Genomic DNA, 53,214 nt, shown 5'->3' with positions numbered 1-53,214 from the left:
AAAGAGCTATATGAAACATGGACTTGAGAATAAATTATGGATTTACAAAGTAAATATATTATGATGTTTAACGTAAGTGTATGTAGTTCTTTATATCTACAAAAACGGTTTTGAATACATTGTACTCATTTTGGTCCCCAGCCCTGTGATGTAGGCTCAGAGAAGTTGACAGGCAGACTTCTGGTCCGTGGTGGAGCTAAAACTTGAACCTAGATCTTCTGCCTCCTAATTCATTCTGTTTCTACTATGCAAAATAATTCCCGAGGGTTATTCAGGAATGATTATTGACATAATTAAATTATTCTTTGTTTGACTTCAGAGCATCAATGTGGAATTCATTTGAAAGCTTATTTTATTATATTGAAAACAGACAACAGCTGATATTTATCAGGTGCTAACCATGTGCCAGAAACTGTTCTAAGGACTTCACTTGCATTGTCCCTTTTAGCCTCCAATAAACCTATCATTTAAGTGGCTCTATCAACCCTATTTCCAATGAGGAAACTGAGGTTTAGGAAGGTCAATAACTGGTTTGGGGATGCTGGCGCATGTTATACTTTTTCTGTTGTTTTGTTGGTTTAATTTTAAAGTTTCTTTATTGTTGAAAGTATTACATATGTCCCCTTTCTCCCCCGCCCCCCGCCCCCATTGACCTCCTCCAGCCCCCACTCCCTCCCCCCCAGGCCTCTGGCACTCTATTGTCTGGGTCCATGGGTTATGCATTTATGCATACAAGGTCTTTGATTGATTATCTCCCGCCCACCCATCCTCCCCTGCCTTCCGTCCGAGATTCTGCACTCTGTTCCATGCTTCCATGTCTCTGGATCTACTCCGTTCATCAGTTTATTTTGTTACTTTGATTCTACATATGAGTGTAATCATGTGAAACTTGTATTTCTATGACTAATTTCACTTACCATGATACTCTCCAGGTCCCTCCATGCTGTCTCAAAGGTAAGAGATTCTTTTTTTTTTCACTGCCACATAGTATTCCATGGTATAAATGTACCACAGCTTTTTTATCCACTCATCTACTGATACACTGGGTTTTGAACCTAGCTCCTTCTGCCTCCAAAGTCTATACTCTTAGCCATTATACTTTGCAGTTTTGTTTACACATAATTTCAAATAAGAAACTAATATCCTATATAATAAAAGGCTTATACGCAAATTGTCCCCACGGACAGGAGTTTGATCTACTGGGAGTTAGATGTGCACTGACCACCAGGGGCCCCAATGAGAGTGCGACCACGGTGGGATGGTGGAGCAGGTGAGTGGGCGGCGCTAGGCCAAGGCGGGTGCGAGCGGGGGCCCCAATCTCCCCGCTGGTCACCTCACAGATTGGCCCTGACCGCCAGTCAGGCCTAGGGACCCTACCCATGCATGAATTTCGTGCACCGGGCCTCTAGTATAAAACAGGGTGCAAACTTGATGTAAGTTGTACTTTAAAGGTACTTACAATATAAGAGAAGAGAAGTCTAGTGCATAGAGTAAGGTATTTAGATAAATGCTTGAATATGAGGAAGAAAAACATTAAGAAAAGATGAAGTAGGAACACACACAAAGATTGATTGCTTGGTTGATTGAGAGGAAGAGAGAAACTGGGCAAAGTTGGAAGCAGTCAGTGGGAGGCGTGGGGACCAGAGCTGCAGCCCTTCTTGCTCCTGCCAAGAGTCCAGTCCATCTGGGACTCTCCAACCCAGCTGGATGCTCATTTTCCTGGTACTTCCAAAGCCAACGCTGCCTGTCCTCCTGGGCTCAGAACTGGGACACATGAGCACCTAGTCCCCCAGAGGGCAGCCCCGGGTGAGCAGGAGCTGTGAGTGAAGAGGAAGGCATGTCTCAACATCTGCACAGCCCCCAGAGAGGCTGGGAGGAGAGCAGTGGGGAACACAAGAGCCCTGGAAGATGGGCCGGGAGAGAAGTGCCTCACCAGACTGGCCCATAGTCTTTTTGTCTGGGCTGAGCCAGGGGTGGCCATGTGAGTCTTAGTTGACAGATGTTAGGGCAGTCCTACTGGCAAAGAGGTAGGGATGCTGCCACCTCACTCTGCCTCAGGAAGTGCTGCACAGTTAGGTTCTATGCCAGTTAGCGTGACTACCGATCTGTGAGCATGGGGTGGGGGCAGGGAACTGCTGGAGACTGACATGAGGGTGGGAGGGAGCATGGCAGAGATGCCAAGAGAGTGGAGGCAAGATCGTGGCATGGGTGGAGGAAAACCCCTTTTGCCCTTGGGTGGTGGCACCACGATAAAGGGGATCTGAGTCACCAGGGAAGGCATGGAATAACTGGGATGGGTTTATACACCCAACTCCCTCACTTCCTTTGGAGTCATTTGGTTGTTTTCAAATTCTCCACCCCTTGCCGGCTCCCCGTCTCTACCCGTCAAATCTGGTTCTCGTGTGTGTATATATGTGCTGGCTCGAGGTAAGAATAAAATGAGTTCAAAACATAGAAAATGGTGACTGACAATTTTTGATCTATAAAAACGTGTTTTGTTTTTTTTTCATATGGTTCAACATGAAGGGGTAAATTAAATATCCAGGTAGAAACCTATCATAAATGAATGTGTTGGTCATTATTCCAGCTCTGTAATTGTGCTTCTGGTAATTAATTTCAGCCAGAGGCTCTGTTCTGAGACAACGTCACTGCTACACCCCGGGCGACAGAAGATTCAAGACAGTGGGTCAAGTTAGTCGCCATCCCACAGGGAACCCCTACAGATGGTTGCCATAGATTTAAGGACCAGCTACATAACTTATTGGGTCTGGTGCAAAATGAAAACGTGGGTCCCTTGATGAAAAATTATCTGAATGTGGGACCCTGTGTGACTGCACAGGTTGCATGGCCATGAAGCCAGTACTTGTTGGCTAAGGGTCAAAGGCCAAGGTCAAGATTACCCATTTGCCTTTCTGTGCCAGCCCCTAACCCCCTTACCCCCCAATTGCTTCCCTCAGGATCTGACCAATGGCATATGAATTGGCAAGGAACTGGGGAAAGAATTTAACTGTGGGTAAATCAAGAAAGGAAGCTTTGGCCTGGCCAGTGTTGTTCAGTGGTTGTCAACCCATGAACCAAGAGGTCCTGGGTTCGATTCCTGGTCAAGGCACATGACTGGGTTGTGGGCTGTATCCCCAGTAGGGGGTGTGCAGGAGGCAGCCGATCAATGTTTCTATCTCTCTATTCCTCTCCTTTCCCCCCTCTCTAAAAATCAATAAAAAACATATTAAAATCTATTAAAAAACATAATCTCGAGTGAGGATTAAAAAAAAAGTTAAAGGAAGGTCTGGAAAACAGTCATTCCATAATGATGCCTAAATCATCTAAATGATTTAAAACCAAAACATGGGGAAACGCTTAATGAAAGAGTCCCCAGGCCTGAGGAAGAGTTGGCGGTCACAGGTGAGCAAAGTTCTGAACTGCCCTCACCTTCCAGGTGCCCTCACTTGACCTCTTATGAAGCACCAGTGAAGAGCCCACTAGGTGAGCTGCCCAGCCCAAGGGTGGGTGGCCAGAATCCCAGAGCCTCACATGTGCAGAATGACTTCCAAGCAAAACACCACATTTATTCAGTATCTTCAGTTTCAAGTTTACTGAGCGATCTGCCAGGGATTGACTTTCTTATAGAGATTGACGCCCCCTGCTGGTACGCTACTAACTAGCACGGCTACTAAACTTCACTCTCAATGTACCCAAATTGGAAAATACACACTTGGGATTTAACCTTGAACAAAAACCAGTGAAAACAGCATGACTCATGCTGCTATGAGTTATATATGGATTTGGTAATAGGTTGAATTTTTAAATGTTTCATGACTCCCAGGTTCCTAATAAAATTTATTCTTTCAGTTCTTTAGCTCAATTATAGAAACATGGTTAACATTTTGAAATTCTTAATGTCCTGATGGAATATTCCTCCCATTTCAGAATGGAGTGGTCACAGTAGGCTTTACAGGGAGGTCACGTGATCCAGGAAGAGGACCTGGGTTTGGGGATTAGACAGCCTACATTTACAATCTGAGTGATTTGGAGTAAGTCTTTAACTTGGACATGTCATTTAAATTGCCATCTCCTGATCAGGGAGGGTAAAAATATCCACCTTCAAAGTGGACACGGGGGCTAGAGATCATGCGTCTGAAGCACATGGAAGCATTCGCTGTCGTTATTGTTACTATATTATTCAGATGTGGGTCTAACTTGGGCTTCAAGGGATGGGGCTCCTGGACCCAGATTCTATGTTTCCAGAGGACAGAGGCTGCATCTGGAGTCCTTTGTCTGATTCAGAGAATTCAACCCTGGGTCACAAGGGCAGGGCTCACACTGGGCATGCGACTCTCTTTTGAACCACACACACGATCTAGGTGCCGTCGTCATGCAATATGCCTCTCACTGGGCACATCTGGATAACTCTACTTCTAAGGGGTATTCCAAGTTCCTTTATTTCCACCTCCATCCTGTTAGCCCAAGCCACCATCATCTCTCACCTGAGCCAAGCAAAGTTCTTCTGTCTTCCCACTTCTACTCCTGCCTGCTCAAAACCAGAGGGACTTATATTTAGAAAGATAAAATATAATCTCATCAGGCCACCCCACCTCCTCCTGCCTGCCCCCCACCTTCCTTGTAATGCCAGTCCCACCTCCCGGCTCTATGCAATTTGTTTTCTCTGCAATCACCCCTTATCCCCGGTTTTCCTCTGGCTACTCCTACCCATCCTCCCGGTGTTGGCTCACACTCTCAAGGAGGGTACAAGAAATATCACATGTCCTTCAAGTCTTCTTGGCCTCACTGTGCAGCACTGAAGCTGTAGTCATGGAGTGTTCTTTCCTTCTCTTAGGGTCTCGCCAGCATTTAGGATGCTCATGAATGACCTGGAACATGAGTGAGGACCTCTACTAGTACTCTCCGTCCACCTGGTCACTGCTCCTGTCCTCACTGCCAACGCTGAGGGGCCCTTGAAGGAAGTGATTCCAATGCTGCAGGATCTTGGCCTTGGCTGGAAGACTCAGAATTGAGCTTCGGGTCTCTTTTTGGGGGCACCCCAAACCATGTTACTGAATACCACCAGTGACTGGGCACAGCTTTCTACTTCTAAAAGGCTCCTTCTCTCCTTCCCTGCTTCCCAAACAAGAGGTAGGCTTGTTTGGGGCATGTCTGCTTTCTGCTATGGACAGGAAGCATAAAGGGCCTGGCCACTTCCTTGGAGAGTGAGAAACATTCAGAAACACAATTCAACTTCAAATTACGTGCTAGAAAAGCTACTTATCAGAAGATCTACCCATAATGGCCCAATCTGGATTAGGTCCCCCCAGTCAGGGCGCAGACCCACTTTACCTGGTCTGTGTGCCCATTCCTTGGATACTGTGTTGGCCTAGCCTCTGGTCTCAAAGTGGGACAACTCTTGGTGCCACCACTTTCATAGCTGCTGTGGGGTCTGCCGTAGGCTAGACTTCAGCTGAAGTCACATCTTTGCTCACCTTTCCCCTTGCCCTATCCTGCTGCTCCAGAGCACAGCAGCCTCTAGCAATCCTTTGCACGAGAAACTCTGCCTCAGGCTTTGCACCCAAGTAACATCCAATTTTCCTTCCTAGAGTGTCACAATTTGATATTATGACTGTATGGCTCCTGGTTCAATGCTTGTTTATCCTACTAAACAAAGGCAGAGGCCCTGTTTATTTTGTTCATTGTTGTAGTCCCAGCACAAAGCCTGTGCCTCCCACACAGAACACACACATGCTTTCACCTGGATGTTTGGATCACAGAATTGTTACACAAGGTTTCTACTGAAATCCCCAAATCAGCTCACTTGTTTGTGATTTACTTCTTCCTCCTAAGAGCTCGGTAAACAGAAGGACCCAGTGAAAACAGGATGAGAAGAGACTTCAATTACTCAGTGTTTTCAGTTTTTCAATGATGGATACCGAAGTATAAGCCAGGGCTTCTTCCCAGAGTTTACAATCTAGACAGAGAACAAGGCAGACACCACTTAACGGAGGCAAATAATTCCAAGGAGATAATATAAGTGTTCTGGAAAGTACAAGTTCTCATACAATACATAACTAAATACTGGCTCCATGGTGTTCTGGTTATATCTCAAAGGGCTCTGAGAAAGTCAATCCCATTACTAGATAAAACTAGTGGTTCCTCTAGCTTAAGATCCTTTCGGGAAGCATCAAAAGTGGTGGGGAGAGCAGAGGAAATGTCAGATTCTGTTTAATTTATAAAAGTATCCAAGGTATGAAAACATCATGGGGAATCTCAGGCATCCCAGCAGTCAGTGAATGGGCTTCTGAATGGCTAATACATCTCCACACCCCCTCAGACTGCGTCTCCAAGTGGGGTACATGGGAAGTTAGTCATTCTTTTTAACCTGGCTCCCTCCCTTAGCCTTTTCCTCTCATATCTTCAAACACCTGTCACAGGACACACACAAGCAGATGGGAAGTGTTCAACTTGGACAGTAAAGCAAAATTAAAGGCAAATGTTTAACCAAACATGTTTAAACACAAGCTAGCAAATGAAGAACTTTAGGTTCAAAGAGCCAAATATTCTGCATTCCTGAGAAATCTCAACAAATTTCCCATTCTGGTATTTCCACACTGCACTTTGCTGCCACAAATTAAGTGGGTGTACATTTTTGAGTGTTAGATCACTAAAAGATTTCAATTAGGAGGCTGAAAGAAAACATTCTGTATCTCTGTATTAAAAAAAAATTTCTGTCCATGAGAAGGGAGCCAGGTGTCAGTTTCCTACGGGGGGGACGTTCTCATGCAGGTACTGTAAGGCCAAGTCGGTCCACTTCATCTCTTGTTCTTTAACAGATTCTGTGGTGCCACCGTTGTCCTGCTCAGGTTCAGGAAGCTCATTCTGAAAAGGTACAGTGGATATTCAGGACGACAGTAAACAGTACATTAACAAACCCCTTAAAAGTCAAGAGCACATAGAATTAAACCGAGTTCCTAGAAACAGGTAGCATAATTGGCAGAAATGTATCCTAAAGAAATAGCCAGAATAAAAAGGCGTGAGGAAGTATCATTCAGGTCCTCTCCAGAAGGAATGATGGTCTTATGGCTCTAGCATTTGTGCAGGAGACTAAGGGCACAGCTTTTGGAAACTACCAGGCTCCAAGCCCACCACTCTGCCGCTTGGGTTACTCAGGCAAGGTATTCAAACCCTTGGAGTCTTTGTTTCCTCTCTGAAAATAAGAGAAATGTAGCCATCACCTCCTAGGACTGCCGTGAGACTAAACACTGTGATTTAGATCAAGTGCTTAGCACTATGCAGGACGTCCATGTTCAAGGAATATTTGCTATTATTGTTAATGGCTGGGAAAACAGAAAAGAGCCGTTTTAAAAATTCTATTAAGGGGCTGCCTTCATAGAATATCACATTTGCTGGCATATTCCTTAAGCACAAGAAATGTATTAAGAAACTACCCTGCACCCAGCATGCCTAGAGTATAATGGAGCTAAGTGGGGAGCAATGAAAATGTAGCATGAGACTACCCCCTAGTGGTGGAGCCGGGCAAATGACCAACGCATATCCAGCCAGCATTTTCTTAAAATGCTAAGCCAGGGGCCACACTTAGTGTAGAATGTGGAATAATTTCCATATATATCCCCCCAGCTTTATTGAGGTTTAATTTACACATAACATTCTGCAAGTTTAAGGTGTAAAACATGATTTGCTACACATATAATGTGAAATAATTACCACAATAAGGCTAGTTAGCACATCCATTACCTCACATAGCTACCATTTTTGTGTGTAGTGAGAACTTTTAAGACAGTTTCCTTATATTTTAAATGTAAATGTATTACTACCAGGACTCTGCTTTGTATCAGAGTTCACTGATACTAATATATTTCTTTTTAGTTATCTGAATTTACATTTCTTTTAGGGTTAGCAAACTGTTATTCACTATCCAGACTTATGATTTTCCAATGGATTCCAATTTGCAGTATATGAATATATTCTTCTTTAGAATTATTTTAATATATATGTAAAATGATTTATTTATAATATAAGCATATTTGAATCAGATACATCTTGCTCTACAAGCTGAGAGAAACTATCACTTATTGTAAAGTAATAATACATTTAAACTTAAAAGTGAAAGCTTGGTTCCAATAATTAGTTATAGCTGACAAAGCATAAACAAGTTCTTGCTTAATGAATTATTTAATTCAGAAGCAGGCAACTTTGCTTAATTTCATCCCATCTGTGGTATGTGTTCTAAAATGATGTCTTTCATTTGGTCATGATTGTCGCTTCGCAATGAATGCCAACATATAAAATTGCATATGTGCTTGGAAAACAAACACAAAGTATCATAAATGCAACCATCTATTATGGTACACTGTAAAAATGACCACAATTCTTTGCAGCTACTCTATAAAAAGGCAGTGTATTTCCCCATCCCTCGCTCTCTTTCAAAGACTGTAAAGCTCTGAGCCTCTGCACAGTCCCCACTGCTGGAGGGCCCTTGTCCACCCCCACTAAACTGCTGGTCCTCCCTTATGACCAGCTTAACATTACTTTCTCTTTGTGGCTTCTCCTAGACTAGGAGCCACTTCCTATACCACGGTGGCTGTTCATGACAACCCCCTTAAAACCTTTATTATAACAAGTATTTATTTTTGTGTGCTTCCTCCCGAGACTCGCAGGGGCAGAAAGTGTATCTTATGTTTACATAATCTGGCACACACAAGGCTTCCAAAGACACGCTTATGGAATGAAAGAAATCCAAGTTCACAGGACAGGATCTGGAGCCTCACAGACCCAGGTGTGAAGTCCAACTTATCAGCTACTCAACCTTGGGCAGGTTCCCCTCTCTGATCCTATTCCTTCCCTGTAAAATGGGGATAACAGCACCATCTTGCAAGGCTGTTTCAAGATTAGAGATAATGTATGTCCAATTTCAACCTCCGTCCATGGCATAAAACTGTTTTTCACTAAATGGCAGCTATAATTCTCATGACCCTCTCTTTTGACTATTTTTCTAAAGTTGAAATAAGCTGTGATTTATTATGTGATATGTGTATTACTCATTGAACATATTATCATCTCTTATTCTTAAATGAAAACATTGTTGAGCTAGATTTTCTTTCTCTGTAATAGCAGCAGCAGTCTATCTGTAAGCTCTATCTTATTAACAGCTCTTCTCAGGTTAGTTGGCATACTTGAAAGAAAAACATTCCTCTATGATATAAATAGAATATTTAATAAGCACTTATACAAGCTAAGCTTTTAGATAATTTACTACATAAGTTTAACAAACTCTTTGCAGGGCAGTTTCATAGAGAGCAGGCAAGTGTATTCCAGGAGCCTATTGATCCAAAGGCACAAGGAGAAAAGCCAGATTTTTTTTTATTATTTTCCAGGGAACTTAGGATAGGTGTATGTTCTAAGCATGTGAGTTTTTAATAATATCAACAAGCCAGTGGTAGGGAAGTAAGAAATACCATATAGCTTATATGGCACTGCTTTGTATTCTTTCCCATCTTATGCATTAAACCCTCATTATCTGGCTTACTGGCTTTGGTGTAATTGACAGAAAAGGCTCAGAAGACCTGGGTTCCAGTCCTGGAATGACCCCTAACTAAGGTCACATCAGCTTTCCGAACCACATTTCTCTTTAAATAAAAAGTCTAGATCAGTGGTTCTCAACTTTCCTAATGCCCCGACCCTTTAATACAGTTCCTCATGTTGTGGTGACCCCCAACCATAAAATTATTTTCGTTGCTACTTCATAACTGTAATTTTGCTACTGTTATGAATCGTAGTGTAAATATCTGATATGCAGGATGTATTCTCATTGTTACAAGACAGCCTACCAGTGGTATTGCCACATCCTCGTAGGGCAGCTTATCTTCTCGCCAAGCATCGTCAATCAAATCCAAGATCCTTCCATCTCTCTGTACTTCACTGTCCATCCTCCTGCAGCTCTGATCCTGTCAAATCTGTCAGTCAAAGAGATTATTTCTAAAACACAGACTCAGGAGGTGATGTAATCCAGCACTAGGATCCCCCAGGCTTCTTAGCCTGGATGTGTCGTCTGGCATAATATCACCCTGGGAAAGACTTGTCTTCTCATCTGCGTCAGGTGACAACTTATTTATATGTAATCACAGTCCCTCCTTTCTGTTGCCCCTTCAGCTGGTAAATGCTTTGTAGTGTACACTGAACATAGGACATGGCTCAGACCAGTGTCATGTGACAGGAAGGCAATACATTTGAGGGCCTCTGTTATAAGGGCATGGCACATCTAGAATGCAGCTTTTCTTTCCCAACTGGCACATTCCCCTTTCCCTTTCAGGATGCCTTTGGTGAGTCCCTGACTCATAAGCAAGTCTCCTCTCTGGTCCCTGCAGCGTTTCCCGCACCATTTTTACAAGAGTCACCGCCTGCCTTGCCTCAAATGTTGGCATTCTTAGCCCAAGAAGCTAAATGATAACACTGAATTATACAAAGTGACCAACAAGACCTGACAGAAATCCTCAGCTGAGCTTCTAAATACATGGCCTCCTATCTTAAGGTGGTACTCAGGCTGGGCCCTGAAAGCAGCACCTCCAGGTGAGCGCTAGTGGCAGGGCTCCATGCTGCTTGCTTTCCCTTCCCTTTGGGGTGACTCTTAATGCTGCATGCCCTTCAATGCCTGGTCGATACTTACTTATCATGCTGATCTCCCCCCGCCCCCCTTTTACTTTTCCCTACACAGCTATCGCCAGCCTGGAAAGGTACCTCTGGGTTCCTTGTTTCCAAGCTTGGGCTATTCTTCATCACAGGCATCACCCTATTGTGCTCCCTGCTACAAAACAGCCATCCTGATGGCCTGCTGGTCAATGGCACCAAAAGTACTCGTAGTCACTCCCACCTCTAAGAGGATGAAAACTCATGCAAGAAACCACCTTTGGGAGAGGAATCCACCTCCTTCATTCACATAGGCCCGTGCTTGTCTCCAACAGTATGACTGCAAGATTGCCCTGACACGTGGAAAATAATTATGCAGGTGGGACCAGGGGAAGGGTTTTTACCCCCATGATAAGGATCCAGACAAAACTAAAGCCCAGCTACTTCTGCACCAGTGAGTCAGATGAGGTCTTAATGTTTCCCACAAGAATTAATCCAGCATTACCCAGTAAATAACTCAAAACAAGGACCCAGCTTTAGAAAATTTACACACAGGGGGTCCTTACCCTCAGTTCCAGTTATGTTTCTGGAGTCCCTGTCCTACAAGAGCCCCCCTTTTCCTGCTGCCACGCCTCTGACCTTGATGCCCTGGCCTCTGGGATACCCTCCTCCCTATTCTCTGCTGATCAAAACCCGATAATCTTGCCGGTGCCCACAAAGATTCTACCTTTTTCATAAATTTTTCTCAAATGATCCCGGCTCCAGCAGGATTCTGCCCTTGAACACTTCCTTCTTGTTCTTATTATCCACTAACCATACTCGGTTGGCTCCGTGACAGACTGCTCAGGGGTTATCACCTCCAACTGTTAATGTGTACATTTTGTATCAGTGACTCAACACATCTTTCCCCTATTTGGCCTCAATCTTTTTTCACCTGTCACTCCAACACCTCTAAGCCTATCCTGTCCGTCCTCTACACTTCAAAGCCTCTATCCCCCATCACTAACCTGTACTTTTCCTTCCAAACTCAACGTGGGCCTAAGATCACCCGGGTCAACACCCCATTTCTAGAGTAAGGTGCTAAGGTGTTTCCACTCTTAAGGGGCTGGAAAGCATCGGGGCAGGCACTGCGTCCAGGACGCGGCCCCTGTCCCAAGCCCTTGCTGCACTGGGCAGAATGAACCACTACCAGTTTCCTGAACAAACTTACACGTGTGGGTGTCCCGATCCCGAAATGCTCGTTCCTTTCTTTCCCTCCCCCTCCCCCCGCCCCAGCTGATCTAAAAAACTAGGTTCCTGCAGGAGACCTTCTGCAAGCCCCGGCAGAGCACAGCGCCCCCTCCTGTGCAGCTCCCAGCTCCCAGCACGCACTGAGTGGGCCCCGATTGGAAGCTGGTCACACCGCCGGTTCCACGCTCTTCCCAGACACGCGGTGCGTGCGTTCGCTGGGGCAGGGGCACGTTTTATCCATCTCTGTGTTTTATAAATACTTAGTGACAAGATCAAAGCAAGAAGGGCTTTTCCCTCGCTAGAAATGACCCTCGCAGGCCACCACCAGCGGTACGGCTGTGTGGGGCCGCCCACAGCACCCACTTCCGGCTTCGGGCTGGATAGACCAAAAGCGGAGGCGGGGGAGGTACAGGTCCCGGCCCACCACGCAAGCCCCTTTCTACCCGACCTGGCCAGCGGTAAGGGCAGTGAGGAGGAGGACAAAGTGAAGACAGCGGCCTCGGCCGATGGGAGTGGAGGGGAAGTGTGACGCTGAGGAACGAGCTCGTTCCCGCTCTCCAAAACCGAGGCTGGGAGCGCGGGAAACCCTTACCGACCCGGCGCTGCACCCGCTGCCGCCGGAGCCCGCCCCTGCACCACGTGACCGGCACGCCTCTTCCTCTGGTCCCCGGATGTGAACGAGCCCATTTGCTTGCACGGAGGGGAGGTCAGGAAGGAGGTTGTTCCATTAAAAGTAGGGGGGCAGGGGGCGGAACAAGCGTGCGGACGGCGGAGGCTGGACGTCAGGTTGGGCGTGACGCGCGCGCGCCCGGCCGAAGGTAACGGCGGGAAGACTCGGGCGCGCGCGCGCGCGCGGCGGCCCCCTAACCGCATGTGCGCTCGGAGGATGGGCGAGGGGCGGGCGTGTCCTAGTCCGGAGGCGGCCCTGGCCGCGGCGGGGCCCTCGGCCGCGCGGGTCTATGGCCCGGGGCTGGCCTCCGCGGCAGCCCGCAGGCCGCCAGGCCCGCCTCCCCCGCCCCGGGCTCGCCCCGGCGCCCCGCCCCTCGGTCTCACCGCGTACGGCCTGCGGACCCGCGGAGGCGGACTTGGCCTCGCTGGGCGCGCTGTCCGGGCCAGCCAGGTGGTCAGCCCTTCCCCGAGGCCGGGCCGGGCCGGGGTGGGCGAGCTGCCCCCGAGCCCTGGGCTCCCCCGCACTTACCCTCCTGCCTCGTCTGCCCCGTGTGGTTGGTCAGCTTGCTGCTGGCGTTGTTGAGATTCGGCATCCTGCCGCTTCGCCCACGGTGGGAGGGTTAGCCATTCAAAACAAGTGGATTCGTTTTTAAACACATGAATGTTAGTACAGGAGGGTCTGAAGTGGGGGAACCCTGAAGGGTGGATTGCTCCCTGCAAATCATGGCTGGGAAGTCAATGATGAGTGAGGGTGTGACGGGGATGGTGCCCTAGGGGCACTCTAATAACGACGATGTCGTCGCAGGTGCCCCTTACAACGTAAGAGTGAAGATGAGCGAGAATTCGGTGACTAGTCTTCATTTTAGTTGCAGTACACTTATTTGCACAAAGTCGTTTTTCTTGAGCCTGACCATCTGGTTCCTGAAACTTTTAAGTGTTATTTTATTTCTCTTAATAAATCAGTGTTATAGAGAAGGTACCCTATAGTTTCACAGTCCCCCACATGCTTGCACTTAATTTTATAGATAAAAGGAAATCATAACAATCATCAGCTACACGTTACCTTCAAATAGTAACGTTTAGATTTATAGCTGTAGCTTAAAGATATAGTAAAGTGTATTATTTTATTACTTGGAATGTGGATTTGGAATCTTTAGATTGACTTTTATCCTGACCTGCTTGTCCTTTGTATATTATCAGTGATCAATATAATTTCTATATATAAAAGGCTGATATGCAAAGTGTTCCCTCAGGAGTTTTCTTGCTTGCTATGATGTACACTGACCACCAGGGGGTGGCGCGAAGGAAGGCCCCCAACCCGTGCACGAATTTCATGCCGTGGGCCTCTAGTGTAGTAATAAAGACAATGTAAAATGTGTTAAAGCCTTATAAACATTGTCACACTGCCCTTTAAAATGTATGTAGATTCAGGTTGTAAAAATTATAATTGTGTATGTCAATTGTACCGATTCAATTTTCCTCCCACTGAAAGGATGACTGCTTGGTCCTTCCTGTTTCCGGTAGTAGAGGTGGCCTATGTAGTCCACTCTCAGAGCTTCCTACTCTAAAAGAAAGGTCAACCTGATACTGGTTTCAGACACTGAATTTTTTTTTTTTTTTTTTTTATGTTAGGATTGCTTTTTTTTCTTCTCTCCAAGAGCTAGGCTTATATTTTTCAGTTTTGCAAAACCACAGTACTGTCATCCACCTATGAAAATTAATAAAAATTCCATAATGTCAGTATTCAGTCTGGGTTCAGATTTCCCCTGTCCCTTAAATGTCTGTTTATAATTAACTTGTTTGGGTCAAAAATCCCATGGAGATCCACATGTTGCATTTGATTGATACACCTTTTAAAGCTTTTAAATCTAGCTTCCCCTTCCCCTTAACATTCTAGATTTAGCTAATTACATCTGCATTAACATGTACATCTGTTTCCTTTTTTTCATTAAACTAGTAGATCTAGAATTGTACTGTCCACTATTGTACTCACCAGCCAGCCGTGGCTATTTAAATGAATTAAAATGAAATAAAACCAAAATTTCAGTTCCCTAGTCACATTAGCCACATTTCAAGGACCTGCAGTCACAGGTGCCTTGTGGCTACTGTTTGGTGTAGATAGAAAATATTTCCATGATTGCAGAAATATCTGTTTAACAGCACTGATCTAGAAGCTTGATCAGATTCAACCTTGATATATATATTTTGGTTGGGGCAGGAAGGGGGGGGCACAAGGGAGGAAGCTAGAAGGGGTGGGGCAAGGCGATGCCCTATGGTGCAGTGCACTTCCTGTTGCATTAATTATTAGAGAGGCACACAACAATTTGTCCCTCTTTGTGATGTTAAGATTGAGCAGTATAGTGGGTTCAAGTGTTGTCAGCCCCATCCATTCATCATGAAATTCCCTGTGAGCCCTTCCCTTAAAAGGGAAGTCTCATGGATTTAGATTGCCTACATCCATGAATACATTAGGAGTTTAATGTGGTGATTTTATAATTCTGTCATTCCTTCAGTATTTATTAGCTGGAAATCTTTCATGAAGAACTTTCTCCCACCAGCTATTTGACTACCATCTGTTGTTTGAAACACAACTTGTACAGGAGAGGCAAGAAAAATGCTTAATTCTTTCCCTCTATTTTCAGACTACAGTAATGAGTTGGTGGCCTAACGACCTCCAAAGGTAACCATGAGGGTTTTTGCCTTTTTAAGAAATCATCATGAACTTATTGACTTGAATATATTTAAACTGTTTCAACCTATTGCAGTCATTTTTTGTTTTTTGGATGCTCAGATTGTCCTGTATTTTGGCCAGTGGTGGGCCCTTTAAGTTGGCTCCTGTAGACTTGATGTGACTCGTGGTCTCTGATAATTTCCTCATTTTCTGGTAAAACGTTCCTGGCCTATTTATATATTTCTGGCCACCAAGAAGCCTGGTTTCTTTGAGTGGGTGATGGTATTGAGAGACCACAGTCTGGGTGCTAGAGGTACTCTTGCTGCGAGGTTGGTCATTAGTTCTAGGTTTACAGTGGCCAGAGTTAGGAAATACATTTTATAAAGAGATATATACAGAATTCACACTGATATTTCCAATTTAATTTTATAAGTTTTTCCTATATTTGATTTTATATTTTTATCTTTTCCTCTTTTGCTAAAAATATTGGTACCTAATGTCATTAACATAATTACTTTTTTATTATCCTATATTTTATATATAACTGTTTCAAATTAACATCACCAATTTTATTATCAACAATATGATTCCTGAGTAGTATTCAGGATTTCTTTGCAGTTCTTTTTTATCCTTACTATATACTCCATTTTTTTGGATATATATACGGTACAATTATTGCATTTTGAAAACATGAAACAAATATATTGTTAGGCTGTCAACCTGATATCTAGTTGGTAAGTTGGTTTATTTAATTTTGTTTTCAGTTTTTCAATCTTGCTTTTTTCCCATATGGATTTGTTTTATTATATGTAAACCATTAACATAGTTCCTATAAAACAGGTACCTGTAAAACAAAGTACATCCCTCTTTTCTCCACCTGACTCCCTTTCTCATAGGTATCATATTTAGTAGTTTTGGGTTTATCTGTTCCTTAAAACAAATGCATCACACACACACATACACACACACACACACACTCCCTTCTAAGATAAAAGGTGGTTTTCACATATACTGTTTTTATCTTGCCTTTTTTTTTTTTTTGCCTAATAATATATGCCTTGTAGAGCCCTCCACAGAAGTATGTAGAGATTGTTACCCCTTTTTACAGCTTCATAGTATTTTATTGGTGGATGAATATTCAAATAGTTCCCTGTTGATAGCATTTGTGTTTTTTTCGACTATTGCAAGTAGTTGTGCAATGTATATTCTTGTGCATATGTGACTTCGTATTTTTGCCTATGTGTCTTTGGGATAGTTTCCTAGGAGTGGCATTTTTTGATCAAAGGGTAATAAATGCATGTATATCGGTTTTAGGTATTGCCAAAATCTCTATAGTAGTTGTACCACTTTATATTCCTACATGCAATGTACATGGGTGCTTATCTTCCCATACCTCATGAGTGTGTATTGTCAAACTTTTACTTTTTGGTTACTATAATACAAAAGAAATGCTAATTCAATGTAGTTTAAATTTGGTGAGCAAGGTCATTTGTCTTCTGCCCATTTTTCTAGAGATTTCTTCCTCTTCCCCCCATTTTAGGTTCTCTGTGTATTTGAATAATTAAGCTTTTATGATAAAACTTTCAAATACTGTTGTCATTTGTCTTTTAACTTTGCTTATGGCATTTTTCCCATGGAAAAAAATGTATTTTTTAAACACTATATTTTTATTGATTTCAGAGAAGAAAGGAGAGGGAGAGAGAAACATCAGTGATGAGAGAGAATCATTGATTGGCTGCCTCCTGCACCCTGTTTACTGAGGATTGAGCCTGCAATCCAGGCATGTGCCCTTGACTGGAATTGAACCTGGGACCCTTCAGTCCACAGGCTAACACTCTATCCACTGAGCCAAACTGGCCAGGGCAAAATGTATTTTTATTTACTCAGATTTCTCAGTCTTTCCTCTTATTCTTTTTGGATTTTGAGTCACAGTGTAAACAGTGTTTTACATATTTATTTTGGAAAATTTCTTTGATACTTTATCTGCTGATTCCCCCCGTGCAGCCCCCGCCTCCCCCCGTTTCCCCACCTTAAGTTTAATAAGTAGGGACCTTTCTGGGCAGTGGTAAATTATAAATTATTGATTTTTTTGGAGCAGCCATAATATATCTGACAGAGCCATCCATCTTTATAATCATAGTAACACCAAGGCAGGTAAGGGACAGAGCATTATATCCATCTTTAAATGAGAGTTGATGGGTAGACATGTCCTTTCTTTTAGTACACATTTATTTGTAATTCCACCCAGAGCTTTTTTCTTCCTGTGTCCCATTTTGTAAATAATTTTATCTTGGCCATATACTCTAGATATTTTTCCTGATCTGTAAAATGAAGAGGTTAAATTGGAGGTCTCAGATCCTTTCTAGCTCTTAAATTCCCAGAAATATGTTAATGAATTTCAAGGATTTGCCCATTACCAGTTATCCTATTTGGATTATTTCCCCTTAAGATTAAAAGTGAAAGCCTGCTTCCCAGACTTGGTGAAAAAGCTTGTATTTCCTTTAATCATGCTATTCCAGATTTCGCTGATTTAAAACAGCTTTGATTTCAAAGGATAGTTTTAATTAATAACTTTTGTTTGTTGATGTCTTGCTATAAATGTAGAAATGACTAAGATTGCCGTGCAATAATTGTAGAGCTATACAATTTCCATTGAACCACATTATCATTTTATGTTAGTGGCCAGGAGTGGCAGATTACCAAACAGTAATTACTTAAATTTGTATTTAATATTATGAACAAAAAATAGTTAACTTTACATAATTATCACATGGCACAGGCAAAGTAGAAAGCAAAGTGACATAGTGCCTAGAGTTGAATGAGTGCCAGATTGGTCAGGAAAGGAAGTAGTGATATAGCTATGAGAAACTGAAATGAGAAAAGTCCTCAGAAAATCTAAATCCTTGCTGTTTACCTGATCCTAAGGAATGAGAATAAATGGTGTTGACAGCTACTCACGCAGATTGGTGAGGGTATTGTTAAAGAAACACATTATACGTTAGTAAGATTATTTTACACGGAGAATGCTGCTGCTCCCCCTCACAACCTACCCCCACCTTTTAAAAGAAGGATCTCTTTGTCTTAGACCTGTGGTTGGCAAACTGCGGCTCGAGAGCCACATGCGGCTTTTCGGCCCCTTGAGTGTGGCTCTTCCTCAGCCTTAGGAGTACCCTAATTAAGATAATAACAATGTACCTACCTATATAGTTTTAAGTTTAAAAAATTTGGCTCTCAAATTTCAATCATTGTACTGTTGATATTTGGCTCTGCTGACTAATGAGTTTGCCGACCACTGTCTTAGACCATTATTTTGAATTCTGAAATAGCACTTGTCCTCCTCATGTGGACTATTTTCACTATTGTGCTACTGCCACCTGGTGGCCATGATATTGATGTCATACTTAGTTTATATTTTTTCCTGTATTCAGACTTTTTGATTTGGTTTGATTTTGTTTATTGCCAAGAAGACTCTATTGAACCAAAAGAAGATATGAAGGTATTTTAATATCTGGAATACTGTAAAATACATAATGTTGTACCTTGGCTGAGACTCAGCAGTCACACTGCCTATGTTTGAATCCTAGGACTATAATTTGTAGTTTACCAGTCAAGTTATTTAACCCTTGAGGTCTGTTTCATCAGAGTAATAGTATCTGTCTTTAATGAGTGTTGTGAAGAATTAGATAATATATACAAGGCAAAACAGTTGAGTACGTACGTGTTGACTTTTTGCTATTATAAATATTGCTAATTATAATGTCACCCAGAAAATATATCAATGTATTATATATTATTAAATGTGTATTATTAATATATATTACTAAGTATATTAATGTTTAAGAATAACATGACCTAACTAAATGTAATTTTACTAATGATAATTTTGAGTAATAGCACTTTCCTACATATTTAATAAATACCATGTCTAGTTATCAGGAGGAAGCTAGTTACCCTGAACATTTAACTGGCTACTAGAATCCCATGGAAAAGCTGGAAGAAACCTTGGAGATTATAGTTCAGAGTCCTCATTTTACAGATGCAAAAACTGAAGTCCAGGGACACAGCTAGATAGTTGCAGAGCAGGGTTGCATCCTGGGTCTCCATCTGCATGGAACTGGGTGAAGGCTGCCCTGCCTCTCAGTTCCCTCGAGTGGGAATCTGGGCTGTTTGGTAATTGACCATGTCATGGTTTGAGAGAAAGTAGAGTAGAACATGAAAACCTTTCTCTCTAGGTTTTTATTTTGTCTAATGAAGGACAAACCAACTAGAAAAAATCCTCTCTGTCGTATTTATGTATGAATAGTTTAACACTCCTGATAGAACTTTAGAAGTAGATTGAAATAACACAGTGGCCGTATTTTCCACTTTTCTCATTCTCCTCTGTGCTTTCAGGAGAATTCCTCTGTCTCTACATTTTCATTCTGGGGAAAGAACATTTTTGGTCATTTTTTTTCTTTCCATACAGGACTATTAATTCCTTGAAAAGGGCCATATCTTTCATCACTATAAATCTAGTGGTTAATGCACCATTGAATTCTTCGTTGAATGAAAGAATCCTTAGAGAAATAGAATTTTTAAACAGGGCATTAGGACAAAGAGGCAAAACCTCCACACCACAATATTTGGGAATTAACTAAAACAGCGGTTCTCAACCTGTGGGTCGCGACCCCTTTGGCGGTCGAACAACCCTTTCACAGGTGTCGCCTAAGACCATCCTGCATATCAGATATTTACATTATGATTCATAACAGTAGCAACATGACAGTTATGAAGTAGCAACGAAAATAATTTTATGTTTGAGTCACAACATGAGGAACTGTATTTAAAGGGCCAGAAGGTTGAGAACCAATGAACTAAAAGATTAACTCAGGACTGAGTCTTGGAAGGTTTAAGAAAAAAGCATTATTTCAGGAGTGAGAAGTGATTTGACATGACTAATATTTTGAAGATTTGTGATAGTAGGGAGAAATCTACAAGAGGTATTACTAATCATGGGCACTTCTGAAATTAAGGGCGGTCTTTCCTCTCTCCTCATCTGTCTTTATAGTATCTTTCTCTTTCTATGACAGTCTCTTCTGTTTCCCTTCCCTTCTTTCTCTACCTGGCCCTTCTCTGTAGTTCTCCAGCTATGACCACTTTGCATAGGGGGATGGGTAAAGGGAGGGGAACTGACATAAGTTCAGCCCAAAGCATCTAGCACATGCCCAGTTGAAATGCTACACTAAGCTCTGGAGCTGCAGAGATGAATAACATTGGCTTTCTGTCCTTGAGGGATGGACCGTAGGAAAAGGATGCATTCCACTGTGAAGAACCTGTTAAGGACTAGGAAGAATGAAGTGTGGAGGAGGGCGGCTTTCAGGGGAGGGAGGGTCTTCTAGGAAGCGGCCAGGGTTTGTCCTCTTGAGGTTGAGGAGGCTATCCTGTGATGGACCAGGGAGTTCAAGCTCAGGGCACTGAACCTGTTTATAATATCTCAAAAAACAACACCCACCCCCTCCAAGCTACACCTATTCTCTGATGTGTGTGACCCCTAATTTCTTATGCATGGGGATTTATGTCAGTGTCCCTCTGCTGCCAGCATCCCACCTCCACCTCAGGCCCACCCTGACGTTAGGAAGTAGGCATACAACAATGAGGCATTTGATTTCAGGCATGCAGGGAGAGTGTCAACAGCAGTTAGATCCCTTTAAATCATTTTGTTTTAGTCTGAATGTATTTTGTCCTAATATTTTTGGAAGTTATATGCCCCTACAGTCATCCTAAGAAGCACTGCATTTTCTCATTGTTATTTGTATGCGTTCATTCACATTCTTGTCAGTTGGAATGTTAGAACTTAAAAAATGAATTTTCTCCTGACTGATGTTTTTCCTTTTCCAGTTGCCAAAACAAAGGGGATTTGGCGATGGAGGCTTTGTTGGAAGGAATACAAAATAGGGGGCATGATGGGTAAGTTTGCTTTTGACCTTAAGCGTCTCACTGAATTTAAGCAGCGTATCTGAGTGCTGCCTCTGACCATTTTGTGCTTTGGATACAGAAGCAAAAGCGTTGAACCAAAGCGAAGCTGATTCGTGTTGTTTGTGAAGAGCGTCTCTCTGGGATTTTGGCCTCATCGCAGGCGTGTGAAGCTGGACGCTTGCTTTCATCCCTCTTTACATTTTCTACTCTTAAAAAGCAAAAGTAGAAGTACAGAGGTTTTGTGAGACCAAGCAATGTTTTTTAAAAAAGTATTTAAGCCTTAGTAGTTGTGGCTCTCTCTGACCACTCTTGGAAGCCTTTTTACATTTCTTACATCGGTGTCCACTTCTGTCTCCAACTCTGAAATATCTGGCGTCTCCTGAAACTTCGCAGGACATCAGTAAGTTTACAATAATCAGATAGGTTGCAGCAGGTTTCTAATAAGGTGGGAAAAATAATTGAAATAAGTCTGACTCAAGGACGACTTTCTTGAAACAGCTCTTAAAATTGTATTATCATTTCCCCAATAGCCTAGTTGCTTCCAAAACTTTTTATTTTGACTAGCTGAGACTATGACATAAGCTGGCCGGGATTCTTCCTGAAAGCTCCCCGAAAATATTACAGAAGTGCTAGTTGTTGGTTGTCAAAGTCTAACTTACAAGCCAGACCCAAAACATCAATTTTGTGTTTGACCCCAAAACTTAGGCTTTAGGTTGGCTGTTAGAGGAAGATAAAATATTTTGTGGGATAAGTCATCACCTTAATATATGAACATTAAAAGGAAAAGCTCAGAAGTCCTGTTCTTTGCTTCTGATAATTTATTTATTGGCATTGTTTCCCCCCAGGTAGGTTTATATCTGCTATATTTTTTGCATCTGAAAGATGAAAAGCCCTCTGACATGTCTGTGTTAAGGGTCTGTTCTTACTTATAGGGGATTTTTGACATCCTGTGAAGCAGAACTACAGGAGCTCATGAAACAGATTGACATAATGGTGGCTCATAAAAAGTCTGAATGGGAAGGGCAGACACATGCTTTAGAAACGTGCTTGGACATCCGTGAGCAGGAACTTAAGTCTCTTAGGAGTCAGTTGGATATGAAACACAAAGAGGTAAAGCAGTTGATTTACTCCTCTTTTTAATATTTTGACATTAAAGATATTTCTTAAGTATTTGTTGAAGAAAGCATTTTCGTGTCTTTAGTTTCTATGTTGTCTTGTAATTCTAGTGGTTTCTTTTAGAAGAAAAATTCATTGTGAAAGTGCCCCAAAATATTAATATTTATTTCAATGGTCTTGTTACTTTGGTCACATATAATAAATATATATATAACTTCTTTATGAAAATGTGAATTGTATCACATGATCTTTGTATAACCTCCATCCTATAAGTCTGTATTAACATTCACTGAATTTAGTGAACATAGTTTATGGTCTCACTGTATGCCTAGTTTGAAAAAGTAAGCCCAGAATTCAATAATTTGCCTCTTTTGATTAGATCTAAAACAAGATTCAGAAAACCCTTTTTTTAAAAAATTATATTTGCCCCTGTTCAAAATTAGGGGAAAAGAAAGAACAAAGGAAAATAAAAATTACTTGATATCTCACCACCCATAGTTTTTGGTGATTTGGGGGAGAAGTTTAATATTTGCTGTTAGCTGGTACAGTAAAAATACACTGACTATTGGAAGGGAAGCAGAAAGCATTTATGTAAGTGCAAGAATTGCCTCTGAATTTCTGGCATGGATGGCAATCTTAGAAGGATTGGAAGAGTTGTAGAGAAACACTGGTCCCAAGCCCCACTCTGTGTATATATATCTCCAAGTCATTTATTGTGGTATAAACCCATGAAAGAAATTCCTGTGTGTGTGATTATGGGAATATTTAGTCACTTTGAGGCTGTTTGAACTTAATTCTGTAGCTTAGTTTGGATGTCAAGGGCATTATTGCTATTTTTTAATACCGTAAAGAGAAATTATAGGTTCCATGTTAAGAATTTAAAGATTACAGGTTTGTCCTGGCACATAAAAGAAATTTAGAATTGTAGCTGTCTGGTCAATTTGCCGCTTCATTGAATGGACTGCTGAAAGTAGATTAATTTTCTAGAACTAAAGTGCTTTTACCAAACACTAGTAATGGGAATCTGTTCCATAGTTTGTCTGTGAAATTGTGTTGAGCCCTGGCCAGTGGCTCAATTGGTTAGAGCGTTGTCACATACCCAGAAGGCTTCGGGTTGGATTCCTGGTCAGGGCACATATCTAGGTTGCAGATTTGATCCATGCAGGAGACAACAGATAGATGTTTCTCTCATGTTGATGTTTCTCTCGCCCTCCTTCCCCCACCCCCCTCTCTCTCAAGAAAAAAAAAATCAATAAGCATATCCTCAGGTGAGAATTAAAAATAAATTGTGTTGGTAATACCATGTTCATATTCTACTTTGAAGAGTAAATGACATAAGAACTAGAAAATAAGGCTGCAAGTTTTTTTCATTCGTATTTGTTTGCCAGCTTAGAAGCAGTTAGTCCTGTGGTATAAACCAGTGCTGCTCAGGTGATGGGCCCATGATGAGATCAAAATCTTGCAGCAGAATGTCAACCAGTGCATTGCGTCCTTCACTTCATAGAAGGTTTTGCTATAGAAAAATGTCATTTGCACTAAACTGTGTGTTTGGTGACACAGTTGATTTACATTCTGCCTCAAGCTCCTGGTACCTGCTGGATTGCTGTTGTGACTAGTGCCAGCCCGTCTGCAGGTCATATGTGGAGGAGTACTAGTATAAACAGCCATTTTGTAAGTGGATGCTTTATGATTTCTGATTATACTGCTGGGACTGGGTTGGTTTTCATGGACCTTCTGCTGCTGTTGCCTTCTCATGCCCTACAGAGCAGGTAGACTTAATGAAATGAGTAAGGGATTTGGAGTCCTGGCTCTGCCTCTTTTCAGCTGATTGGCCTTGAACAAATAATTTAACTTCTCTGAGCCTATTTCTTCATGTGTAAAATTAGGATGAAAACCCTAAGTCCCAGTGTTGTTGTGAAGATTGAGTTACTGTTTAAGAAAGCACTTTGAAAACTATAAATTGTATCTAGAATCAGTTATTTCAGCTCTTTTGTCACCCATGATGACCATTTCAAACCTTGGCTCCCATTTCTTTACCTATGCCATCCCTCACTCTCAGCATTTAACCTTTTTCTCCCCCACCTTTTCTTTTAAGAAATTTAAATATTTTGAGTGCTCACTATGAGCCAGACCCTGGTACATAAATAAAATTAAACAATATTTTTTCATTTAATATTTATATTTTTCATGTATAATAAATACAAAAAAAAGATTCTACAAGGCTCATAGAGGAAAACAGAAATTATCTGCCCAACCCCCTGAACCTGGGATTTCTGCTTCTCTGAAGCAATCATTTCAATATCTTTAACTCTTTCTTTTGTATTCTCTTCATGTTTCTAAGTAACATTTTATACTCACATATCCTTGTTTTCAGGCTTAGCTATTTATCTAATGACTTTCTACTATGAAAATTCAGGGTTTTTCTCTCTTCCATGCAATTTCCACTTCCTCATCCTGCCAGGATCATATGTCTTAATTTTTGGTTAAGCTCAGTATTCAGTATTTACGTCATGAAGATGGTAAATATTATTCACAGCTGTATATTCACAGTATTATTCACAGTAGTATAATGATAATTAAACTACTTCTTATATAATTTTTTGTTTTCTGGGAATTAATAATTGTCTCATTTTCATTTGCTTTTAAAAAATGAACCTATCATTGATTCTTCCCAAATTCTCTGATACAAATGTAAGTCTTAGTGTTTTCAGGCATATCAGGTAAAGTATTTTCTTTCTTTTTGAGCTTGCCATTCTCAAATATGATTAAGTGACTCTCTAGACTAGCAGTATAGCTTCATCTTGGAAACTCTCTTCACTATTATTCTGGAGCTTTTATACATTTATTTCTTCATTTTGGTAGAACGTACTTTTATATATCTGAAGATATCTTTATTCTCTTTTCACATCTGATTGAAAGTTTGATTGGCTGTAGAATTCTGCTTGAGAAGTAAATTTCACTCGGGATGTTTTTAGTTAAATGTGAATTTTTCAGACTTGAACATTTGATAATGGCAGACTAGGCAATTTGGGCCAGTTTACCTTCTGAGGACAAGTACGTTAGATTAAAAAAAAAAAAAACTGCTTGAAGCAGAGTGCTCACAAGATAGTGAAGGCCAGGTCTAGGCTGGGCTAGAGGTCCACAGAGGTGAGTTCCAGGGTTTGAGGCAATTATTAGCTGAAACTAGAGAAGGCAGTTGAGAGGATAGAGACTGAATCGGTTTTTTAAATAATTTCAAGGGATTAGGAAAATAAAGGATTTGATGTCTAAGGTGGCTCTGAATCCTTCCTCATTTTCAGTCAGAAACCTGAAAGGAGTAAGGATGGGCCAGATGTAGAACAGGTCCTCTTCAAACTGCTACCAAAATGCAGACATTTAACTCTCTGTCCCAGCATCTTCCCATACACCTAGAGGTTGCTGGTTCAATTTTGGGTCAGGACACCTACCTGGTTTTGGATTTGGTCCCTGGTTGGAGCATGTATAGAAGGCAACCAGTTGATGTTTATCTTTCCCTCTCCATCTCGCCCTTCTTCTTTCTAAGTGTGTCCTCTGGTGAGGGTTAAAAAAATCTCTGAATTAGTTTAAGCTGATCCTAGAGTGCTACTGTCCCCCCAGGCAGCGCGGAATGCTCGGGCTTCTAGGAACCTGGAAAAAAACAAACTTACATTTTCTCCAAAGGAAAGGAAAATCACCATTCTGGGTCTTGAATTATTTCTTCAAATAAGTTTGCAAATATAATGCTTGATAACCATTGAGATAGTAACCTCAGACATATAAGAAGACAAGACAACAACAATTTTAAAAAGGAGGGGCAATAAATTATAGAAATTGACCCAAGACAAATCTAGATATGGGTACTATTATGCTTAGACTTTACAGTAGTTATATGTACTGTATTCAGAGAGACAGAAGATTAGATCAAGCAATTGAAAGAATTGGAAACTAAAAACAACCACAATGAGTATTGAGAAATAGAATAATTAAAACCAAGGTCTTAATTAGTAAACTGGAAGATGGCTCAAGAGAAAATGTTTAGAATACAGAGTAGACAAAATGATAGCAAATATAGAAGAGAAAGTAAATGAAAGGATACAGTGAAAAGGGCTAGTATAACTGCTTTTGGAATCTCTGAAGGAGAAAGAAGAGAGGGAATGGGCAGAAGCAATATTTGAAGATAAATTGGCTGAGGTTTTGCCAAAAGTGAGGAAGAACTTGTATTTAAGAAATCCAATAATCTCAAGCAAAATATGTAAGAAATATTTATCTAGATTGAAAACTAAAGACAAAGTAGTAATCTGAAAAACAAAGGAAAAATAAAACCAAAAAGATTATCTACCAAAATAAAAAGTCATTGTCTACAAACAGTTCCTACAGTTGACTTGTCAGCTAGAAGAGTGAAAGCCAGAAGACAATAGAATGTTATCTACAAAGAAATGACTTGTTTTCCCTGCCAAACCAGAAATCTATACCCAGAATAAAAATGAAAGGAAGATATTTTCAAATCAACAAAAATTGAGAGAACTTGTCACTGTCAGACCTGCACCAAGGAAATACTAAAGAATGTTCTTCAGGCAGAGGGAAAGTGACCCCAGATGGAAGCTTAAGAGATTAAGGAAGAAATGAAAGGAAATAGTAAATATGTGGGTAAAGCTAAGTGAATATTGACTGATATAACAACAATAACCTTTTCAGTTTAACATATGTAGGATTATGATGGCATTTAAGTCAGGTTTGGGATAAATGGAATTAAAGTATTTCTGTAGTCCTTGGGTTGCCTGGGAATTGGTAAGTCTACTAATTAACATTAGATTTGTTCATAGACACATGTTTTAATCTTGAGAGAACCATTAAAAATACACATTAACATGTTAACAGTATATATCCTCTAAGCTATAGGAGACAAATGAAATGATAAGATGTTATCAGTTCCAAAGAAGGCAAGAAAGGAGAGAAAAAGGAACATAGAGTTTATTAAGTACAAATAACACTCAAGATATAGATTTAAATCTGAATAGGTCCATGCAATGTAAATGCACTAAATGGTCCAAGAAGAAGATAAAAATTGTCCAACTGGATAAAAATAATTAAACTCCATTATTTGGGGCTTACAAAGGTACAACAAAGTTGAAAGTAAAAGGTAAAATAAAAATATATTTCATGTAAACACTTTGAATAGAAATATTATATAGGTATATTCATATTAGAAAAAGTATACTTGAAGCAGAAGCAATGAACATTACTCAGGTGAAGAGAAATCCTTCATAATTATAAAGTATGAAATTTCAGTACATATAACTGTAGCAGACATTCTTTGTGGCCAGTACCACATCTTTGCCTCCTGATTTCATCTTGGCTATTATGCAGCTCCTGTGCACTGCCAGCATCTCACTGCGCTGTGAGCCTTGGAAAGCTGCTCAGGTGAACCTTGGAAGTGTGGGGATGTTAACACTCACAGGGCAACTTTTAAGCAGTGGAGGAACTGGAATCTGTGCATAAATTCTCCAGCTTACCATCCTTTAGATAGAGGGACAATTCTGAAACACGTTCTGTCTGGCTCCCTGGTGCGTTCCCAAGTGTGATTTAGCTGCAGCTGCTGAACTGCAGAAATCCACTCACTAACACACCTCTTTATTCCTTCCCTGGGTCTCTCTTTCCATTTCCTCACTGTGCTACCTGGGATCACTTCCAATTACTTGCCCCGAAGTCCAAGTCTCAGGCTATGTTTGGGGGGAACTCAAACTAAGACAAAAACCCCCCCACAAAACCCCGCACTAAATTTGTAAGTATCTAATAAAACAGTCTTAAAAGAAATTTCTTTCACTCTCCTTTATCTGTATGCAAAAAGATGCAGAACTACAAGGAGAAATGGAATAAGTGACAGTTGTAGCTGGGGATTTTAACCTGCTTTTCTTAGTAACTGATGGAACAAGAGACAAACATCAGTAAGGATATAGACTTGACCTAAGTTATACGTACAGAACATTGCACAAGAGGACTGTGGAGTATATGTTCTTTTCTAACACAAACAGAACTCTTTCCAAAATTGACCATTTTCTGGGCCGGAAAGTAAGTCTCAACACAAAGAGTATGGTCTCTGAACATAGTGGAAACAAGTTAGAAGAAAATACCTAAAAGTTAAAAATCCTTTGAAATAGGTTTATAAATGTTTTTCTCAGTTTATTTGCTTTTTAACTTTAATGGGGTTTAAAAAATATAGAAGTTTTGCATGTTTACATAGTCTATTCTTTTTAAATGACTCAGTTTTAAGCTCAGAAAGTTTTGTCCTACCCCAGCAATCCAGTAAATATTCACTTAGATCTTTATTAAAGAGTAGTTTTATCTTTTCTATTTTATTAGCTACATTTAATCATTCTTCCAGTTTGAACTTCAGAACACCTTTTTCAAGTTAAAAAAAATCCTAGAGTTTTTTCATTGGAATTGCATTAACTTTTTGTTCTTATAAGAATTTTTTCTTTTTTTTATACTGAAGTATAATTGAGCTATGTTATATTAGTTTCAAGTGTACAATGTAATGATTCAATATTTGTATAAATTGCAAAACAATCACTGCAATAAGTCTGCTTAATCTCACCATCATACATAGTAACAATTTTTTTTGTGATGAGAACTTTTTTTTTTTTTTTAATATATTTTATTGATTTTTTACAGAGAGGAAGGGAGAGAGACAGAGAGCTAGAAACATCGATGAGAGAGAAACATCGATCAGCCGCCTTCTGCACATCTCCTACTGGGGATGTGCCCGCAACCCAGGTACATGCCCTTGACCGGAATCGAACCTGGGACCCTTCAGTCCACAGGCCGACGCTCTATCCACTGAGCCAAACCGGTTTCGGCTGTGATGAGAACTTTTAAGATTTTTTTAAAAATTACCATTCTATATCGTATTTGAAATTACTCCTGATCCTCATTCTTCCTCTCCATCCTCACTTAGATGAAATTCTAACTGGAAGAGAGGCCAAGAACCATTGATGGATATTGATGGGGGTGATGGCTGGGCATGAACTAGCTGTGGCGGTTATCAAACCATTTGAAATGGGTTAGGATAATGTCCTTGCTCTGGTTTGTAGAACTGATTTCTCTGAACTGGGATACATGGTAAAGCAGGTGCAAAACTCCAACTATCTTTTCTGTCTGACATTACAATTTTGCATTTTGATTTAGAGAACTTATTCTTGATGTCTCAGGTTTTTTGTTTGTTCAATATTCTTAGTTTCCAAGGCTCTTATAACTTTGTATCTCTTAATTTTTTTTATGTATTTTTTTTCTTTTTATGAAAAGGGTTAGGGAGAATAAATCAGACAGTGAGAGCAAGTTTTCATCTAAACCTAGAAATAGAACAGAACAGTTGTTTTCAATTTTTCTTGGCAGTGTTATGGATCATTAAGTAATTAGATACTTGACTTAACTGAGAAGTGGGATAATATCATATACAATTGAGAATTTGTGTTTACAAATAAGTACAAAGGTTATTTTCTATTTTTATGTTTCAGGGATATTGTTTCAATGCTAATAATGAACAATGCTACCACCTGTCTGCTTGTAGGTTGGAATGTTGCGTCAACAGGCAGAAGAACATGAAAAAGTCAAGCAGGAGATGGCCATGGACTATAAGCAGGAGTTAAAGAAACTACAAGAAGAAGTGAGATTTGATTCTGTTAGGAGTTGTATCATTTTGTCTCTTTAACCTTGATAATTTTGTGAACAGGCTAGTTTTACTTTGTAAAGTGGAAAGTATATATTTCATGGGAGGAACAGGGGCGGGAATTGATTTCTGTTCTTAAGTCCAGGCAAAGAATCTTGCCTAATTATATGTTTGATACAACCTAGAACAGAGATTCTAAAATGTGTTTCTCAGTTGAGTACCTGAAAGAAATAGAGCTATTTTTGTATAATACTGTGACATATTGATACCAAAAACATACTAAATACTATTTTTGAGTTAAATCAGTTACTAGATTTTAAGTAATGGAGGATCTGACACATTCAGAAGCATTTTGGGATAAATAAGAGAAGTAAAAAAATTCTGTTAACTCAATTTTATTCTTCAGATTGGAAAAAATTACTTTTACTTAATTCCAAAATACTTCTCTCCTGCTTACTATCAGTGTCCCACAGGAGAATGGCTCAAGAGCCACAGCCTCACTGCTTTTACTTGGAGGCGGGATGAGTTGTGGGGCTGTTAAGTACAAGGCTTTTGTAATAACAATTAAAGTTTTGTTAAGAAAAATATTTTCCCTTTATTCTGTCTTTGACTCAATGTATTTCTTCTCTAGTGTTTATGTTTTCTATGCAGATTTGAGTTGTTTTGTATTTTAATTTGCAAAGCAAACATGCTCTTACTCTACTTTCAGTAGTACTACTTAGTGCTATTCTTGCTTTCACAATACCAATTTGTTCCACCACCACTGTTTACAAATTCTTAAATTTTAAGTCTAGAAATAACTGTGTCTACAGTTAGGCAGACTGAAGAGAAGTTATGAAAAACTACAGAAAAAGCAAATAAGGGACTTCAGAGGCAACACCAATAATCACAGGGAAGATCAATCTGAAATTGAGAGGTTAACCGGAAAAATAGAGGTACGTTCATGGTAATAATTTCTTCTTAGTGATTGTCAGCCTTCTTGGAGTAAAGTGCTGTTTCTAGTAGCATTGGTTTCTGAAATCAATTTTCTACCATTTCCAGGATTGCTGCCAAGCTATTTCAAGGTCGGGGGTGATCTATACATCCTATCATCATATGGTTCCCTGTGGTTGACGGGGTTACTAGCTACCAGTAATTCTCCACAGGCCAGTACCACCCTTCAAGGGCATTTGGGACTGGATGCAGACATTGTTTTGGTTGCCAAAATGACTGGGAGTGAAACTAATATTAGGGGACAGGGACCAGGGACACTAAACATGCTGGGAGCTGTTCCATAAAGGAAGGATTGCTATACCCAAAATGCTAATACTGGGAAACATTGACCATCAGTTACTAGCAGTCTTTGGGGGGCAGTGTCCTTGTCTTTCTTACTGATGGGAGGAGGGGCTTAGTAAATGTTGAAAGCACACGGCTGTTCTGTACAGAGTACTCTGCGTATCAGATTGTTTACCCTCAGTTCCATTTAGATATAGTAAGCCATTTACCTCCCTCTTTGCTGACCTCATTGTATATTGTATGGAGTCCCTGAAGTCCTCAAGGGACGTGGTGAGCTAACATTGCCAAGAGTAGATGAAGGAGCAGCACAGGGCTGACACCCTTTTCCCTGGAATCTGCCACCCCCCTCCTCTGTCTCTGCCATTGGTTCTCTAGTGCACCTAGGAACCACCCAGGGCCCTCTTCAGGCTCCCAGAGATGCTGATGCAGTAGTATGGCACAGGACCCAGGAATCTGCATATTAACCAGCTCCCCGAGCTGATTCTAATGTGAGAAACATTGAGCAATATCTTTGTATGATTACTTACAATGTTTCTACTCAGAGCAACCTATTAAATGACAATGGACAATGTCCTAGAATTGCAGTTTCTGTTCAATATTCTTCTACATCTCAATATTTTTGTACATTTGAAGAGCTTAGAATCTGAGGACTACAGAGATACTGTTCCCTCTCTGGCCCTCTGCAGTGAAACCTGGGCTCCCCCGCCCCCAAGTTCCTCATTACTACTTCCTGCCCAATCTCTTTTCTTTCTACCTCAAAAACCACATCTTTGATTTTCATGTCATCAGCCTATATCACCGACCAATGTACATACCACCACAGTAGTCATACAATGAATGTATTGTCTATTGCTCTCATATTGAGTGGGGCTGGGATTTTTGTTTGTTTTGTTAGCTATTGTATCCCTAACACCTGGAACTATACCTGGCATATATGATTGAATGAATGAATGAATGAGCAATGATCTGACAGTTGGTTAACAATAATTACCCCAAGCTAGCATGAGACTTCTGGAGGACAGTAATAGAAAGACTGAGTTTTTATTCCCTTTGATTTGCCCTGTTTTCATATATATTGGGCTCATTTTCTTGATCATGTAACTCAAAGTTACTATTGATCTATCATTATCTTTAAACTGTTTGCTTTGGGTTATCATATCTGATAAATTTGGTACAGATTTCTCGTTATTCAAGTCTGTGCAGTTGTTCTGTTGAGATAGTAAAAATTTGTATTTGAAAGGATATTGTGTTATCTGGATCTGTTTGGTTCCTGAGTTTTTGATACTGAGAAATAAGAATTGGGCTACCAAAGGACTTACCTGGAAATTTATTTGAATCTGTTCAATTTTGGGTTTGGATATCAAGACTTTGGATAGCACCCTGGCTGGGTAGCTCAGTTGGTTGGAACATCATCCCATATTCCAAAAGGTTGTGGGTTCAATTCCCAGTCAGGACACATACCTAAGTTGTGGTTCCATCCCAGATAGGGGTGAGTATGGGAGGCAGCTGATCAATGTTTCTTTCTCACATTGATGTTTCTCTCTCTCTCCTCCCATCCTCTCTTTCTAAAAATCAATAAAAAAATATCCTCAGGTGAGGATTAAAAAAAGAGAATTTGGCTAGCAAGGGATATCTGTAATCATATTTTGAAATTTTAGTTATCTTAGCATGAGTTTTCTGAAAAGTCACTAAAAAATTATAACTGCCTTTAGATGGCAGCAAATCTATGAAAATCTCCATGAACCAGTATTAGCCACTGTGTTTCATTCTCTTCACCATTAGGGTGTTAAATTTAGAAACACAGATATCCAGACACACAGTATGTAAGGAATTCAGTATTACTCTACAGTCCTATCAGCTAAGTGAGTAATGGGGCTCCTGCTGTGGGGAAAGGTGCATGTGTACCCAGGGATGTGGGGGAAAATTAAAGGAAAAGTGAGTCTGGGAGGTATGACAACAAGGGGAAGCACTTAGAAGTTAAGTACTTAATTGCCTCTTCAGGAATTTCGTCAAAAATCACTGGACTGGGAGAAGCAACGTCTGATTTATCAGCAACAGGTATCGTCTCTGGAGGCTCAAAGGAAAGCTCTGGCTGAACAATCAGAGATCATTCAGGTAGGATGTAGGCATTTTAAAAGAATGGGAGGCAGAGAGGTTTTGATTAAATTAGAACTGGCTTGATGTAATTTGCATGTGCTTACCCACATCCACTGTGTCCTCATGCCCACTTGCTCCTTTGCCTTCTTCCCTGGCTTCCTTTCCCCCACTCATGCTCTCTCTCTTGCTCTCTTACTCTGTCAACTTCTTGCATTCTCAGTCTCGTTCTACTCTCACATTCATATTCATTCTCCTAATCTTGGTCTCTACCCCTCTCCCTCCACTTTTCTCTTTCTGCCCCTGTTTTCTGTCTTTGTGTCTCTGGCTTACTTGTTCTGGTTGTTGCTGGCTGTGTCTTGCTCTGACTCTGGTAGCTGGGGTACTTTGGCTGAGGTACCTCAGCTGGAAGCTTCCGCAAGTCTCCCTGTGAATCCAAGTGCTAAGTATTCACACTGCATTGGTGTGCACACTCATAACAAGCAGTATCTTTGTGGCAACAGAAACACTTTTTAGAACACTGGTACAAACTGTTTTTTAATGAAGAGCTAATGGCTTAAGCAAAACCAAAATATAGCCACCAATTTAGGAATATTTCTTTTTGGGACAATTTCAGTTTGTTTGCTTTTTCAATTAAGAACTAAGAAAATAATGGGAAATATTAAAGGAAATGAATATTTGTGACCATCTATTATGTGCTAGACACTATCCAATGCCTCTTCTAGATGCAGTTCTCTAGAATATATAGTTTTATGTTACCTGTTTTATATGATAATCTGTTGAGATTGGTAATTATCTGTTTTATACAAGGAGGGAATAGACTGAATAAGAGAACTGGAAGGAAGCTTTTTAAAAAAAATAAAATATAATCTGCTTATTCTCTGCTTCAAGTCTCAGTAATTTTTTTTAATATATGTATTTTTTTTATTGAGGAAGGGAGAGGGAGGGAGAAATATCGATGTGAGAGAGCATAACATCGATTGCTGCCTCCTGCATGCCTCCTCCTGGGGATATTGCCTGAAATCTGGGCATGTGCTCTTGACTGGGATGGGATGAGAATCAACTGGCAACCTCCTGGTGCATGGGACAATGTCCAACTGAGCCATACTGACTAGGGCAATATATTGGCCTTTGACTATCCCCCTGAAGTATCAGCCTGCCAATAAACTACCACTGATGGCTCTGCTGTGAGTATCTCCATTGAGAATGGCAGGAGGGACTCACAGCAACCTCAGGAAAGAAATTTATTTTCAAAGCTACAGTAAGCTACATAACCAGAATGGGCCAATAAAATCCCAGATGTCTAGATCTGAGTTTTTTGACTTGAACTAAAGCGCTAAACAAATACACATAAGATATCGTTACATTCTAATTGTAGCCTTCAGGTTGGCAAAAAAAATTGAGCTTTTAATAGTTGTCAATTATTCATCTATAGAGTGTACTTATTATTGACTGCAGACCCTTTATTTTCAAATTACTATTGTGATTACTCTGCATAATTAAAACTTTATTGTCAATAAAAATGAGATTTTTATGTACCAAAATTCAGCTAGGGCTAGAATAATAGGCCTTTTTAAAAAGCCAAAATTTGTTTTCTAAGGGTATTTGAATTATTCTTCTCATACTTTTATTTAAGTTAAAACATGTTACTTATATTTCTCTTTCTCCCTTAGCAAACCAACCAAATGAAATCTTTCTGTGATTCAGTATGTAGCAGAGCTGTATGGTCCTCATTTAAGAAAAACAAACTTTTAAATAAACTTCTGTGTACCATTATCCAGCATTAATAGTTCTCATTTTGCCAATTTAAAAAAAAAATTGTGGTAAAAAGCACGTTAAAATTTGCCATCTTAACTATTTTAAAGAGTATACAGTACAGAATTGTTAGCTACATGCAGATTGTTGAGTAACAGATCTCTAGAACTTTTTCAACGTGCAAAAAACTAAGATTCTGTACCCATTGAACTACTCATTTGCTACTCTTGTTTCAGCCTTCCCTACTTTTAGGCTGGAATATTACAAAGTTTGTAACAGACATTGTCTTTTTCTTTTTTGGCTTTATTATTATTTTTTATCTTTAATTTCTTTATTGGTTAAGGTATTACACATGTGTCCTCATCCCCCATTAACCCCCAACCTCTCCCCCGCCCCCCACTCATGCTCTCATCCCCCTGTTGTCCGTGTCCATTGGTTTGGCTTATATGCATGCATACAAGTCCTTTGGTTGATCTCTTCCCCTTACTCCCACCCTCCCCTGCTTTCCCTCTGGGGAGTGATAGTCTGATCGCTGTTTCTCTGTCTTTGGATCTGTCCCTGTTCATCAGTCTATGTTGTTCTCTATATTCCACAAATGAGTGAGATCATGTGGTATTTATCTTTCTCCGACTGGCTTATTTCACTTAGCATAATGCTCTCCAGTTCCATCCATGCTGCAACAGACATTGTCTTATTTCTCAACAAAAAGAATTTAAAAAATCATGCTTTTAGTATACCAGTATCACATTAGCAGAATAAATAATAACTTCTTATGTAATTTAATATCCGGTGTGTTCAGATTTCTGCAGCTGCCTTTTTACAGTTCTATGCTCAAATTGGAATCCAGTAAAAGTTGACACATTGCATTTTGTTCATTTGTGAGTCGCTTTGAACAATGAGATAGAAAATCTGGGAAATTAGATAATTAGAAATCAACATATTTCTCCCCAATTTAAAAAAATTCTTGATGTAAACTTTTTTCTTATGTTTCTTAACATTTAAAAGTGGAGCTCAGAATGCCTTCTCACACTTTGAGTCATATATTTGCTTGAGTTCTTTTCTTTTAGTCAGCTATTAAAATTACATAATACATGTTCATTTTAGAAATACAAGAAAATGTAGATGAAAAGAGAATTAAATAAAGTTAGCTATAATTCCATCCTTTAGAGGTTTACTATGGTTAATACTTTGGAGTTAATTTCTTCCAACCTTTCCTATGCTTATATGCAGTGTACATTGCATTCATACACATTTGGTAGAAAAACATGTGTATGCATCACAAGAGAGGAATAGTTGGAAACTTTAAAATTTACCAAGAATGGCAAAATGGTAATTATTGAAGATAGGTGATGAAATACATAGGAGTTCATCATCTTATTCTCTCTATATTTGTACTTTGAAAATTTTTTATAAAACATAACTTTAAAACATAGAGTGCTTACTCTGTGACAGACTCTATGCTAAGCTCTTTATAATACAGTATTTTATTTTCACAAGTTGAAAAATTTTCTTTTTTAAATATGACATGTCAACAAGTATGTGGTCTTAATAATTGCATAGAAGTTCAGTCTGCCATTAAATGTACTATAATTTATGTAACCAATCCCTTGTTGCAGAACATTTAGTTTTTTACTTTTCCACTCTTGTAAATAGTGATTGTTGGGAGAACATCCTTATATAAACATTTAGGAGTACATGTTTACTTATTTTCTTAGGAAATGGCCCTAGAAGTGAAATTGCTGCATTAGAGTAGTTGTACATTCTTAAAGATTTTAACATATATTGTCAAAGTGCTCTCCAAAGATGTATTGATACAGACTTTCACCAGCAATATTTAAGAATATCCATTTTCTCACACTTTTCAATATTAGACACTATTACTTCTTTTAATTTTCCCTACTTTAGGCTTGTCTTTGCCAGTCTGTTGGGTAAAAAACAATGGTGTCTGATTATTCATTTTAATTTGTATTTCTTTAATTATGCATGAGATTGAACATTTTTTCATCTGCTTATGGCCATTTCCATTCTTTTGTAAATTGTGTCCTTTGCTCATTTTTCTTTTGGGATATTTCTGTTGTCTTAGTCTTTACCTCTTTATATAGACTTTAGAATCAGTTTGTTGCTATCCATAGAGTAACTTGATGGGACTTGATTGAATTCACAGTTCACATTGAGAAGAACTGACATCCAGACGATATTGAGTCTTCCTATCCGTGAACATGGCATACCTTCCTATTTATTTTATGAAATCACATCATCTTTGATTTCATTCATCAGAGTTTTATAGTTTTTCTCATATAGACCTTGTACATATTTTGTTAGATTTATACTTAGTATTTAATTTTTAGGTGTTCATATAAATGATACTATGTTTTAAATTCAAATTTCACATGTTCATTGTTGGTATGTAGGAAAGTCATTGACTTTTGTATGTTAACCAGGTGTCTGCAACCTTGCTATAATTGCTTATTAATTTCAGGAGTTCTTTTTGTTGATTTCTTTTAGATATTCTACATAGATGATCATATTATCTGTGAACAAAGATAATTGTGCCTTCCTTCCCAATCTGCATACCTTTTATTTCCTTTTTTTTTTTTTTTTTTTTTTTGCCTTATTGCATTAGCAAGGACATCAGTGTGATGTTGAAAAGGAGTGGTGACAGGAAACAACCTTGCCTTTTTTTTCTTTCTTTATTTGTTTTTTAATTCTCTTTTATTTTTCAATTACAGCTGACATTCATTTTTTTATTAGTTCCAGGTGTATAGTATAGTGGCTAGACATTTATATAATTTATCAAGTAATCCCCCCAATAAGCCTAGTACCCACTGACACTATGCATAGTTATTACAATATTATTGATTTTATTCTCTATGGTGAAGCTGTACAGTTTTTATAGTCTTTATCAAGTAGAGAAAGTTTTTATCATGAGAGGTTTTTTTTGTTTTGTTTGATGGTGCTTTTCTTATATCATGAATGGGTTATATTTTTGATGAGCTGATGCTTCATGTTTTTATGAAAGTAAAACTCAGTTTCATTTTAGTTTTCCTTATTCATTGATTATTCTTTTATCATTTCACTTTTACCTATTGTTAATCTGTGTTCCTAGGCTCAGCTTGCCAACCGGAAACAGAAATTAGAGTCTGTGGAGCTGTCCCGCCAGTCAGAAATTCAGCACCTGAGCAGTAAGCTCGAGCGGGCCAATGACACCATCTGTGCCAATGAGTTGGAAATAGAGCGCCTCACCATGAGGGTCAATGACTTGGTTGGAACCAATATGACTGTTATACAAGAGCAGCGGCAAAAAGAAGAAAAATTGAGGGAATCTGAAAAATTGTTAGAGGTGTGTTTTAAAATTACTGTAATTGGGGAAATGTATGTATGTATGTCTCAAGAGAATAATTAACCTAGAACTATTTCAAAAATCTAGCTTCTTCCCTATTCTGTAGCTGATGGATCAGATATTGGTAGTCTTACTAATATTGTGCCTGTTAAAGAACTTACAGGCTGATTCCCTGGTTTCCTTTTCTCTTGAAATAGAAAAATTGTAATAACATCTGACTTTTTATCTGAGTATTTTGTAGGTTCTGCAGGAAGAAAAGAGACAGTTGAAGGCAACTCTTCATTCTCAAGAAAATGTCATCCATGAGACAAAAATGCAAAAGGAGACTCTACAAGCAAAATTAAGGGCAACCAACATTCAACAGACAGTAGAAGTCATAAGGTATATTTCATCTTAAATATTAATCCAGTTTTAATGTTGCATATTTACTAGTATAAATTTGTGTTTGATTATATTACGGGTTTTCTTAGTTTTAATTTCTGAATTAAATTTTTATAAAATTTTGTGTGGTTAGTCTTTTCTGCCTTCCATTTGGGTCCATAACCTAAAGACTATGATGCTTAGAAAGTTAGGAACCGCTTGGTCAATCTGTACCCATGACCAAACTCCCAAGATGGAAGGAATTATAGGCCACATCTCTTGGAAGGCCTCCCTTCCTTGGTAGATGAGGTCATAATTATTAGCTGTTTATTATCGATAAGCCAGCTATTGAGATGGCCCTTTAAAAAAATTCTAAAACTGGTTTTATTTCTGAAATGAATTACTGCTGTGAGTTTGCATTGGAAAGATATAGAAGCAGCGGTGCTCCTTTGGCGTGGTTGAACTCTGGTGCACATTTCTGTTTTTGCCAGACTCTCCAGTATTCATTTTCTAGTTTCTTTGACTCAAGGTATCAAGTGTCAACAAAGTGATTTTTGTTATTTTGTCTTTTCCCCTTGAAAATCAGGCCAAGTTCCAGTTGGGAAAGGAGTGAATTGCTGCCAACATTTTTGAGAAATATATCTCTTGCCTCTTTACTCCCACAGTGTCCTTTTCCTAAAGAGGAGACAAACTGGAATCCCAGAGAGTTTTAGTACCAAGAACAGTTGGGAAATGTGAACGTGTTGCATGTTATTTTTGTTTGCAAAGATAAAAGGCCTTTAATAGTCCTCTTGTATTTCTCCATAGGTCACTGGAGGAATCTCAGACTGAAAGACAATACACCACGCATGATCAGGACTTAGACAACGTGCTCTCCCAGCTGGATTTGACCCACACCAGTGAGGAGCTTCTGCAGGCAGAGGTGACTCGTCTGGAAAGCAGGTGGATACTCGTATATACATTTCAGAAATGGCCAAGTCATTAAAAATGGTGTTGATCATCATATTGATAAAGTACTAATATAACAGTCAGTGAAAACACAATATTTTTCCCTCTAGCATCCACAAATGGCCTAACTTCTTATTTCTTTGAGAAAACAGAAGCAATTAAAGGAGAATTTCCTAATCTTTCTGCCACCAAATGTACCAGTCTGCCTGCATCTGTGCCTATAATCTGTTGCAGAGGCTTAATTGATGGGTGACATGTCTGCTCCTAAGAGTCCGCTTGTGTACTGTTCACAGTTTTTCTCTCTTTTGCATCATAAAGTTCTTCATCTCTGATAAATAATTTTTCCAGTGGTATAAAATATGCTTTAATATTTCCTATCTTGGGGGGAAAATTTAAACCTTCCTTTAATCTTATATCCCTGTCAAGTTATTTCCATATTTCTCTGCTGTCTTTCAAAACCAAATTCTCAAAAGGGCTGTCTGTGCTGACTGTCAGTACTCCTTCACCTTCCACCTACGTGGAGCCCCTTGTGTTATGCTTTCCTCTCCACCAGCCAGCTCGTGGAACTGCCTTGGCGAGGCACACTGGACACGCGTGTTCCTTCCCTCTGTTCTGAAATGCTGTTGGCATTTCCCTGGGTGTTAATTTAATCCTGGCTTGTGGCATTCCATGCTCAGCTCACTTGTATCATTGTCACACTGGTGAACTCTTGTTTGTCATATCTCTAGACTTTTTGACTGGGGAGAGTTTGATATTTTATTTTAAACATGAATCATGGTCATTTGTACACTAACATTTTCTGTATCTAAAAGGTAAAATATATAAACTATTAGCTTTTAGGCAAACATCAAAAAATTGTTGCTTTACCCTTTTAAGTTTATCTTTAAGTAAGACATTTTTTGTTTTTACTTTTATTTCTGTTTTTGGAAACCACCAAGTATTTTCTTTACATGTTAAATATACATGCCTACACATATCCATGTAGTTTTTACTTTATTCATATTTCACCCTGGAATACTTAAGATATTCCTGGTTATCATTCTTGAGGTGTTTATGTACCCTTTAGATGGAATAAAATAAATGAAATCTTATTCTTTTTGACAGTAGAACTAATTTGACATTTTGACTGTAGCTTTTCCATTGATTGGTTTCTGAGCAATCTGTTGCATTTACTCCGCTCTCCTCTTACTCTGATGTGCAGGGTGACCTGGGACACTTAGCCTCTGTAGGCCCCGACTTCCCCACCTGCACAAAGGACAAGGTGTCTCTGATCTCTCCAACTCAGTGTTTGACAGACCAAGTACCAAATAAGTGAGCACTCTAGGATTTTCAGAAATAGGTAAAACTGAAACTAATGGATACAAACACCAGTGTTCAGTACTCAAACACTGGATTTAAAATTTTTTTTTTTTGGTATCTAAAGGCAACTAGAAAAAAAGGAACCCTTTTAGATAGTTTGTGTTGTTCAGTCTGAATAAAATATTACTTAATTGGAGGGACTTAAATAATTGTTTTGTATTGTTGAATTTTAAAGATTTTTTAAATGATAGCGTATCTGATAAGCTGGCTGTGTTGCTGGAACACTCTAGGTAGTTACTAAGCATTTATTGAACAGTCTGGAACCAACGATCCAGGTGCTGAGAGGATGGTGGGCAAAGCCAGAGGAAAATAAGAATAAAAAACATTATTTTAATCATAGAAGTTGTAGTTTGAGAGACAAAATATACACATTAAAGGACCTGAGAGCAATTTAAAATAGTAGATTTAAGTCCGGTCCCCAGTAGGGGGCATGCAGGAGGTAGCCAATTCTTTTTCATCATTGATATTTTTATCTCTCTCCTTCTCTCTTCCTCTCCGAAATCAATAAAAATATATTTAAAAAATAAAGTAGTAGATTTAAGGTAGAAAATTTACACATTCAAGCTATAGAAATGGAAAGTAGACTACATTTAAGGTGATTAGGGAAATGACCAGGAAAACGCTGGTCTGGTTCTTGAAAGGATGCTGACCATCCATTGCCAGGCAGCAGGGGAAGCTACTTCGTGGTCAAGGGGATGGTCTGTGCAGAGACAGGAAGTCAGGTGCAGCAAAGGGCACACAGCAGAGGGGAAGCCTGTTGACTCAGAAGGAAAAAGATTTTATTAGTAGAAATGTGCAGTGAGGTAAGAGAGGTATGGTGCCCATGAGGTTCCTATACCTGATAAGGGATTGATTCTTAAGTAAGGGTGACAGTTTGGAACGCTAAAGAAGATTTTTCTGACAGCTGTGTGTAGAATAGCATTGTAATTAAGTGTAGAGAGGATTTAGAGTATGATGGCAGCTCCTGTACAGCCAGAAAAGGAAAATTAGCTACAATCTTTAGCATGTTGTAACCAGTTACATTTTAAGCAGAAGGAAAGATTATAGGTAAATACAGAAATCAAAAGTATTTCCAGCCCTGGCCGATTTAGCTCAGTGGATAGAGCATCAGCCAGCGGATTGAAGGGTGCAGGGTTTGATTTCGGTCAAGGGCACATACCTCAATTGCAGGCTCGATCCCTGGCCCTGGTTCGGGTGTGTGCAGGAGGCAATCAATCGATGTGTCTCCCTCCCATCTATGTTTCTCTGTCTCTCCCCATACCTTCCAACTCTAAAAAAAAAAAAGTATCACCAAAAGTTTGAATTGGATTTAGCTGCCTCAGGTGATAAGGAAATTGGAAATGAGTTTTAATTTGGGGTGGGAGGTGATGTTTGTGAACATGTCTTGGACATCAAAAAGGTAATTTAGATACTTCAGTTGGTGGGTTTCAGGGTTTTGTTTTATATATGTGATCCTATTTTTGTCATACAGCTTGGAATCTGTGAGTACAACATGTAAACAGCTGAGCCAAGAACTAATGGAAAAATATGAAGAATTGAAGAAGATGGAAGTACATAACAATGAGTACAGGGCAGAGATTAAGAAGGTAAAAATCTGCATGCGTGGGATCGCCAAGTTGTTTGTACTTATGGATTGAGTTCTGGGTTTCGGAGGTTGTAGGAGTTATTTTTAATAAGAGAAAAATGTAGTCTAAGGGGCCACTTGCTATTCAGGAGTAGATGGTAGTTATGGATATGTCGCTTCTCTGTGCTGACTGTAGTTAATATTCTTGTTAGCTGTTGAGGTGTGCAGACCAGTTTGTGTCTGCAGTAATGGGCCCTGGCTGTCCTGTTTGTTGACTCAGATTTTTACTACTTCTTTGAGGTTACTTCTAGCCCTTCTCTTCTTATCTTTCTATTATCGTCTATGGACCAGAAAACCATGGAAGCAAAATTTTTAGCTTGGTAGCTAACTAAAGAACGAAGGTCCCAGGTGCTGTCCTCTAAGTAATGTGTGCATAGGCTTTGATACTGGTTCTCAGTGTTTGAATAGGAGGGACAGTTGTATCTGTCCTGTTTTGAGATATAAGTGATTGTGGGTAGAACTAGCTGACCTTCGGTACAGATATGCAACCTGGTAAATTGCTAATTTTCTGCAGATTTAAGCTAGGAAATAATTCATGTCTTAAAGTAAGGTAAAAATTACCATATTATTTTAACTATTAATATATTTTTCAATCTATATGCTTTCTCTTAATATTTTATGCTTTCCTTTCTGTTTCTTTGTAGTTGAAAGAACAGATTTTGCAGGCTGACCAGAGTTACAGTTCTGCACTCGAAGGAATGAAGATGGAAATCTCCCAGTTAACCCGGGAGTTACATCAGCGAGATGTCACTATTGCTTCTGCCAAAAGTTCTTCCTCTGACATGGAAAAGCGACTCAAAGCAGAGATACAAAAGGCAGAGGAGCAAGCAGTAGAGCACAAGGTGACACTCCAACAAAACCTCATTTTACTTGAAGTTTGTTTTTGAAGAGTGAATTTATTAAAATTATAATTTCCATGGTATTTAATTCAGTAAATTTTTATTAGACACTTGCTTTGAGCTGAGAATATGCTGGGTAATGAGCATTCTAGGGATGACTGGTGGGGAGGTGAGACTTGACAGACAAGTGAGGAGGCTGTTGCTGTGGGTGTGGTGAGAGTATGACATGTTCTCCGTGACAGACTAGAGTACAAGTGGGGCAAGTGACAGTGGAGGGGACTGGAAAGCAGGGGCTAGCTCCTGAAGGGTCCCGTCAGTCATGCTTAAGAGTTGGAGTGTCACCTTGAGTGTTGTCAGTAGAGAATGGCTTCAAGAAAGATAAAAGATCTCTGTGGTCATCGTGTGGAAGAAGCAAAGAGGCAAAGAGACCACCCAGATGCAGTTCTAATAGTAGAATGGTGGCCTGAGCAGTGGGCAAGGGAGGTAGAGGGAAAGGGTTGAATTCTGGAGATATCTGGCTTTGTTTTTGATTGGATGGGGGTGGGGTGGTGTGGGTTGGGGGTGAGTTAAAGAAAGATGTCACTGGATTCCAGCTTGGGCAACTGAGTGGAAAGTGATGCTTCTTGGTGAAATAGAGAAAAGATAGCAAGCAGTTTGGGGGAGGATAATGAATTTGTATGAAAGGTATACAAAACAGGGAAGCTGGTAGAGGGGACATTGGTTTGGCACATTTGGCTTGTGATGAAGGCTGGACTTTCACATGGAAATTGCTAATAGTCAATTCCACAGAGGGCCTGGAGTTCAAGATTAAAATCAGGATGAGACATTTAGCTGTGGAAGTCTTTGCATGAAGCTGGCATTTGAAACATCCTGAGAGACTTAGTGATTATAACGAGAAAGCATAGAGTATGAGGGGCAGAGACTTGAACCAAACTTAGGACATTACTCATTTAGGGTAAAAACGGTGTTGGCATGGAGCTAAAAAAAAAAAAGCAGCAATAAGGAAGGAAAGTTTCACTTAGGAAGCAGGAAGCCAAGGAAGGCAGGACTTTTTGGTCGAGTAGAAAAGCTGAGGAGAATGAGGACTGAAAATAAGGTATTATTTTATGAAAAGAATGCAGTGCATGCAATGTTGGAGGTAGAAGCCCAATCAAAGGAGGCTAACACAGGGAGGGTTAGAGCTCTGCTAGTGAATTGACTGATCTTCTTAAAATAATATTTTAATTACATATATGTTGATTCATCTTGAGACACCTTTAAAAATATTTTAAGAAAATATTTAAATATTAATGAAGAATGTAACTTCACCTAATGAAAATTACACGTGAAAACATTGTGTAAGATGTACTTGATTTGTTATTTCTGTGTATTCGTGTTTTCTGCTTTTTCCTTCTCAGGAGATTTTGAATCAGCTGGAGTCACTCAAGTTAGAAAATCGTCATCTTTCTGAAATGGTGATGAAACTGGAAGTGGGTTTGCATGAGGTACATAAATAGAAACTTGAGTTTTCTGCTACCCAAGCCTTTAAAGAAGTCACTTTGTAAATATTGATATTGTAAAGAGAGCTAAGATCAAATATGGAATGATCTTTCTGCAGAAACCTGCTCAAATATAGTGATGGAAGTGAGCCAAACTTGATTCTCTCCTCCAGCAACTGGAAGATACCTTTGATATTATGCACGTGTTAAAATACATATATGTATATAAAGGATTTAGCATAGTGCTTGGCATTTAGTAAGTACACAAAAAGTGTTAGATGCTGTTATTATTATAGTTATTATGTTCACAATATATTTTCATTATAAAGCATATCATCTTGTTAATAATTTAGTTTTAATTATATTTCTATAAGAAGGAATTAATTTAATCAGATATTCTAAATCTTTTATGTTCAAATCATTTTACTAGATGATGACACAAGGACGAATAAGAGGATTCTTCTTTTTAAGACAGGGGTCGGGAGCCTTTTTTCTTCCAAGGGCCATTTGGATATTTATAACATCATTCATAGGCCATATAAAATTATCAACATAAAAATTAGCCTGCTATATTTGATCAAACATTTAATTAACTTACCCCAATGCCTTGGTAGGGCCAGACCAAATGATTTCGTGGGCCCTATAGGGTCCGCGGGCCAGACCTTCCCCACCAAAGCTTGAGATTGAGAATAGTCTAGTGGGGAGATAAGAAATGTGTACCAGCTCCTATGAAACCAGACAGAGCATGATTAACTAACAGTGAGTTATAAAATGTTAATGCTCTTAACTATTTTGTTATAAATTCTTATAACTTGCAAAATGACCCATCTATTCTAACCCATCTTTTTTTTAATATAGGTCAAACACTCAAGGACTATAGAAATCCTTTTTTTTCCTGTACTTCCAAGAGAATACATGCCTCCAAAGATGCATAGTTACTCAATACCCCTATTTGCTCTCATGTAGTTCTAATTTCACAATTATGGATTATGGGGGCTGGGTGGGAGGAAGTGCAACACACTAGATGACCACTTTATTTCAACTAAAAGAAAATATGGGGAACTATTTTTATAATCTTTCGGGAGGGTAAGATTCTCTTAACATCATGAAACCATAAAGAATTTACAGTGTAAGGAATTTTACAAAATAAAAATGTAAAATTTCTGGGCGGCAAAAGATCCCATTAAAATAAAAGACTAATAGACTGGGGAAAAGAATCTATAAACAGACAGATGGTTAACATAAAATATTAATATATAAGGATTTCATACAAAGATAATAAAAGATAATTCAGTAGAAAAATGATCAAAGGACATAAATAGATAATTCATAGAATACAAAAATCCAGAAAAAAGGAGAGCTGTTCAACCTCCCTAATAATCAAAACAAAATAAATAAATATCCTATTGCTTATTGGATTGACACTGATGTTTACATACTAATTAATATAGCCAGTGTTGGCAAACACACAGGGAAGCAGGGCCCTTTCATGCTCTGATAATGAGAAAGTGAATTGATGAAGCCTTTCTAGGAGGCAATTTAGCAACATCCATCAAACTTATAAATATATATAGCCTATATATCGATTTGTTGCCTCCCGTATGAGCCCGCACCAGGAATGGGATCCCAAGTCATGTGCCTTTCTGAATTTGATAGTTATTGCTAAATAATTCCCCAGAAAGGTCCTATCAGTTTTCATTCCCAAAGTACCCATCCTATAGGAGCAAATGTGCAGAATTGGTCATTTTATTGTTGTTTGCAATACCCAAAAATGTGAAATAAACTAAATGTTAATCTATAGAGGGATGGTTAATTTGTGGCTTCCTATACTATGAAATATTATGCTGCCACTTAAGGTAGCAGATGAAAATATGCCTCTAATCTTGCTCCCTCCTCCTAGCCCTCTAAAACGAATTACTTTAAAGCACGAACTTAACAAGATGGTAAAAATAGGAAAGGAGACAAGAGCTAAATATCTTGTGCGGGGGAAGATGAAGGGAGGGATGGAAATGACTTTATATGCCCCGATAAAGCCAGTACTCAGCTAGCCGTGGAGAGAGCCCAGAGCTTACTGGGTTATAACACAGAATCTTCAGAAGGCCCAGGAGTTGGCAATAACTGATTGATAGGATCTTCTCTCATGCAGTGAGGACCTGTTCACATATGAGTTGGGAACTCTCAGGGGCGCTTAAGCCTGACTATGACCCGAGCTTCTGTTCAGCTCTGCTTCTCTGAGACCTCCACCGAACAGTGGTAGTACCGCCCTTTCTTTATGCAGCCAGGTGTGTGCTTGCCGCAGTTTTTACATTGCCTTTTATGTTCACTTATCTGCAATTGTTGTTAATAAAATAAAATTTGGGAAAACTTAAAAAGATGCCTGGCAAAGGCTAACATTATCTTTTTTTAAAAAAAGTATATTTGATGACATCAGACTCAGGTGGTGACAGTGCTGTCACAGTTTAAATTCCCTCTGGTTTTGAGGTTACACACAGTGGGAATATGTTGTACATATTAAGAATATTTATTACAAAGTGTCTTTTTGTATTTTACCACCTAGGAAGGCAGAATTGCTTTTACAAATGAATGTTTGGGTTAAATAACTATTTTTTAAAGATTTTTTTATTGAATTTGAGAGAGAAACATCTATGTGAGAGCAAAACATGAAGCATCTGCCTCCTGCATACCCCCTACCGGTGACTGAGCCTGCAACCCAGACCAAGAATCAAACTGGCAACCTTTGGGCATGTGGGACGATGCCCAAGCAACTGAGCCACACTGGCCAGGGCCTATTTTTTTTTTTAATCCTCATCCAAGGATAGATTTTTATTGATTTTAGAGAGAGAGGAAGAGAAAGGGAGAAAGATCGAAACATTGATTGGTTGCCTCCCGTGTGAGCCTGGACCAGGAATCAAACCTGCGACCCTTATGTGCATGGGCCAATGCTCCAGCTAACTGGCCACACTGACCAGGGTTAAATGACTCTTTTAGTAAATCAGTTACCTTAATGAAAACAATAACTCTGGTAAGTAAATTATTTGCCACGTCTTAAAATAGTTTTAAGTTTGCAGTTTTGACAATAGTATGAAGTTTAAATCCTGTGTTCTGCAAATTCTTTTAGGGGGTGGAATTTAACTGGCATTGATAATTTATTGAAAGATTTTGTAACTTATTGTCACTAGTGGTACACAGATAGATAAAAGGTTGTATTTTAAAGTTTATGCTTTAGTTAGGTAAATTCTGTATGTCAAACCACTCTTGATCAGTTTATTTTCAAAAAATTCTTTACAGAAAAGACCAAGCTAAACATTGTATCAAACTCCAGAGATTACCGTAATTTTTCAGACTGCTAATGGAAATATTTTGTCATCAGAAAAAAAAAAATAGTCCAAACACTTCCCCCCCCCCCCCCATGCAGGTACTGTGTTGCCAGGCAATAACATTTATGATCAAAACTCAGACCAGATCAGAGTAGTAATTCCCAGTTTGTAGTTGAGTGCTGCTTTATCATATACAAATATATTTCACACACAAGATTAGGTGCCAATGTTATATAAAAATATCTAAGGCTAAAGAGTATTTATTTAAAAGTTGTCCCTGCTGGCCAGAATTCCTTTTTGGAAACTTGTGTTTAATTTCTTTCTTTCCGTCTGTCTCTTTGTTCTCAATATTCTTCCACAAGAGTTCCAGGGCTATTCAACCTTCTCTTTCTTTTTTAATGTATTTTTATTGATTCCAGAGAGGAAGGGAGAGGGAGGGAGAGATAGGAACATCAGTGATGTGAGAGAGAATCATTGATTGGCTGCCTCCTGCACGCCCCCTTCTGGGGATCGAGCCCACAATCCTGGCATGTGCCCTTGACCGGAATCGAACCCAGGACTCTTCAGTCCACAGGCTGATGCTCTTTCCAGCCAAACCAGTGAGAGCCAACCTCTTTCTTGAGGAACCCATGACTGCTATCTTGTTTTTTCTGTTTCTGATTCTCATCTGGAGCTTTCCTCCCTGCTAGCTCTGAGCCTTCCTCTACCTGTGCATATTCCTGACACAGCAGGAAAGCCCATTGTGCTCCAAGTGTGCATCCATTTACTGCAAGAAACAGAACCCTTTTCTCTGGTAGTCTCAAGAGAGCCAAAAGAAAATCTTCACTTTTTCCAGGGAAAAGGTATAGATGAACTAGTTACAACTAAAAAGAAAGTAATTTTCCACTGCAGGGATATCACAGATCACAAGTATTCTTATACAAATTAAGTGACTCTAGTATTCTTTTTTATTAGGCAAAAGGGATTTCACTAGCAGACCTCCAGGAGAATTATATTGAGGCATTAAATAAATTGGTGTCTGAAAACCAGCAACTACAGAAAGATTTGATGGATACCCAATCTAAGCTGGAGATTTCTACTCAGATGTGCCAAAAAAACCATGACATGCTTTTAAAACCGACACACAACAGAACACCTGGGTTCAAGAATGCAGAGTTCAAGTAACATTTCTTCACAATCTATTAAAAATGTTTATCATTGTGATATAATTCTCATTTCTTTGAGAATTCTGACTTACAGATATTAAATCTTCAAAGGGCTGTATGTTTAAATCTGAAATACAGAGTGCACAAGTAAGGCTACTGTCAGGTTAAAACATGGAGGGGGTTATAGAGCGCTCCCATAGGTATAAACAGCATCCTTCTTCCCCTGAGCCTTTCATGTTGCCTGCCACCTACCTCCCCAGCCCCACTTGCCCCATAAGTTGGCTTTTTAGGAAAAGCTTGCTTTGTATTTTTGGTTAGTTATAAGCTGTTACCATAAGTCAGCCTTCAATGAAAACCACCTGCTTCCGGCCTTTCTACATGGTTTACATATTTTCTTCCCCAAAGCCTTTGCTGGCACCTTCATTGCTCTAACCCTCCTTCATCCCAGAGGAGGGTAGGTGCTTTCTTTTTTTTTTTCAATCCTCACCTGAGGATATGTTTTTTTGTTTTTTGTTTTGTTTTGTTTTGTTTTTTTTGAGAGAGAGAGAGAGGAAAAGAAACATCGATGAGAGAGAAAAACATTGATTGGTTGCCTCCTGCACGTGACCTGACTGGGGATCAAACCTGAAACCTAGGTATGTGCCCTGACCAAGAATTAAACCCACCACCTTTTGGTGTACGGGATGACGCTCCAACCAACTGAGCCACTTGGCCAAGGCTAGGTGCCCTTCTTATGTACACAGTACCTCCCCTTGTCCTGGCACTAACCACACTAGGTACTCGGGCAACTTGCTTGCCTTCCTTGCTATGTTGTAAGTGTGTAAGGGCAGGGGCCTGGCAGTGGGGCTTGGGCATTTGGAACCTGAATGAGTGAAAACACCTGCTTATTTTACAGCCTTATCTAATTAGCCCTCTATTTTAAGTGAACTTCCTACAACATTTCTGTTTTAAATGAGAAAAATTGCTCCAATTTTCACTTTTGTTTCCTAATCTGCTATCCAGGCCATCCCATGGCCAGCACAGGCATGATGGAGTGAACACTGAGCACTACAAAGCAGGTCTTCATTCTGCACGAGGACACGCGCCAGATAGGGTAGGGCCCGTGGCCAGGGCCCTCAGCCCTGTGAGCTCTCACCTGAGCCCTTCCAGCTCCTGCAGCTCTGTGCCTTCCACCTTTCTGTACAAAGCCCACTCGTTGCCTTCAGTGCTAGATTCAAGTGAAGTCCTTTTTTCTGACACTATCTCTGAGAGTGTAAATGACCGAGAGGCATCTATGTGTTCGGTATGGAAACTTCCTGATCTTCTTAGTTTATTAAGGTTACTTAGTTTGATTTTATCTTTTATTTTAAAGGGGAATAGTGTGATATGTTTTCATTTTGTTTTGTTTCTTACTGGTTCTCTATCTTAAGTCCTAATACCGTTTATTATTCTCATGTATTTCTGTCTGACAGTTTTGCTTATGAAGACACATTCAGCCATGATTACTTTGCACAGTACATCTTCATTCTGAAATATAAGTTCTAGATATTCATTTGGTTTTACCCTAATTGGAAATTCCCTTCCTTTCTTTTTTAGAGAGGGTCAGTTTGTATTGGAACTGTTGGTTTAAGGAATACCTCTGGATGGCAGGATAGTCCTGAGACAGACAGTGAAGCAGGAAAAAGGACCTGTTGGAAAGGGCGAGGGGGTGGGCAGGGGTGGAGGAAGGAATTGCATCTGACGTGTCAGAGCCACACAGTAGTGGCCCTGCCGGCAGAGGCTGCCCTCTGACACTGGGCAAATGCTGGCATCGTTTTTTGCCTTCTGTACTGAAGCACTGGCCTCGGCCCATTCATTCCCATCATTGGTTTCAAAACAAATCCCCACTTCACCTCTATGTAATTCTGAAGTCCAAAACAGTCCTGAAACCTAACTTTCTTACCGAGTTTGGCAGCAGAACCTACTAGGCACTAAAACCTGACCTGAATTGATGTAATGTGGTTTTCTTTGTCCCATTAGCATTTGACTTCAGCAATATCAGTGTGTTTGATTATAGAATGTTACCTCAGACCACTAGGGAATACGGTCCGTCTCATTAGTCACAGATTCGGTATTTGTGAATTTGCCTCCTTGCTTAAAATATTTGTAAACCCCAGTCAATAGTAGTTCTGCCACCTCACTCGTGGACCGGAACAGAGCTGTGACAAATCTGAGTGAACTGACTTGCACATTCCCAGCTGAGGTGGCCACGGCAGCCCCGCCCCCTTGCTTCAGCTCTCCCTGCAGCGCACGGTAGCAGGAAGCTCGGGCCCAGGGAGCAGGGTTTGAGTCCCAGCACTGGCATCCTTAGTGGGCTGGCCTCCAGCAAGTCCCTAACCACTTCTGAGCTCATTTTGTAAAATGAAAGTAGACTCTACCAGGATCAGTTGTTTTTAGCCTGATAATCCGTATGAGGTGTGTGTGTGTTTCCCCAGGGGAAGTGATTCTGTATTCGCCAATGCAATTGCTTGAGGTGACTTTATAGAAAACAGCTGTTGCAGATGAAGCTCTATGGCGTGTGGCCTGTGCTTCCTTTCTAAAGTCTGAGCTCTGAACTATCACTGAGCCCAAGGGGTCAAACAAGGCACTGCGGACAGAAATTTTGGAGGAGGCAAAAATAATTGGTTTTAACTAGTGTCTAAGATATTACAGGTAGATATTCTGTTCTATAAAGTGAAAGTAACATATTCAGAGTTTAAAGTGGGTTTGAATAACAGGCATTAGTGTATTTTCTTTTGGGGTAAAGAGGGTGTACAAGTCTAAAATGAGACATTCTTCGGACCAGCAATTAACATCTTATATAACACTTTATACTTACACAATTTGGGTCAGAACGGAAGAAATCTGCTAATTTTTGCAGAACTATTTTTTAGAAATATTCTTGTCATTAGGATAAAAACAAAAACAATCTACTAAGAGGAAGAAATGTTCTTTTAAAAATCACCTCTTAATATTGCTAGTTAGAAAATATCATGCAGAACGTGTCTTAGAAACAGATTATTCCACTTATGTATGTCAAAAATCTGCTTCTCCTCTAGTGTACCTCGCCTGTGTCTCCCCTGGGTTCAATAGCTACAAGGTTTTTGGAGGAGGAGGAACTTCGGTCTCATCATATACTCGAGCGTCTGGACGCCCACATTGAAGAACTGAAAAGAGAGAGTGAAAAGACAGTGAGACAATTCACAACTTTAAAGTAGCTTCTTCAGGAAAATCACAGACTTGGAAATAAAAACAGACACACAAGAGTTACTGTCACCTGAAGTAGTAGCTCTTTAACATGGAGATATACAAACTGTAGCGCTGTTGTGAAGAGATCTGAAAGACGGATCCTTCTCCAAGGCATTTCCACCGCATGGTCTGTTTTGAAGGACCTTTCCCAGCAACTAACTTTTGTAAGAATAAACCACTTTGCTAGACTTGTTTCTCATTTATGTTTATTATCGTAAAGTGGTACCTTCTCTTGCTGACTTGACTGTGACTAGCTATAGGCTAAAATAGAGATGTTCTGGTACGTGTTGAAAATCAAGTAACTACAAGAACATCTTTGAGGGAAGTAGGTAGGAGTATGGATTTAGTCACACTGATCTGATTGATGTGTTGGTTTTGCTGCTTACTAGCCAGTGGGGCTGGTCATGTGCAGGGTGGGCTGGAGGAATATAAAGGGGTTAAAGCACTTTGACAGGAAGGCCTCTTGCTCAGGGCACAGTACGAGAGAGAGGTGGAGGGAGA

General features: G+C 39.7%; 2 protein-coding genes across 8 annotated transcripts; one reads left to right on the top strand and one right to left on the bottom strand.

The window, feature by feature from the left end:
* Positions 1-6,463: 6,463 nt before the first annotated feature.
* ANAPC13 (anaphase promoting complex subunit 13) lies at positions 6,464-13,071 on the bottom strand. 4 transcript variants are annotated; one of them, XM_081106546.1, is made up of 3 exons: positions 13,058-13,071; positions 9,834-9,959; positions 6,464-6,864 (listed from the first exon to the last, which is right to left on the bottom strand). In XM_081106546.1, the coding sequence occupies exons 2-3, from the start codon at positions 9,930-9,932 to the stop codon at positions 6,739-6,741; spliced, it is 225 nt and encodes a 74-aa protein (XP_080962672.1). In that variant the 5' UTR covers positions 9,933-9,959; positions 13,058-13,071; the 3' UTR covers positions 6,464-6,738. The 4 variants fall into 4 exon arrangements, with proteins under 4 accessions (XP_080962672.1, XP_080962669.1, XP_080962671.1 ...); XM_081106543.1 differs by lacking the exon at positions 13,058-13,071 and adding an exon at positions 12,452-12,526; XM_081106545.1 differs by lacking the exon at positions 13,058-13,071 and adding an exon at positions 12,308-12,427.
* CEP63 (centrosomal protein 63) lies at positions 12,528-52,905 on the top strand. Of its 4 annotated transcripts, none has more exons than XR_013996818.1 (16): positions 12,528-12,677; positions 21,077-21,145; positions 22,087-22,264; positions 29,835-29,930; positions 30,746-30,868; positions 33,210-33,323; positions 38,164-38,397; positions 38,639-38,778; positions 39,565-39,699; positions 42,536-42,650; positions 43,333-43,530; positions 44,925-45,011; positions 45,125-45,261; positions 49,277-49,482; positions 50,470-50,749; positions 52,524-52,905. XR_013996818.1 is itself a non-coding variant. In XM_081106540.1 (16 exons), exons 2-16 carry the CDS (start codon positions 15,180-15,182, stop codon positions 52,680-52,682), a joined length of 2,163 nt encoding a protein of 720 aa, XP_080962666.1. In that variant the 5' UTR covers positions 12,553-12,677; positions 15,171-15,179; the 3' UTR covers positions 52,683-52,904. The 4 variants fall into 4 exon arrangements, 3 of the variants coding, with proteins under 3 accessions (XP_080962667.1, XP_080962666.1, XP_080962668.1); XM_081106540.1 differs by lacking the exon at positions 45,125-45,261 and adding an exon at positions 15,171-15,208 and having other exon boundaries at positions 12,553-12,677; positions 52,524-52,904; XM_081106541.1 differs by lacking the exon at positions 45,125-45,261 and having other exon boundaries at positions 52,524-52,904.
* Positions 52,906-53,214: the final 309 nt, after the last annotated feature.

The sequence above is a fragment of the Myotis nattereri genome (assembly GCF_964212035.1).
Source record: "Myotis nattereri genome assembly, chromosome: 14".
In the NCBI taxonomy this organism is placed as follows: Eukaryota; Metazoa; Chordata; class Mammalia; order Chiroptera; family Vespertilionidae; genus Myotis; species Myotis nattereri.
The sequence above is the reverse complement of the archived record's forward strand: the minus strand, read 5'-3'. Positions and strand labels throughout refer to the sequence as shown.

Bases quoted from the DNA above. Each gene is read 5' to 3' on its own strand.
- ANAPC13 (XM_081106546.1), bottom strand. From the start codon at position 9,932: ATGGACAGTGAAGTACAGAGAGATGGAAGGATCTTGGATTTGATTGAC. The intron at 6,865-9,833 runs GTAGGCTGTCTT...GTACCTTTTCAG, and splicing joins AGGATGTGGCAATACCACTG to AATGAGCTTCCTGAACCTGA.
- CEP63 (XM_081106540.1), top strand. From the start codon at position 15,180: ATGAGTTGGTGGCCTAACGACCTCCAAAG. The intron at 38,398-38,638 runs GTGTGTTTTAAA...AGTATTTTGTAG, and splicing joins AATCTGAAAAATTGTTAGAG to GTTCTGCAGGAAGAAAAGAG. The intron at 42,651-43,332 runs GTAAAAATCTGC...GTTTCTTTGTAG, and splicing joins ACAGGGCAGAGATTAAGAAG to TTGAAAGAACAGATTTTGCA.